We start from the raw sequence: 72,089 nt of genomic DNA on the forward strand, positions 1-72,089 counted from the left end.
CTCACATGGAATATTTCAATTATCCTATTTTTCAAATTCATATATAGTGATTTTAATGTGTACATTCATTTTTTGGGGGAAAAAACTACAAAATCTGCTTATATTAGAGTCTTGTTGCCTAAGGGTCATTTTGAAAATAGACAGGTGAAATTAGTAAAACTGTTTATTCATTACATGTTTAATTAAAAAATGTTGATGAAAATAGAAGCATAGCACAAAGCCTCAGCTTCTATTTTAGTAGTTTTGTGAAATTAATTAGTAGTTTTGTGGGGGTCATTCTGTTGGGACAATGTACGCCACATGAGATTTCACCATAACATAGAGATCAATGGATAAAAAATATAATTTTAATTTATAAATATAAATAACATCAATCTTGTTTTTCTTATCATGGTCTTTCTATCAAAGGGTTTGAAGTCTTGATCATGCTAAGGAGGTATAAAATCGGATTTAAATTTTCTAAAGTTAAGATTTATAAATTTCTATGAAGCTTGTTTTTTTTAAAAAAATAATTTTACATTTATAAAAAAGTAACAAAATGAGAAAAAATATTTTTGTTTTACAGAAATTCATGAATCTTGACTATAGAGGACTCAGGCCGGATAAGATTGGGTTATGGTTTTAACAATAAATTTGCTTCATTTCACCGAAAAAATTACTTCAATTTTAAATGTACAGCCCTTTTTTATAATGGGCCTGCAAAAAGGTAAAAGCCTAAACATAATAATTGGGCTTTATGGGCCCATTGGATAAACTGGGCCTATGGGCTCTGAGATGATGAAAGCCGATACAAAATCCATTCCAATCCAATAATTGTTTTCATTCTTCGTCGAGAAGCGCCCTTGTTAGCCGAACATTTTGTTGGTGAGGATTGTAAGGAAAGACAATGTTAAAAAAATGCATTATTTAAAAAATTAAAAATTAGAAAAGGTAGGTTCAGTTGAATCAACAGTCATTTGAAAATTACACTCTCTTTGTGAATTTACCTCAAATCACAGGTCTAATAACTAATTAGCTTTCAACAAAATAATTACCAACTTAAACTGAAGACAATCCAAACTTCCAAAATTGCACTTGAATTTTACTAAATAAACTAGATAGTAAGCAATAGGCCTATGCACGGATAAGTCATAATACTCAAAACTTATAAACAATACATCTTATTCATTATTTTTTAAAAATAAAAGTCATAGGATGCTTTATTATTACCATATTAGAAGTAACGATGCTTTATTTTTTTAAAAAGGGTAAACTGCAATGTTAACATTAATGTATATAATATATACATTAAAATTATTTGTGACAGTTGATTTACCGTTTTATTTTCATTCATTTAGAGGTTATTTTTAACATTGGTGTTTTTGAAAATGATTTCTTATAAAATTGAATGTTCTTATACATATGTATAAGAATACTTTTATCCTGTCACTTTAAATAATCACAGGGAGCGTAAAAAAATTTCATGCTTGGAAAGAAAGAAATTTTGTTCATAAATTTAATTTTATCATCAAGAAAAAATAATATATATAGATTAGGCAAGGGATCATGAGAAATTTATCAAAATTGAAAAAAGCGAGTGATATCTCTCAAACAAATACAATGAGTACTATAAAATAAAATGTAACAGAGAGTCTAAGAGAGATCAATGTACTTTCATATGAAAGAAAAGACATCAAGTTAATTATATATATATGTGTGTGTGTGTGTGTGTACATAGTCATGACCTAAGTCCCATACAAAAGTTATAATCAAGTTATAATAGTAACGCCAAAATCCAGAATTGCATTCGGACAAAGAACGGAGTTTGAACCCAGCTTTGAGTTGCGTGCATCCTTAAGAGACAAGAGCAGATAAAGAAGCACCATGTGTGTCTGAACAAGTGAAAAAGATAGCGTTGTTGGTCCGTGATAGTAAAATGGAATCACTATGTATGTGCGTGATTAGAACACCCTTCACATGACACTCATGTTTGTGCATTGGCCACGCACGCACACGCACACACATCTAGCTAGCTATATTTCCTCTGTGGGCATATTATATATATACAATATGGAGGGAAAGGAAGAAGCATGTATGGGTTTTAACATGCAAAGGTAGGTAGATCGAATTAGATATATCTGCGACAGATATGGTGGTTAAGGTGTTGCAGAAGTTTTGAGGAATCATGCGAGTTCATCGTGCGCTTCAAGTCATTCCCCACACTTGCTTTATGCAAAACAGAAAAGTGGTACAACTTGAGCAGCTGGGTAATAGAGGCCACGCTCCTTTGTTTCTGAAAAAGCCTTCACTTTTGGTTTCAAAGGGCCGTATATATATATATATATATATATATCATAGGGATTCATGAGATTGATGCTATTCCTTCTAGATTTTTGATTACTCATCCATTCAAGTTTTGCCCTCTCTGTTCTTCCCCACATTCCAAAGAACCCTATCAGGCACAGCTATAGCTACCTACTAGCTTAGCTACCTACCTATATATATATATATATATATATATGTAGCCAGTTTCTTTCCTTGGCCTGTCTTCAATTAGTTTGTACGTGCCTTTTCTGCTAATTAACTAAATGAGAATTGCTCCGTCAGAAAATTTTAGAAATTAAAATAAGGGAGAGGGGAAGTTTTATCCAAATGGTATAAACTGAGAGTGAGAGTACTACTCTATAGGTAATGAATGGGTAGACAAGTTTGGTTGGATTTTTAATTTTTGTCCATTGGGTTTCGAGGGCACTTGTAAGCATTTTCTGTCATGCCGAAACTGCAGATAAAGTTGAAGCAAGTGAATGCATGCAGATGCTGTCTCTATCTCATTTGCTGCTATTTCCTTCATAGTTTGGACTCACATGGAATATTTCAATTACCCTATTTTTAAAATTCATATATAGTGATTTTAATGTGTACATTCATTTTTGGGGGAAAAAAATACAAAATCTGCTTATATTAGAGGCTTGTTGACTAAGGGTCATTTGAAAATAGACAGGTGAAATTAGTAAAACTGTTTATTCATCATATGTGTAATTAAAAAATGTTGATGAAAATAGAAGCATATAAACAAAGCCTTAGCTTCTAGTTCTAGGTCCATATGCGGGTCCCTGCTTATGAAATTAATTAGTAGTTTTGTGGGGGTCATCAATTATGTTGGGACAATGTACGGCGCATGAGATATCGCTCTATGATTTGATTAATTAATAATCAAGAGAAGTTTCAAACCCTATTATTAACTACTAAATGCTTGTTAGAGGGCAGCAAAAGACAAAAAGAAAAAAAGAAAAAAAAAAGACGACATGTATGGGGTATGTCATTTGTGGATAATATAACATGCAACAATAATGAGCGTTAAGAGATCTGCGATCTTTTTTATGTAATCATACAAAAGGGCCAGCTGATTATATTACGATCAAGTAACTGATTTAGACAGATCAAGACATCAATCTCACACTTAAAGTTGGGATGCTTGATGACTGATGCGTAAAAGGCACTCACTTTCGGAGTACAAAGGAAAAATCTGATGAGGAACTGTCTAACTCTAGCATATATTGACACCACCAGCTCATTAATGGATAACACCCGCCGATTAATGGATACACACCCGCCAAAGCTTGATTTTATTTTTGAAAGATTATAAAGAAATAAATATCTCTTTCTCATTCAAGTTTGGGCTATATATATATATATTAATTTCAGGAAACAGAAAGGGGAAAAATTAACAAATCAGTGTGATGAAAAAAGAAAGAAGCTAGTGCATTGTGCTGATCACCTTTGAGATGTGTGTGATGGTGGGGGAGAGAAGAAATTGAAGGTTGGTCTATTTGTGTGCTATATGTACTCCCACGACACTACTCTCAATCCTAGACCTCATTAAAAGAACAAAACTTGTACTCCTCCTCTCAAGCACAAACACATGCGCAGATAGAGATTGTCAGGGGGGAGGGAGTGGGGGGGGGGAGAGAGAGAAAGAGAGAGAGATGGCACAAGAGAAAAGAAAAGGAGGCCAACCCACAGTGAGTCCTCTTGAAGATGCGAGAGAGAATGTAAATTGGTTGTGAAATTTATTGAAGGGAGCATATTCCGATTCTGAAGGCCATATATGTAAATAAGATCGGTGATCAGAAGGACTCAATCCACGTAACCAGACTTATAAAGTATAATGGAAATAAAAGTGTACAGAGATCTTTTTTTTTTACCTACCGTGTATATATATGTGGTGGTTTTAGACGTAGAGTTTCAATTTTATGACAGATTCCATCATATTATTGATCTTATATAATTTATTACTTTTATTTGACTTTTTGATGACTACAGTCTGTATATTGACCAAATTTTGAGCCAAGTACATGTACATGGCATGTTTGGTTCACTCCTAAGAGTCTCTTTGATGACTTCTGCTTTTGGGGATCGATATACTTTGCCAATATTGTCCGACTTGCAAATGAATTTTTGAAGATCAGTGCAAACAGAGAACCAAGACATGTTGATGCATAAACATAAAATCAATAACGCTATTATTATAGTTTTTTGCAGAAAGAATAAAGTACATAAGCTAGGAAGAAGAATCACAATTTCTCAGTATTGTAATGTAACTTAATTATAAGTAGATATACATCAGTAGGAGTTGATCTTCACAAAAATGAATGGACATGAAAATTTTACATCATTCTGTCGGTAAAGCTTGATAGGATAAAATCATAAAATTGAATGGACATAAAATTTTCCCGGTTGACCGAATGCTTATGGTTTAATTTTTAAGACTAAAACTGCTATGTCAGCATGCTATGGATATTAATTTTTTTTTTGTTCATTATTTAATATTTATTTGATGTGCAATACTATTATTGATGTGGTTTGTACATGCTTTCGTCTTTGGCCCCTTCGGAGACATGGAGGCTCCATCTAGAATGCTAGCCTTGGCTACTATCTACCCATCACTTTTCCTCTCTGTCTGTTTTTGACATTATTATTATCATTATTAATGGGTTACAATGTAAGGAATTTCAAGCTTTCACTAGTTCTATCCCATCAAACATCCTAGCCCTTCGTTACATCTGCCTCACTTTCATGGATTGCGTGAAACGCGAACGGTTATGATCTAAAAAAAACAAATTCTGTATAAAATATCATAATAACAGCATATACAATATAACTAATCATGTCGAATTCTATAGGCCTCTTTTAGTTTCTCAACTTTTTACTTTCAACCAAAGTTATTTAGGCACCAATTTTTATTCAAATTGACTTTTTGAAAAGCATGTCCTAAAGTGGCTGGTTTGGACATATATAAAAGGGCCAATGGATGCACTGATAAGATAAGGAAAGTATAATGAATAATCTTAAGTCTTGTTAATAGAGGTAAAGGAAAACAAAAAATAATATTTATAGAAGTTATTGAACTAGATTGTTTAGTTAATAATATTTCTAAATTTGGTTGATAATACAGTACAATGATGTCATATAATCTATATAACTAACTCCACCTAATAGGATAAAAGCTTGTTATTATCATTGTTGTCGCATTGTTGTATCTAGAAGTGGCTTGAAAATGGATCACATGAAATGCATTATGAAAATCTCAAAGCGATTTACACACCTTAGCTATTATTGGTTGTTTCTTTTTGGTCTAAGCTGTTATGGTCGTTAATTGTTATATTTATATAGAAAGAGTTCGGAACCCCTCCAAATCCACTCGATTGATTTTATTATATTTTGTTAATTCTATTTTTTATGAATATTTTAGTGATTCTATTATTTACCCACTAAAGCCCAATTTTTCAACACTATCCGTCTGGCTTCAATTTAACACACATGGCAAGTCACCGAAAAACCAGGAAAATTAAATGTTTTGTTATTACATATCTATTATGAAATTTAAGAGAACAAATTTATTATAAGTCTCTTTTTCATTTGAAAAATTAATAATGTCGGCATTTAATTAGATGCGTTTCATTGAAGAAAAATTAAATGAGACTGAACATGTATATGCCTCGAATTTTTGTATGTTTCCCAAAAAAAAAAAAGAAAAATCGAGAATCCATATGAGGACGCCGATTTAATCGGAAACTGTATGATCCACAAATTGAGGCCACGTAATAGAGACGTGATATATGGTCCTTGACTCAATATCTGGCTTGTCTACCTACCACCCTCAAATGCCATCACTTTCTTTTAGGGCACATGTGGATCATTAAGTCGGAATGGAGAACTACATGGGTGTAAAATTTTTCCAATATATAGCAACTTTTTTAACATACAAGACTCAAACTCAAAACTTGATTTCAGGAAATTAAAACAAGGTCGAAAGCCAATTGCTTTTGATCTGATCGTGTTGATAATTTTACTTGATAGTATATAGCATGTGTTTAGGTTTACTTGGAGGAGTTTTATATTTTTTTCTGAATTCAAGGGGCAAGCACTAACAATCTCTGAGATTAGAAACGAGATGAAACCCACGATCGGCTTCCAGTGTACAAGGAAGCTTGCATGTCATTTGGCAAAGTTTTAAAATTTGACAGTTGCTACAGTTAAATTAGTCAAATTCAATGTACAAAGGGATATCCTTCCTCATCTCTGTGTATGTGATGGATGAGCCCGAAACACCTTATCTTCATCCTTTGCCTAACTCTCTCCACGTTCCGTTATTAAATTCCATGGCTCCTTCCTGCTTCTTCTTCTCCTTCCTCTCTCCCCCTGTCTTGTTTTGTTTTGATCCATGAATTGTGACTTGACAACAGAAATCTTATAGTGATGCATTAGTCCTTCTGTTTGTTACTTAGTCTCTATTTCATTATGAAACTTTGTAATGGTTTTTGGGGGGGATAAAATTAATCACACTCACAAATTAAGTTTAATACACAAGCACAAGAAACTATATATTTATCATGTTATTGTTTTTATTTAATTTAAATTTATTTATATTTATCAAGAGGGTTTTATGACCTGCTTTTTATAACTTGTTTCAATTGAGGGAATTGCAATTAATGATAAAAACGTTGTTTTGTCTTGCGTTTCAAAATTTCTATCCATGAACCGACAATGATAAATAAAATTGCAGTTTACAAGTAGAAGAGAAAATTAGAACAAGATCATAAAAGGGTCAAGTTGATCAAAATGCCCTTTTATATAATTGGGTTCTATTTTGTCCATGCAAGGGAAAATAAATCATGTTGGAGCACTATAAAAAATTTTGCACCTAGAGGTGGAAATAATAAATCTTAACATATAATTTATTGTTAGGAGCTTCATGCGCCAACCATCAATGCATTTATTAATTTTGCTAAGTACATGATTAAAAATGATCATTCAATCCCTTGTAAATCGTAACAAGAGGATAGTTCTTAGAGAAGTCATGTTGAATGTGTGAGACCTTCTATATAGTTAGAATAAATGTTGACTTTAATGAAGTTGTTATTCTAACATATGCTTAGGTCTTTTAGAATATCCAAAAGTTTAGCAACATGTAGTATTAAGGTGATAGCCAGGATATTTTGTAAATTCCTTTATCGAATTTCTTTGATTGCATCTAATGAGTCAACCACAAGTATGCTGTGCCATTGTTGTTGACTGATTTGTCCATATCAAAACTAGTTCAATCTACTTTTGGGGGGCATCATCTGGCTCTTGATCTTCCACCTTACAAAAGAGAGGCAAATAAGTTTTGATTAGAGATTAAGATCATTGATAGTTTCTTGGGTTTTGGGTTTTTTTTTTAAAGATTGACCCTTCACATGCCCACGCACAATATTTTTTAAAATTTAAAATTAAACTTTTATATAAAAACTTTAAAAAATATAAAAATGACGTACCCACATGTAACTCAAAAAATAATATTAAGGTTTTCAACTTTCTTATATAATCAAAGTTCATGATCTATATATAAAATTCCAATTATCATTTGTATTTAAAATAACTATACTATATAATTCATGTATTCCCAAATTTTATATTTACATTTGTATCGTTTACATCAAACAATTACTAAATACAAAAACCATAAAAAATATTTTCAAAAAGTAAACAAGCCTAAATGAGTCGGCTCTCAAGTCTTAATCTGGAGAGCTGGCTTTTTAGGACTTTATAGGGTTGAGTTAATAAGTGTATTTATATACCTCAAAAAAATATTTACTTTTTTTAATCTTATTTATGAAGTAAAGAAAAATGTTTTTTCTTTTAGGTTTCATTTATAAGTTACTTGAATTGAATTTTCAACACACACTTTTTTTTACTTTCCATTAAATATTAAAATATGTATATTTAATAAAAACATAATTGATGATTTATTAAATTTTAACATATAATTAATAACTTTTAAGGTTTTTTTCTTATTCTAGTAAAAATTACAAGTGACTTATAATAAGACTAGAGGAGTAAACGGACGGGCCTGTAGGATCTAGTTGGTTTTTCTGACTTTACTCACAAACAAAAACATTATTATCCAACGAATTGTGGATAATTGAAGAGTGATACTGTATATTGCTTGCCATTTAGAAGATAGACATACAACCCCCCACCCCAAAACCTTTCGTTATTTTAGCACTTTGTTCAAACAAAGAACATATTCTCTTAATCACATGAATAAGAATTATTAAGCTGTCACCGCTAATTCACTCCGTTACATGCATACCTCGAGGTCTAAAAAAGATATTGTTGCGTGCAGAAAATGTCTAGTTACTTATTATATAGAGTAAGTACTTCTACAACATGATAACGAGGTAAATTCAATCCATAGTCCTGGACAAATAAAATTATATTGATAAATTGCTTTCAAGTTAACCCATAATTGACAACAAATGTACGTTAATATGTGAACACTAATATACGTGTGCGAATTAACTTGTACATGCATCGAAGTGAAGTTTAAAACGAAAACGAAAGCCCAGATTTATTCGAGAGGGATGACCAAAAAAAAAGATAGGGAGCATCTATCAATAATACCAAAAGGAAGATGCTATAGTATTTATTACACCAGACATGGAAAGAGACACAAGCTAAAGGAGCAATACAACAGTCCATTATTATGGCTATATATCCGCAAATAAATATCCTAATAATCTCCCCCTCCTCATTCTCTTCGCTTTCTTTTTATCTCAAACATATATTAATGTATATCAATTAAAGTTGGCTTGATTAGATATTCTCATCAAACAAGTGGTTTGGTATTTGAATCTTAATTTTCTTGTATGTAACAACCTAGTTGTGAGATGTCTATCTAGTTCTCAAATTAATTTTTACCTGGCCTGCATATATTGTTTGAAGCAAGGAGCGCCTAGTGGACCATGCCTCTTAACACAAAACCTTAATATTTAAGTTTATGAACCCTTTATTTTATATATTAGTAAGTCCAAGTTTATCTAATGTGGGACTCTCCACATCATCTAAAATTCACCCACACTTAATTCTAACACACAATAATAAAACAACAACAACAATAATTATGATAATTTTGATATGTGTTCGTACTCCATTTTCTTCCTTTAATTGTTTTAGTACGTAGTTGGCAATTTAAGATTTATCGATCAAAGGATGATCTTTAAACTCAGATTATAATAACAAAAACATGCGACTAAAGACTAAAAGACATTTCTAGGTTGCGAGGTTGTACGACCAAGAATATGAGGTTGGAAGTCTCAATCAAACTGTTGGATGTGAAAAAAAGAGGCAAAAAAGCATTATGTAAATAGGAGGCATTTTTAGTGGTATTGGGGGTTCCGATGTATATATGACAAGTATATGAAATGTCTGTGATTCATTTTTAGTCATTGAAATAAAAGCGGTGACAAAAGTCCTTGAAAATGAAACTATCTTAGTTTGACAGTAGGCGAACCACTTATGTTCAAGTGCAGGATATCATTAAGTTTGACTGACTAACTAAATCGGAACAAGTAAAACTTTTAGCTTGCGGTTGTCATTAAATTTTTTGAATAAAATTATTTTACGCATGCATAACTCATGAAAAAGTATATTTATTATTTTTAATAATTTTTTTGTTTTTAATTGGCCATATTTTATCTAGTTTTCAAAATGGAAATAGGTATGCATTTTTATATCATCGTCAAATTGTCAAAACAAGATGGTGAAGTATAATAAATATTCTTTCAATAAGAACATGATTAGTGTACGATTTTTCATTAAGTATATAATGTCTTAAGTGAATTACAATCAAGTCATATCACTGTATACTTTAATTCTAATGTTATCGATTAAAATTTGATAATAAAAAAGTACATATCAAACATAAAAAAGATTACTATGTTAGTTAGACATATTATTGAAACATATATATAAAAGACACAAGACAAAACTTAAATATTATTCTTTCTATTTTTTAATTAATTAATCACTGAAAGAAAAAAAGTTTTCCTTTGCATAGGCATAATTAAAGCAGAAACTCCATTAAAAGATAACATATATATTCATAAGTAATAAATAAGTAGTAAACAAATAGTCACAAGCAATTCTGTTTCAATATAATTTATGAATTACTTAACTACATATGTATATGTGCATTTTGCAGACTATAATACTCAAGCTACCAAAGAAAAATAAAATAAAATAAATACATATCACTGATCAATAAAATAAAATATAAAATTACGAGTGAGTCGCAATTGTGAAAATGTTACTCATTTCTTCGACTCCACATGCACAATGCAGATCTGATCGATATACTTAATTAAACTATAACAATACGTTTATATCATATAGTTATATTTCAATCGCCAGTGAAAACTTCCCGGTGAAGATATTGAAGAAAGACAAAATATTAACTGAACACCACTAGTTCTGAAGAGTTCGAATGAGAATGATCACAATCGTGACATAAAGTACTCATACAGTATTACACACATATTTACATACAAGTTATGAGGTGCACAGAACTGGTAAAACCTTTCCCAGTGAAAACCCTAAGCTGTGTTCTTCACTAAACAGCTAAATATATATTAATATCTTTAAACAAGTCATATACATATATAGTTAAAGGTGACTGGATTACCTTCCTTTTCTTCTCCTATTGAACCTGTTTTTGCTTTCCATCACAAATGGAAAACCAAACCCACCACTTTCTCTTATTTGCTTTGCCGGTCCCAGCAATTTCAGCTGCCTGCCGTAGGCACTTCTAAAACCACTTTTATTTTTTTGGCGTAATATTATATTATTAATCATTTTCCCTTGCCCTTTCCATCTTCTCTTTCCCTTTGGATTCCATCACTAACACATCTCCCCCCCCACCCTTCCTCTCCCCACTCTCTCTAAATCTATATATACAGCACCATCCACTTTTACTGTTGTTAGACGACATACATAGCCTTGAAAGAGAGAATAAAGGCTTTTCCTTATTGCTTATTGCATATTGTCTTCTTTTCTTCCTCTTCCCCTTCTCCTTCTTCTGCTTCTGTAATTTCTAATTCCCTGTTGAGAGAAATGTCGAACTGCAGCATGGATGTTGCCCCTGAGCAACTCTGCTACATCCCTTGCAACTTTTGCAACATTGTTCTTGCGGTATCAACTCTTCTCATGAATTTCCCAAAACTCTTCCTTTCTTTCTAATTAATTTGATTTTAGTGGGAGATCGATCTGCTTTTTCAAGCATCTTATACACATATTTTTGTAGTTTCTGGTTATTAAGGGAAGAAAGAACTCTTTTAGATCCTGAAAAGGGAGGCTACTCCTGTGTGCTTTACATGCGAACCTAGAAGTGGCCGGGCATTTTTTTTTTTTTTTTTGACACCAAGCTATTGTTATTATCACTACTAAAATTTAAATTTCTGTGTGTAGCTGGGCTTTCATTAATCTCTTTCCCTTTGTTTTGTGGTTAAAGTGAGGTCTCCATCCATCGCTGCACCTTTCTTTCTTTTCTTTTCTTTTCTTTTCTTTTACTGTCAAAGAAAAAAGTCATGCCCTGAAGCTCATCACTCAACTGATCCCCTACAAACATAATTTCTTTCTCTGTGCACACAGAGAAAGTGAAGAAATTTTGGGTTCTGTGGTTTTTGTACCTCTTAATGATATGGCCAAAACGATAAGTATTATATGGTAAATTAGAAACTGTTGATAGGACAATTCCTTGTCTCTGCACATTTGGTTTCCTTTATCTTCCTGGCCTCTGACCCAATTAATTTACCTTTCCCTTATGATAAAAGTACTCAGCATAGTTTCCTGTTTCAACTTGTTTTCTTTCGCTCAACAGCAAATTTTATGAGAATCTGTAAATCCTTAGGTCATATATCCATCCCTTGATAATACCTTTTAATCCATTGTGCATCTGGCCGCTTTCTAGGTTTTTGCTTTTCTTCTTCTTCGTCTTCTTCATCGACCCCCTCTTCTCATATATGTGATCTCTGGGTTTCTTCCCCTTGCAAGAGATTTATATTTTCTTTTGGGGGGTGGGGGGTTTCAAACCTTCATTATATTTTCTCTAAAGAAATAAATAAATTATAATTAGGATCAAGTTATAATGTATACTTTTGTATGCAGGTGAGTGTTCCATGCAGTAGCTTACTTGACATAGTGACCGTTCGATGTGGACACTGCAGCAATCTGTGGTCAGTGAACATGGCTGCTGCGTTTCAGTCACTGTCATGGCAAGATGTTCAGGTTTCTCACATTTCTAACTAATTAGTTTCAGCTTATTTTCAGGGGCTTTCACTTTCACTTTCATAATCTCTCTAACATATAATACCATAATCACCAGATAAATATATAATAATCGCATGATAATTATATGGCTAGCTAGATGGCTAGCTTCTTTGTGATTTCTGAATCTTAGGGTTTCTGGGTGTTATATTCTTTTTTTGAGAAAATCGAAGCTCTTCACCTTGACCTTCTCACTTCTCAGGTATCTTCTGTGTGTGTGTGTGTGTGTGTGTGTGTGTGTGTTTCTGTAGTGAATGCTATGAAATCTAGTATGTTATTTTTTCTGCTGAAAACTCTAGAGCACCTGCAGCCGCCATAATCAAGCCTATGACCCTTTTTGTTTCAGCACTTTTAGTAGAGTCGTCAGGGTCTGTCCCTAACCCCTTCAAGCCAAATTGAAGGTTTTGGATTTCTTTTTATTATTATTTTTATGCTTGAAGATGCCTTGATTTGATAGACGTGGGTGAGAGGGAGAGTTCTTAGGTTCAGTGATTTCTTTTCATGATCTTTGTCTTCTACTGTGCAAACAGCCCTTGAGCAGGTTTTGTGATTTCCTTCTCTTTTCATTTTAAATATTCCCTTCAGATTCTTAAATCCAAGCCCTACATTAATTTAAATAATTGTCAATCTGAGTTTTATGTACTTCTTATCATTTATCTCTTATTAGTGTTTTAGTCTTCTCTTCCAGCCAGACTAGTCTACTGCTCAAACAACTTACTGATATCTCACTAGATTTGTTCCCCAAACTAGTACTCCCTCTATTTCTGTTTGTAGGAGAAAAAAACTATATTACACAGTTTGAAAAAATCAATTAACTATAAAAATTGTGTCTATACATGAAAAAATTAGACTATAACATCCTTTTTTTAATTGTGCTAATCAAACTTTCATTAATTATCTTTATAACTATGAATGATGAATTTATGAGGAATAATTTAGAAAGTTTGTAATAAATACATATTGAAAAATGTGATATTAGTTATATTAAAAATAAGATAAAAACATTCCCTTCAGATTCTTAAATCGATGCCCTGCATTAATTTGAACAACTGTCAATCTGAGTTTTATGTACTTCTTGTCATTCATCTCTTATTAGTGTTTTAGTCTTCTCTTCCGGCCCGACTAGTCTACTGCTCAAACAACTTACTGATATCTCACTAGATTTTTTCCCCAAACTAGTACTCCCTTTATTTCTGTTTGTAGGAGAAAAAAAACTATATTACACAGTTTGAAAAAATCAATTAACTATAAAAATTGTGTCTATAAATGAAAAAATTAGACTATAATACCCCTTTTTAATTGTGCTAATCAAACTTTCATTAATTATCTTTATAATTATGAATGATGAAATTATGAGGAATAATTTAGAAAGTTCATAATAAATATATATTGAAAAATATGATATTAGTTATATAAAAAATAAGATAAAAACATTCCCTTCAGATTCTTAAATTGATGCCCTGCATTAATTTGAACAACTGTCAATCTGAACATTCATCTCTTATTAGTGTTTTAGTCTTCTCTTCCAGCCAGACTAGTCTACTGCTCAAACAACTTACTGATATCTCACTAGATTTGTTCCCCAAACTAGTACTCCCTCTATTTCTGTTTGTAGGAGAAAAAAACTATATTACACAGTTTGAAAAAATCAATTAACTATAAAAATTGTGTCTATACATGAAAAAATTAGACTATAACATCCTTTTTTTAATTGAGCTAATCAAACTTTCATTAATTATCTTTATAACTATGAATGATGAATTTATGAGGAATAATTTAGAAAGTTTCTAATAAATATATATTGAAAAATGTGATATTAGTTATATTAAAAATAAGATAAAAATATTCCCTTTAGATTCTTAAATCGATGCCCTGCATTAATTTGAACAACTGTCAATCTGAGTTTTATGTACTTCTTGTCATTCATCTCTTGTTAGTGTTTTAGTCTTCTCTTCCAGCCAGACTAGTCTACTGCTCAAACAACTTACTGATATCTCAGTAGATTTGTTCCCCTAACTAGTACTCTCTCTATTTCTATTTGCAGGAAAAAAACTATATTACACAGTTTGAAAAAATCAATTAACTATAAAAATTGTGTCTATAAATGAAAAATTAGACTATAATACTCTTTTTTAATTGTGCTAATCAAACTTCCATTAATTATCTTTATAACTATGAATGATAAAATTATGAGGAATAATTTAGAAAGTTTGTAATAAATATATATTGAAAAATGTGATTTAACTTATATAAAAAATAAGACAAAAGTATTCCCTTCAAATTCTTAAATCTATGCCCTACATTAATTTGAACAACTGTCAATCTGAGTTTTATGTACTTCTTGTCATTCATCTCTTATTAGTGTTTTAGTCTTCTCTTTCAGCCAGACTAGTCTACTGCTCAAACAACTTACTGATATCTCACTAGATTTTTTTTCCCAAACTAGTACTCCCTTTATTTCTGTTTGTAGGATAAAAAAACTATATTACACAGTTTGAAAAAATCAATTAACTATAAAAATTGTGTCTATAAATGAAAAAATTAGACTATAATACCCTTTTTTAATTGTGCTAATCAAACTTTCATTGATTATCTTTATAACTATGAATGATGAAATTATGAGGAATAATTTAGAAAGTTTATAATAAATATATATTGAAAAATGTGATTTTACTTATATAAAAAATAAGATAAAAATAATAATTCCCCTTATAAATAACAGAGAGTAATAATTACCAGAGTAAGATTACAGAATCAGTCAGATACCCATTGTGTTTGCTCTTCAGAAACCAAAGATTCCATTTCATTTTGATATAGTTTTTATTATTCTTTCTCTTGACAAGGGTTAGAAATTTTTTGTGCGGGAGAGAGAGAGAGCGACCGGAGGGGGGGAGGAGAAAAGAAGCCCTCCTTTCCCATCTGGACTCTGGACCGAACGTTAATAATACCTACACTGTCAATAGAGCCCCGGTAATTAATTTATCGGAATAATTCATTATTACTGATACAAAAGAGTAAATAATAACAGACTAAAATGATTGTGTCAAGGTGCCCTAATCAGTTAAAACACTTGGTTTAATAAATTGCCATTGAATTTAATTAATGAGTTTTGTTTTTGTGACCGCACAATTTATTGCTAATACCTGTAAACCCTTTCATATACGAAACTCTGATCAGAATGAAAATATACTATGTAGTAGCTCACCTGATCAATATAATGAATGCATCATTAAATATCTAGCTAGCAAGCTCTCTTTAACAAAATAAAAATTTCTTCGCTTTATTTTACAGAATGAGTGCTCTTTTTCAATTTCAGCACAAAACTAAACTATATATATAGCCAAAAAATCATGTCTATATGTGTGTCTGTATGAAGCTAGTTTGTTTTTCTTTTTCTTTTTCCTCTACATGAATGTTATTAATCAAAAAGCTTGTTGGGTTTCAATATCAGGGGCCTGGGTACAACAATCCGGAATATAGAATTGACACAGGTTCCTCTTCCAAATGCAACAATAATATGATCGCAATGAGAGCACCCACCAATAATGTAACCAAGGAAAGAATTGTGAACCGGCGTGAGTCTTTGTAACCTTTTAGTTTCAAACTAAAAAGTCTTTATATATATATATATATATATATATCATACATTGTGACATATATATATATATAACCTTTGTGTGGGAGTGCTAAGTTAATATTATATACAGTATCTTATATGAGGTGTTGTTTTCTATTGCAGCTCCCGAGAAGAGGCAGCGCGTACCTTCAGCCTATAATCAGTTCATAAAGTAAGCTAGCAATTGCATATCGCAGTTTCACAATCTACATTAACATGATGCATAATTCAACAGGCAAAATGCTTATAATTTAATTATTTCACGTGGATATATAACCGAAACATCTTTGTTCATATGCAGGGAAGAGATTCAGAGGATTAAGGCTAATAATCCAGATATCAGTCACAGGGAAGCATTCAGTACAGCTGCGAAGAACGTAAGTTTTAAACGTTGCCTTGCAAATAATTAATGAATTTGAAATATATATAGATATATGCCTATACATATACATATATAAGCATCTTCTTCTCGTTCGTTCATTCATTCCAATATTGATTAATTAAGTGGCGACTATTTTGTTTTAGTGGGCACACTTCCCTCATATTCATTTTGGGCTGATGTTGGAGACTAACAATCAAGCTAAGGTGGAGAATGTAAGTATATATTAAAAGCAATATATATCTTCTTTTCCTCTTTTCAGTTATATTTATAGATCGATAGTACAGTATAAGGCAATTTCTTAATTCGAAAGAAAACTCAGGTGTAATTCTTAAGCATTCGTTATCAACTCTTTCAATATAATGGAGATATAACCCATGAAAAAAATATTTAGAAAAATTAAATAATGCTATGATGAATTATTAAAAATGTTTATTGTTTCATTCACTTATACTTTTTTCTTTATACACATTATATCAGATTGCACAGCATTATGTAAAGCAAGACGTTAAAAAAGAATCAAAGTCTAAAGAAAGGACTGCAGCACTAATGACTACTTTTAAACTAATGAAACAGTACAGCATGACAAATATATCATCTATTTATATATATTAATTATATTAAATGTATACGGGTGTTGACAAAAATTCATTCAATGCTATTATTTTGAATTATATGTGAGTGTGTGTGTGTGTGCAGGGGACTGAGAAGCATTTAATGACGAGGGCAGCACTTTTGAACAAATGAAAGGAAACGGGCTATTTATAATGTGAAAATCTGAAGATGCATGACGAGATGACTATCAGTTACCTTGAGTGTATCAATTACTAGTAAACAATTATTGTGGTCATCACTTAAAATGTGTTTTTATGAACAATTGGCTCTTTTCCTTTGTATCAGTATCAGTGTACGTACTTGTTGTATCCATCTCTCTCTTACTATATGTTCAGTGGACGTTTTTCACACCTTAGTTTCTTATCTTCTTCAACAACAACTGGTAGATACATACGCATAATAAAAATCCAACATGACAAACACAAACGTAAGCAGTGTGTATTTATTTCGAATTTTATCTGCTATTTTACTTGTCATATAAGAACTCAGGAAGAAATTAAAAGAGACAAGCTCTATATATTTGTAAAACTAACCATGATTTTTTGACATTCATAATATGGATTATAAAAATCAATAGTACCGTTGATGATATTCCTGCTGGAAGAGTTCTTAATAATGACTTTTCTTGGCTTGATTTGGGTGATCATATTAGATATACATCATAGAACATGTAGGAGGTAAAGTTTTACATGAAAATTAAATGTGTATATGTGTAAAATATTAATCCTAATTATGACATACATGTAGCAGTTAAATTTTTCAGGATAATTGTCTACAGCTATTGTATAGCTTACATATATATAGAAAAAATATTATAGCCACCTAGTCACCAGGACAATATTAGCTTAGCTTGCATTGCAATTAATCCTGATATGTGAAGATATTGTATTTTTTGTCTATGATGAAAATGTCACAACATGCTTATTTATATGCTACTTTCGAGGGACTTCAAGTTAATTTTCGGATATATTCCTTTCTGTTTAGGGTACAAATACAAGATATATACGATCGAAAAGTAGGATCATCCACAGTTGATTATAAACTTCCATGACACTATATCTTTCTAAACTATACAGTCGGCACCACCTCAAGCACGTCCTAAATTTGGATGAACATGGGCAAGAAAAATGGGAGACAAATTAAATCATTTGCATGCTCTCACGCACGAACATTTTCTTCAGGCTTAATTAACATATGAAGAATCTTGATTGACTTTTTTAAATTTTAATTGATTACTTGGGCTTGTCCCGCATGGACCTGAAGTTAAACCCGCATCAAAATTAAAACGAGGGATGTGATATCATTCTTTAGCTAGGGCTGAAGATGAATTAACTAATTGTAAGGTTCCTTCTTTGATATTACGATAAATATAATGAGAGCAATAGGGCTTGATGATATGTGTGCATAGAAGGGGAGAGAAGAGGGTAGGACCAGAGGAAGAAAAAGAGGGTTGCTTGTGCCCATAACATAAATTGAAAGAGAGAAAATCTGAGGAAAGATATGGTCAGGCTGATGCAACTGATAAATAATAAAGACGAATGAATGAATGACCTTTTGGTAAAGGGAATTTCTGGACCACCATTTTGGCATTATGGAATCCTCTCTGTTCTCCTTTCTATCTATCTTCTCATCGCATCATCAATTATACTGAACATCCCAAGAATCTCTTCCCCAAAAAAAAAAAAAATCAAACCTCATGTATTCAATCACTTTCTCACCCCACCTTTCAACTTAGTAGTTACAACATTCATTACTATATTCTGACCAACCCACCCAGCTCGCTCTCTCTCTCTCTCTCTCTCTCTCTCTCTCTCTGTGAACAGTCAAAGTTTCCTATAACGGTCTTTACAAGTGCTTCTCTAAATAAAGAAGTGTATCCCTGTCCAGTGTCCACCCACCAAAACAATCCTATCTCACTCGTATTAAATTTGGGTTGTATCATGCACACACACACACACACACATATATTCTTATTTTAAGAACATATCATCAGCAGAAATGATAGTCTGTGATGCCAAAGAGAAAAAATTTTGCGAGCGGAAAACAAGTGAGATCGCTTGATACGTTATATTATATATATATATATATATATATAGTGAGTGCAATATAAAACTAGGAAGTAGCGGCTGTCGGGATTCTCAAGAGGGATAGTGGCAACAAATTTATGTTGCTTGAAATATTATATATGCGTATATTTTCCGCGCAGAACAGTGAGTATATCGAAATGTGGGGATGGGAGAATGGAGAAAAGGAAAAAGAAGGGAAAGGGTAAGGAGGGGAGAGAGAGTACGTATGACTGCAATTCTGGGCGTATTGGCGCAGTGTGTATAGGCTGCTCATTCTGACAATTAGAATCTGAAACGTCAATATCACAGTTTGTACGTTTTGTGCATTTCACTTTTTTTCATTGTCATTTCACCCCCCAAAAAAAAAATCTCTCTCTCTCTCTCTCTCTCTCTGAACTCTTTATACTTCAAAAATACCCCCAACTTCCTCCGTATCAAACTCTCCTTGCCTTCCTCTCTCCCTCTCTCTCTATTCATTCTCCTTGTAACTCTCACCAGCATCATTCCTCTAGCCTTTCTAATTTCCATCTTTTTTTCCTTTTTCTCATATCCCTAGTATTAAACATGAGCAACCTTTATCAATTTCCATAGCACATTGTAGACGGTTTAAAATCGAAATATCTTTATAGGACCGTGTTAATAAATCTCTTCCCTCCACTTACTGGAGGCCATGAACCTTATTTTTATAGAATGCAGCCACCACCCTCTCAAACAGGATTACAAAGATAATCATTCACACCAGTATATTTCTTATGGAGCATATATTTCAAGGAGCGAATTGAACTCTCTTCACCTCAAATATTATGAATCTCTATGTCTAATCCCGGAACTCGTAAACTCAAATGAATCTGATCCCGTTTTAATTTCCAGCCAAGAGAACATTAAATGTTGACCCAATTGGCTGAAGCAAGTGTACGTTTGTGAATAATTTGAAGATCATACCTGATAGAACCAAGTAGGCAAGTGTTGGAACATGTAATAAATGAGTTGAAGCAAATTCAGAAGAGGTGATTGTGATAGCGCTGACTGGGTAGCAGCATGTTAGTGAAGGAAAAGTGATCAAATATAGGTGGGGACCGAGTGAGAGGGAGGGGTGAAAAGGATGGAGCAGATAAGTGTCGTGAAAAACTATAGCAGCACGTGATGGTGATTCCTGAGGGCAAAGGAGCGGCAAGGCAAGGCAAGGCAAGTCATGTATTATCCAAATTACTGCTTTTTGTGAAGGCCATAGCACCTGCGTGGCACTCTCGCGTCTCGTGAGGAAGAGGACCACAACGTCCCAGAGGAATTCCCGCTACCATGCCATGCCTCAACTTGCTCAATCCTTCCAATCAACCCACACTCATTTCCTTGCATTGGATTCTTCTTCCTATCCTTCTTCTCACTCATTGCCTGCTTCCCCCATCTTTCTTGGGAGCTCAACATTACAACACAGCACGACAGCCGCGGGCGAGACTCTTCTCTATGGAGCCCACTTGCGATGAAACTCTATATAGTATATACATAAATTAATAACTCTTGTTCCTAAGTGAGACTGAGAACGCAGAGCTTACCTCGGACATGGATCACCCCGGGTTCTACACATCTAATACCAACTGTTCTCCAGTTTTCGTAATAATTTACCCCATGTAATGCTGCGGGAGACAGGACGGGGGGAAAGGGATATGTATAAATAAATAAATAAATAAATCTGACTCCATATGCTCCTCTTTGCTAATGCCTCTCCGATCCAGCACTACTGTGGAAGATCCAAGCTACTAATTTCCAACACCTTAATGAATGAGGTTACCAACACTACTGACATCCACAGTGAGCTTGAACCTAATGTTGATAAGGAGCGTTGTTAAGGATAGAGCAAGCTTAGAGTAGTTTGTTCGGTCCGAGGAGACACATGAGTACGGTTGCCTAGGCTTTTATACTTTCGTAGAAGCTGACCCTCGGGTTAAAATTTCATGCCATTCACGAAAATTCAATTAAAGCTCAGAACGATGTGCCTATATGCACTTTTTGTAAGCCCCAGTCAGCTGGCTCGTTCCTGAAGGCATAAGCCAAGTTCTCTATTCTGATGTTTTCTTCTCTGTTCTGACTGGGCCACACAAATATAACGAACTACATGACTTGCAATGGTTTTTTAGGTGGATAAACTGCTTTGGAATCCTAGGTCAAAATCCGAGGTCCCTGATACAAATTTGCAGGCAGGTCAGGTTCGTGTCGCAAGACAAAAATACTTCTACCGACGTAATAAGAAATCACCTGCTTATCAATATTTTACATTTTAGTCTTCCAACAAGCCCAGCAGGTCAGTGGAAAAGACAATAGACAGACTCAATTGTAACCCTTCAAAAAGGCTTAATTTTTAATTCACTCGTATCTTCAGTCGAAAAACAAAAGCAAGAGTGCCTGTACAAACAGCTAAGAGGATGGGCAACAAGAGTATTAAAAAAAAAGCAAAGAAAGAAAGAAAAGAAAAGAAAGCCTATTAGCCTGAGGGAAAAAATAGATCGGAAAACTTATGAAACCTAAATTCCCCTGTTTCAGCAGACGGCATTCGTACCAAACGAGCTAAATGAAAGCCTAGACTTATCATTGGACCCAAAGCTGAACTTTATGTCACCAGCGTCATTCTGAACAGCAGTACTGCTTGTAGAAGGGAAAGAGAACACTAGAGCTGGACTTGATCTTTTGGATCCAAAACTATATGAAGGTTCAGTAGCAATTTCTTTTGATTGGCGGTCACCGCCAGTGGAGAACGATGGCACGATGGATGGTGTAGGTGGCTCGGAGAATACAGAAGAGGCAGCAGAAACCGGGAAGGTAAATCCTGAGCTTCTATCAGATGCCAAGGTCCACTTTGGCTCAGGCTTGTTGATGTTAATAGATGGTAATACCGGTTTTCCAATTGAGTAGTTGGACAGAGGTATCTTCTCTTGAATTTTCACACTAGGCTGATTAACAGATGAGACAATCTTCGATGCATCCTGCACAAAGATTAATAAATCTATAGAAAAAATGTGATGTCTTTTCAAAAGTAAATCAAGGCACAACAAGAATCATCTTCAATAAATTGAAAACCATAAAGTAACAATTTCCATGCCCATTGGAAAAAAAAATATTGAAAATGTCATAATACAAATAAGAAGTTTCCATGCCCGTCAGATGATTGAGTACCTCTTCAGTAGATTTCATTGGAAAATTTCGGGCGCCATTAGTATTTTGCAAGGACCTTGCATCACTTCCAATTTTCAGGAAGCTACTGCCAACGTTGATTCCAGATGGCAAAGATGTTGCATTGTTGACATTGATAGATTTATCAGCACTCAAACTATCAACATGGGAGCTCCCTTGAATTTCATTTAGAGTGGATTTCTTTCCATCATACCCATCATATTTATATGAATTGGCATCTTTTAATTTCAGAAAGCCATTATTTTCATTTGACAAGACACCATTGGCATTAACAGAAGACTCGGGATTCTTCCATTTAGTGGCCAGATTCAGCTCTGCAGATTTCTGTTGAGGAGTGGGAGGATTTCTATCAATATGCTCCAATATTCTCCTAGCCATCAAACTGGTATGCATGTGCACTGTTGGAAGAGCAACCCCACTACCCTGTGGCTTGTTATCTAATGAGTGGAATTTATGAGTGTCGCCAGTCTTGTCAGGTTCCAAATTCTTTGTAAAAGCAGGCAAGAAACCTTCATGAACATCTGAACTTTCCCTCCTGGCCGGGCCATTCAGAGGTGAAGGTGTGTAAGCTGGCCTTCTTGAAGAAGATTGTGCACCAGCCTTGTGCCTAATTCGACGGATGGGTCCAACAGATCCATAACCACCCTCAAATGCATCAACTCTAGATTTATCCTGCATAACGTAGTTAAGCAAACTATCTGACATACAATAAACTGAAAACAAAATAAAAAATTAACAAAAACGCAAAAAGTTCAGTCAGAGATATGAAACTCTGTCATACACTCCCAAACGACGAAAGGGGATGTCAGTAAAGCCCACTTGCATGTTCATTGTATTTGATAGGTTAGAATGGCTTTAAACTTAGCATGTGACAACATTCCAATTTCTCATGCTAACTTATATTATCAGAATTTAACATGTTAAATGAAAACAGAAAAGAGTCTCATTTCCTATTCAGCATTAAGAATTACGCCAGTTTATACTTCAAAAGATCACCAAGACAAATAAGAACCTATAGCCTCAACATGATATACGTTTTTAATAATAGAAGAGAATAGAATAGATGTAGAAAGAGAATAGGAGGAGAGAAGAACAGATGAAGGTTTAGAGTAGATGAGAGACGAGAGGGTGGAGAGGAAGAGAGAAAAGAGAGGTGAGAACTTTATGAATAATACCGAAGTCTATTGATCCACACACCAATACAATGAAACATAAAAGTATTTATATAATTGTTGAATTCACCCAACGGCTAGTAACCAACGGTTATAACTAACTAATAAAATATCAAAGTTACAAAAACATAACAATACCCCCCTCCCAAAAGACCTTTGCCCCCAAAGGTCATGCTGAAATATTGGGGAAAAAAACATTAAACTCTTAAAAGCTACTGTCATTGCTCTCTGTCACTGTTAACTGCGACTGTACACTGCTGAATAAATGGAAATAATGAGTTGAGCCCAAAAGCATTTTTAGTCAACCTCCTCTGTACCATAGAACAACAAATAAGTGGGCAGGGAAGAGCTGAAGACAAAGAAAAGCCCAACAAGATAGATTTTTCAATGGGTTGATTGTAACATCTTTGAGTGACATTGGGCCCAAGCAATTATCCCAATTCAGAAGCTGGTTCAGGTTCAGTAAGGATGAAAGGTCCAGCTTATGTGTCTGAAGCTTCCACCTACATGGCAGAATAGCTTTTGACTTTTTAGGACCTAGCCGCATGACAATCTGAACAGAAAAATCAGGGAGTAGTTCCTTTTTTTTTTCTTGAAACTTGAACCCATGTATTGACTATCGGTGTTAGCTGCCATCCACTAAAACTACACCCACTTGAAATGAAAGACAGCTGTCTTTGACCCATGCTCCCATGTGTGCAGACCCCAAAAAAAACCCACTGAAGCTTACTCTCACATGCCCTCCCTGCTGTGAAAAGTTCACCCAGGTTCTGTAGCTGTGAGAAGTCTAGAGTCTTTAAATGGGTACGGGTAAGACAAACACACGTTGATAAGAAGACAAAAAGGGGTGGTGATGATGGAGCAAATAGCCATGAAGCATTTGAAGTTACAGAATCGACTGCAATGGAGAAACCAGCAAAGACAGCAACGATGACACCCAAGGAACAAAGGACAGCAATGGAGAAGTTTGTGGTGGCGGCAGAAAAACGTAAATAGGTAACGATGGGTTGATCAGAAACAAAGATGAAGAGAAAGTTGGAACAGAGTGTGGCGAAGGCTCAAGTGGCCAACATTGATGTTTCGAACAGTGTTTGGTACCCAAACTAAAGTCTAGACTGACGGTTTTACCCACACCAACAGCTAAAGAGCTTAAGGAGTCATGTTTAGAGATGATTGAGCCTACTTTACTCTACAACTCGCACAAAGAAACCTTCTTGAATCACTGCAATCATCTTGCAGTTCTTGCCTTGTTATAGTTACGGAATCCTTTGAATGCCATTCTTGGCTTGCTGATTCCCACAATCTTGTAGAGGTGTACCTACTTCATCCTTCTCCAAAAACTCTTGTGATCGATAATTATCTTGAAGTGCCTGTGCCTTCTTTTTTATCTGACGCATTAGCATGATTTCTTGCATTCTTGCAAGACTTCTAGCTTCTTGCATCGTTCTTGGTTTGAAGAGACGCACTGGTTCTACAAGTTCTGGTTTAAGCCCAGCCATATACGCAAAAACCAAATATTTTTCTTGTAATTTTAACTTGCTGGTGTGGCTATCAAAGAATTCATTGAATTCTTTCACACTCCCCTGCTGACGAAGCCACAGCTAGTGGTCATCCTCATATTCTTGGAATGAATGGTGTGCCATGGCCAAGGATGACCGGCTCTGATACCATTGATATACATTTGTAATAATAGAAGGGAATAGAATAGATGTAGAAAGAGAATAGGAGGAGAGAAGAACAGATGAAGGTTTAAAGAAAATGAGAGACGAGGGTGAAGAGGAAGAGAGAAAAGAGAGGCAAGAACTTACTAAATAATACTGAAGTCTATTGATCACACACCAATACAATGAAACATAAAAGTATCTATATAACCGCTAAATTCACCCAACGGCTGATAACCAACGGTTATAACTGACTAATAAAATGTCAAAGTTACAAAAACGTAACACAACATGTAAGATAACATTTTTTTTTTTGGTTCTTTTTCCCCCTTTTGTTCCTTTCTATTTTTTGGTGAAGGGATAACAAAGTTTTTCCTTGTCATTGAAAAATTAAAATCTTGAATTTGTTCATATTCCGACACATCAAATAAACCAGAAAACGAACAAAAATCCAAATAGAGTCTGGTTTAAAAATCCTTCAATTAACAAAAGAAACATCCCTATTTAAAGACAATCAAGAAATAATTGGTAAACCAAAAGATACCTGCAGATACAAAGTAGTCTGTGATTGATGGAGGGGAGTTGATGACATATGACTGTTATTGCCTTGCATTTGAATTGACTGGACAAACAAAACAAAATCATAATTCCATAAACAGAAAATCTTTGAAGCATCAAAGTAAAAGGTGTAAAAGGTAAAGTTCTTCAAACAAAACGTACCCTGGACTTGGATTTTGATAAAATTGTTCTAGAATAAGGCGTTCTGGGGAAGTTATGAAGGCCATATCCCCTACTTTGGCTTAATGGTGTTGTGTAAGAATCTTGCACCATGACACCTGGCCAACATGCTGACGTCTTTGGTGAAAGTGATGGAACATATGGCTTTATAGCAGCTTCATTACCATGTAGCATGCCGCTTTCAACAGTGTGGACTGTGCTCTTAGAACTGGGGCCTACTTCAAATGCACGGGAACCCATATAAGCCTTTGCAATCTCAACTGGTGAGGCACCAATATCATCTTGGACCTGAAAGTCATTTATATGATTATAATATAAACTCAATGATTAGGGCCATCTGCATTAGAACTCAATGAGTCCCAAGAAAAAATAATAGTTTTATGGTAGTATTAAACTTACACATCTGCAGCTTTTCTCTCTCTAATAAAAACTACTTAATAGGATGGTAAATCATTTCTGAGTCACAGTGGAAAAGTGTGACAAACAAGCAATCCATATCTACCCTATTTTCAAGTACTTTAGTAGTAAAACATGAACAAAATGCTCAGTTTGTCTCAAGCATCACCTAGATAGACCATGGAAGAATGTATTAATGGGATAGGGACAATGCACAGTGTTTTGAATCGCATGCTATCTAGTGGACAAAATAATATTTATGGAGGCAATCACTGCAACAAACCCCAGAATAGAAGTCCAAGGTTCTGTGCTTGTCAATATTCGAGGGCAGTTACCAGTAGTTTGAAAACAAAAGTGCAGTTGAACCATTAATAAAAAAACAAATTGAAGATAATTTTTCTTTTAGACAAAGATATTGATCTTCCAGCAAATGTCAATTATTTATAAAGACAAGTTGCAGTACCCACCTTTGACCGATCAAGACGTGTTGAGCTTCCCCATAAAGCTCCAGTCAAGTCTTCGTGTTTTTGTTCATTTGATATGTTTGGATCATCATGTGACACAACAATTCCTTTGTTGTCATTTCTAACAGTTAGGCTAGCGTTTTCCTCTCCTTGTACAACATTAGGAAGCTCACTTGCCCTCAAATTTATTATCTCCATCAAATGGTGAACCTCGTCTCTGCATCAGAAGGACAAAGTTTTAGGCATGATCATGATTTAGGAATCATTATAACAAATTAGTAACACTTCTCAAAGGTTTGATAAAGCCATAAATTCAAAACTTCTCCAAAAAAGAAACCTAGACTAACATGCAAGCATATTGAAATGGCATCAATTCCTAACATGGTGGTGTCAATTAAAAAAATAAAAAGAATTAGAGCAATGGAAACTTTTTTTGCCAACAGCAAAATAAAGAATATAAGGACGCTTAAAGAGGGTTTAACTATGAGCAAAAGTAGGATTTGAAATTCCAAGATTCCTCAAGTAATATCTAAGCCTTTGGGATGAATAATTAGATCTAAAGTGTGATTGCCAGGACAAATTTCTGAAACTAGCAATCCAACCAACATAAATAAATACTACTATATCAATTAAGTTGTACCTCGAAAATCTTTTCCCTTTTACCAGTTGCTCAATTTCAGATAGCTTGTTGTTTTCAGATTGCTCTCCTTTTTCATCCTGTTTATGCAGAACCAAATCACAACTGCTGCTCAGTTTATTATATCTTTCACCAGTACTTTCTGTTTCAGCTGATTTGGATGTCCCATCCTGCAAAAGACTTAGCATACTCACGAAAAATGTAAGGGGCTAAGGAAAAGCTTCCAAACTCAGTATGATCCTTGCCTTGTGCAGGAGGGAAAAAAAGGTAGAGAGGGGCAGCACAGATGTGATAAAAAGAACTTTGTTGATCATCGAACAACTTCCAAAAGACGGAGATTTCAGACAAATTCATATGAAGATATAAAAACATTAATGTGAAGGGGGAAGAAAAGGGGGGAAATCTGGACAAAACACACAAATCTATAATGAGAAGACCAAAATAATTAATGACCAGTCACAATGACAGAAATGAACAAGGCTGAGCCAAGGAGCCTCAAGAGCTAGATTTTTTTACTCATTTTTTTTATTTCTTTTTCACTTCTAAATGTAATCTCCTTGTAGTAGCTTCAATTATCTTAAGTCTTAAAGCTAAAATAATAGCCAGAAAAGCAAAGCCGTTTTTTAACATTACATGTAGCATCAGTAAATCTTGAGAGTTGAATATAACTGGGAACTTCTGCCAAGTAGCTTTCCACATTTTCAACCTGAAAATCCTTAGAAGATTTACTCAATTTGAAAACAGGATTTCGTTGTATTGCAATGACATCCAAGCAACTATCATTTCATTAAGTATTGACTTCAAGATTCAACCCAAAAAATTTTTCCCATGGCAAACATGGAATTCTATAATGAGCAAAGGTCACTAATCATCAAAATTAGAGACAAGATTATTAAGCATAATTATATTGAGGAGACATAAATCCCCACAGGGATTGCATTTTATCTTACAAAATATAGCAAAGAATATACCAAAATGAATCTGCCCCAAACCATGTTAAGATGCGTACACAAGGAAGTCATACACAGGTGTATAGAGCAAGAGAACAAAGATAGTGGAATGCAAAAATTGAGAAGCAATATGTTTTTCTAGTTTCACATGAAGCATAAACATAGAAGATAAGGCCAACTTCTTACATGTAAATCACCTTCCTGTCTGTCATCCCTTTGAGTTTCTTCACCTGTCAGCCATTTACCTATAACAGATGAACAACTTCATTAGAAAAATGTCTGCAATGAATCAATGAATAATATAGGCCAATTGACATGAATGGTGGTCATAGTATTTGCTATGCCCCTAGAAGCTTTCACATTATCTACAAGCTACATGCAAAGGAGCACCAAATTATAATCAAAGGCATAGATGTACCAGATGATTTTACAATCACTCTGGAAACAGAAATGATGAAGATATTTTGCCTAGGACATCAAAAGCAGTAGCTTGAGGCAAACTTCAGGTCTATATCTCTTATAACTTATCAAACATTTTCTTCACTTAAAAGGGAAAAATCAGTGCCATGAATTTCAAGCCACCACCATCACCAATTCCATTCAAATACAGAACATCAAAGCAGTCATAAAATTATTATTTCCCCTAGAGCTCCATATTTGATGTTATGCAAATCCACATGAAGTCCTAGGCCAGAGATACATACCAAAATTATAAAACTTTGTATTGGGGACTAAACCATAAATAGGTCTATTAGCAAAGTTTACTCTGCCACATATAAAGACATTGAAGATATTTAGTGCCAAGATCTTAACTGCAATCACTAAACAAGTACTCCAGCTCCTAAGAACATTGGATGCACCCACTCCAAATTTATTTATTTCTTAAAATAATAACAATTTCATCTCCTAATAATTATAACACTTTCAGCCATTCGTATTCTTATTCTATACGGAAAACACTACCTCCTTCACAACCAAGAATACAAAAATCACTGTCAGTTCATGCTCATAATGATGTTGGCTAGTAATGAAGGAATAACCCACTTCTTACCCTCCACATGCTTTTCCCCTTTTCCATATAAGTAAACTGTGATAGAAAGAAGTCTCTAACTTGGAAATTTAAAAGCAAATCAGCTCTTGAATCTTAATAATTTGAAACTAAAATCGGCATGAATTGACTCCAAATCCAAACACTTTGCTTATGTTGAGCCAACGAGCTTTGACATGACCATGCCACTATCAGCCATGAGTAAAGACATCTAAGATCCATATGTATAACGAAAGTCATAAAATTTGGCATAGAACCATTCAAGGAACAGGAAAAAAAACCAAGAGGAGAGGATACCATGACACAAGTGAAGCAATGTTACTCTAAGCAGCAGGATCCACAAGGCTCCTTGTCTGGCATTTACAGTCATTACTCATTATTCAATTGATAAAATTGGCAATAATTTAAGGGGGAAAATGTTCATCAACAGTCACAGTCTATGCTTCCGGCATGACAAAGAAATGACTCTCTAAAATGGTGCTCTTATGCGTGTTCTTCCAATATGTTCTGCCATCAAGATTTATGACATAAATGCTTCTACACCAATATTTCTATTTTCACGTCCATTTCTAATTTCCATTAAGCATTCCAGTTCAATGAAAGGGATAAGCGGTAGCCATAAAGATTACAATAACAGAACGCATGCTCGTGTCTGATTTAGAAGGCAAGCTTTATTTTAAGATAGGTCCAGCGTGTTGGGTGTCCTTCTGTAATCGACAGTATTCAGCCATATTTTTCATTGATACAGTTTTGACAAGCTAGTACTGCCAGCCAGCATGATAGGCATATAAAAATTAACTTTTGGAACTTCGCCATAAGCTCAATTGAAAATAGGATAAAGTTTGACAAGATACATCATTAAGGGAACGAAGACGAGTGTATGCATCCGAGAAAACATTCTCGTGCAAGAAGCAAAACTACCAACAGTATTTTAAAACCGGGGGATCCCGAAAGGCCAGTCCCCGTACTTGACAAATTAATATCAGTCACCAAAAGAACAAGCACGAGAATGGCAAACAGACGAAAAGGATAGTAAAGGAATGGCAAATAAAACGTTAGAAGACCTTGATCCCCGTCGGCACGAGTAGGGCCAGGAAGAGCAGGGGCGACGGAGGTTTTGGAGAAGAAGGAAGGGAAAATCCGCGTGGCTTGGCCAGCAATGAGACGGCAAGCAGGATCCATGAGCCTCGAAATCCAACGGCGCCGAGAGGTTTCCGGCGGCCGCGAATAAGGAGTTGCGGGGGGTTTCCTCGGCAGCAATCTCTTCACCTTGCCCCCAGCACCTCGCTCTTGTTCTTCTTGTCCTCCTTCATGGGTACCCAGCGGAGTGATTTCATCCCTCGCCATCTCTCCCTCTCTCTGTGGGTATCGGAGATTTGGAGGGAGAGAGGATTTGCAGCAAAGTAGAAAGGAAAATCGGTCGGTGAGGGAGTGAGAGTGAAGGTTAATGCGGCGGCATATGATCGAGTTGCCGCGAGGCGCAGGGCGTGTCAGGCACTGGGGTTCATGAATGATGGGTCCCATCTGATTGGAAATTACATTTCGGGATTCCACGAAGGGCGTCGGGTCCCACAAAAGGACTCTCCAAAATTTGCGTGAACACAAAAATTCATTTAATTATAAAATGATAGTAATAAATTTATATCAGAAGTTTATATTACCTTGATGCCTTGACTCTAACCCGTTTTACACCATATTTTCATATCATTTTCACAAGGGCTGGACTTTAAGATTTGATAAAAAAATGATATGTAGGGTTCTTAGGCTTGAGTTTTTTGGGTTGAGTCCATTAGGATTTAACCTTGAAAGGTTTAGGCCAGCCTTTTTTTTTAATTTCCTTTTTTAAAAAAATTAAATAAGACTAATTTTAAAATAAAATAAAATCACTTAATTTCATGGTTTAAATTTGTAGTGCATTTTAAGATGTAAGTTTGATTGATATTATTTGAAAAATATTTTTTGTTTGATGTGATTAAATTTCTTAATTTTTTACATGATCATAGGAACTTAAATTTGAAATGTCAAATTTATAGTGTTTGTATTGTATTTGTTATTTAGATTTTAAAGAATTACAATTTGGACTTCAGATATTATAACTTATATTTGTATTTATTAATTTTATGTTTGAAGGAAAAAAAATGTTGTTTTAAAGAAAGAGATAGAAACGGGTTTACAGGCGCCCTTATAAATGATGCTTCAGCTGTGAAGCACGCTAGAAAAGTGTTTCTAGATATGCATGAGATATGTAGCCGTGGTCAGAGAAGCAGTGTGATCTTTTATCAATGTGTGTGTGTGTGGGGATGTGAATGATAGTTTTTAAATAGGAGGCGGCTATGATCTCGGCGGCGTGGCGTCCCCAGAAAGCTCGTGGAAAGGGAAGAGGAATTCAAAGTGGGTAGCTTGCAGAGCAGGTTAATGGAGGATGGCATGGCATGGTTAGGATATTTGTATGTGTGGGTTGGCAATGGCGTGGGAGACAGGACTGGAGGTTCACGGAGTAAGGCGGAGACAAGGTTTGTGGATTCTACAGCTGGGCTCAACCTGTGTTGCTCTCTCCTCTGAAAGCCTTTGCCTGTCCTACACAAACAATGAGCCCTCGCCTCTATACACTTTTTGTGCTTTGTTCTTAACTTAATTGAGGAGGATGCTGATTCCTCCCCTCTATAGTTCCCAATAAAATTTAAAGCCTGTCTGAGTAGTCCCCCCCCCCCCCTTTTTTTTTATAACAGCCTGTCTGAATAGTGAATATTCTTCTTTACTCCTAGTTACTTTCAACATTTTATCAAAATCAAGAAAAACCATAATTCTCATTAATTGTCTCTAAAAACTGAGCAATTTTTAACTCTATCCCTATTATACTAGTTTAAAAATAAAATACTCTAACATTTAATTAAATTTTCAACATTTAATAGAGACTAAATGATAAAAATGAACGTACTAATCATTAAAATATCTTATAAATAGAATCAAAAATAATACTCTCTATCTTATAAGTAAGACAGGAGAAGAACTAACTTAAGCTGCTATTGCAGATCGCAAAAGTTCCAGTGTTAACTATTTGTCCAATCAAACAGCAGTAGTTTCTTCTCATTATACAATGCGTTAAAATGCCCAAAAGGTCTTTGGGCCAAGACTCTGAGAAATGGCCCAAAAGGTCTAATGCTGAATGCAAACAGCGCCAAGGAGAAAGTGAAAAGACGAGTCGGACTTCGCAACTTCATTCCCCCCAACTTGCCAACATGTAAACTCAACTGTCACCATCCTAACCATTTTCAAAACCGGAGTGCCAATGGTTCCATTCCTTGTACAAGGTGCACGTATGTGTACCAAAACCCAATAATTCATTCATTCCCACAAAGTATTAAAACCAACAGATTCCACTTGCAAAATAACAAAAGCTCGTGAATTGGCACTAAAACAATTACACGGCAGTTTGATGGTTGATAGCGTTTGCAGAGAAAATATTTGCATTTCCCCCGACACTCCTACAATATTGTAGCTCTACTCCACAAAATATATGTAATCACTGGTATCAATCCAACATCGCTTCGCATGTTTAATCTATACTTAAGTTAGAACTAAATAAATCATCCCTTGGATGTGTGCGTTTGAGCAAGAATTTAGAACTATATGAAGCTTTTCGAAATACATGCATCAGCGGATGAATCAGAAGGACAAGGTAAAGAGAAGGCCTGCCACTTTTTTCATTATTAATCGAAAATCGACCTTTCGTGCAACCATATACTGAACTGAACGAAAAACCGTTACATCTTATTTGGTCGGCCAAAAATTACAGGGTTAAGGTAATATAGACAAAGTGAGGTAGTCGTATGGTATTAACTACAAAGACATGCAACTTAAGAAGCAGCAGCCAAGGGAGCTCTATGGAGAAAACAGGAGTTTTTTCAGAACCACCTTCTACCACTACTTCATCCTCTTCTTCTGCATCCCAAAGGAAATGAGCGTAGGATGCTAGAACATAACTGCATTCACGAAGAAAAGCTCGGGTTAATTCACAGAATGACATAAGCTATTGAGCAATAGTTTATTCACAGCATCCTTTGCAAATTAGATAATTTACTATCCAAGGTTACTCCAATAACATTATCGAACAGAAGTTTGTGTTTATGATATATATGTGTGGGAAAAAACTCAACCAGTAAAAAAAAAAAAAAAAAGCAACCGCGGATGATTCTTACCAGTCATCTGGAGCAGCTTTGACTGCTTGATCATAATAAGTTTCAGCTCTTGAAGCATCCTTTTGACCTTCCCAAATCAACTCTGCATACATGGATAGTACGTTTGCATCACCTGGGTTTGCCAAAATTGCTCTGCTACAATACTCTTCTGCTTTAACATAGTCTGCACGAACCTGTCACCATAACAAATCAACATGGTAAGATCAAACTATGCGGATTGCAGCACGAGGCATTGAGATATATGGACTACAGCTAAGGAAGAAGAACAAACATGAGAGGTGATTCAATATTCAAATCTTTAACCCGGCCTCGTGCGTAGTATATTACACACAAAAAATAATAAAACTGAAGCTTTGAAGCGCTAGAAAGTTACAGCTTTTTCAGCAGTAAAGTTTTGTGAAAAGCTAGGACTAAATAGCAACGATGTGATGAGAATTTATCTCACTTCGGAAAAATTTCAGGGTATACAAAGAAAGATCCTTTTTCATCATAAAATTATTTCATCAGAACTGGAGAACTTAATCACCGAATAGGCAGAAGAATACACGACGAGCAATTACCAATGAATTGTGGTTGAAAAGAGGACAGAACAAGGCAGCTTAAACTTCTCCTTCAGTATTTTATTAAAAAAACAGAAAATTATACTGATTAACCTCAAGCAGCAAATAGAAATATCATACAGGAGACCAAAAACAAAGCCAACAGAAACTTCACTCACCTCTTTCAAGTACTTTGCGTAGTTGCTAAGAAGAAGCGGATTCCCTGGATTTGCTTCGATCATTGTCTGGTAATACATGTCAACGCTATCGTTGCCATGATTCGAATCCCAGAACCCCGAACGCCCATCTTCTGTGTCGTCCGATCCACCGCCTCCGCGTCCACGACCAGTCCTTCCATCACCACCACCAATCTCGCCTCCAACTAAAACACTCATCGTGTCATCATCCATGGGACCAACCCCACACTCCTCGTCCAACTCAGAAAACGAAAACAGTCCACGACCAAACGACGCCGTTCTGGAATATGCCCTAAACCCTTTCTCCACCTTGCTCTCCTCCTCGTCTTCAACCGGGAGCCCACCAAAGAGCTGGGTGAACGGTTTCTTCTTGGGCACAGACAGGTCCCGCAGATCTGTCTCGGACAGCGCCCGCGTCATTTTATTCGCGGAATCGTCCATCCAAGATAAGGAGCTCGACGAGGCCGACAATGTAATCGAGCGATTTCTCGGAATCTGATGAACTATTTCCGGTTCGGGGGACGAATCCTTGAAGTGAGGATGCCATGAGTTGAGAACCGGCGTCGATGAGCTACGGAGCAGCATCGTCGTCCTCTACGAAATACGGGATCTGATTCCACTGAATACCTAAAATTTCAAGATTTAGGCGGAAATTAGGGGAATGCTAACCCCACTTTCACCTAGAAACCTATTCTAGAATTAGGAACTGGAGTACCGAGGGAAAAGGCCGCGATCTAGTTTTATACTGGGAGAGATGGTGGCTCCGCCAATCGATCTCAGCCGTCGATTCTTCATGAAGCGGACACGTTGAATTCTGTAGCGAGTCCCACGGCCGCAGGAGACTCAAACGAAGGGAAGTTCATAAGTCAAGAGGTTTTTTCACCAAGCAAACTAATTTTTGAGAATGAATTTTCTCTTTAACTTTATATTCATTACATAGCCTCTTAATTGGAATTGATAGAAGGCTGGGTAAAGGTCATAAATTAAAATTATCGAAGATGTTATCTATTGAAAAGTTGACATTGAAACAAGTTTCATATCAAAAAATTTTGGAATGGTTTTTTTTTTTCTTTATACTCGTTACATTTACAACAAGTCTCACGTCAGAGGGTTTTGAGATTAGCTTGTACTCATTACATTTATAACAAATCTCACATCAAAAAATTTTATAACTAAAGTGAAATTTAAAAATTTAAGAGGCTCACTCTTAAATATTATATAATAAGTTAGTCTTATAAATTAATTTTTTTTTAAATTTATGCTTGTTACACCTCTCAAAAGAGAGGCGAGTATCAAAAAGGATTATTTATAAAAAATTTTAGTAGATAAAAAATCCAATGAAGTGCCACAGGATGGCATTATAAGTTTGTAACAAGTTTTATATTAAAGAACTCATAAGGAAAATAAAATTTATAAATTTAAGGGATTATCATGAATAGAGCTAAGAGATTCTCTCACCAGCAAACCAATCTTTTACCGAAGCTCTGAGCACCACTGGCTGCTAATTCTCCCACTCAGTTAGTGTTCACACGTCGTCTCTTTACAGACCAAACGTCGATTCTCTTCTCTCTCTTCCCTGACATCAACGCGGGAGAGAAATTGTTCATGTGATGTGGCCCCACCGAAACCGTTAGATTTTAGACACGGAAGGAGTTGACGGTCCTGATACATACCCTCACGTGATTTTCCTCCACGTAGGTGGTCTACAACTCCACCTCATTCACGAACAAATGGAGCAGTTAGGCCTGATAATGAAACAGTGAAGAATCATGATGTTTATAGGGGATTTTGGTTTGTTAAGTTAAAAGCACATGAAGTTGCGTGATATTAACGAAGTTGCCATCGCAGCCTCAGAATGTTAGAGTTGGGCTGGAGCGGGCCGCAGTAAGTTACAGCGGAGCAAAAAGACTGATGATTTCACTCTCCAGTGGGGCCCCGGGCTCGATTCAACGGTGAGGCAGTGAGCCTGCGCGTCGTGGTCACGGGGTCCAGGAATGGCTATTCCTGGCTCTGCCCCTCTGAGGAGATTATCGTGGGGACCCACACCGATTTGTGTCGTGCAGCGGCCCAACTCGGACGCCAAGGGCCGTTTTGTCATGATTTCAGGCGCCTCTCTCGCGGAGAAACAACCAGATATTTTTGTTATCTGTTAAATTGTTTATACTTTATATCGTAGCCTTTCTTGTTTAGGAAATGATCCTTCCCATCGTACGGCAGGTGCCCATGTTCGCGTGAGATTTTTTTTTTAATAATACTTTTCTCACGTTCTGCCTGCCGAGATTTTTGTTCAATTATTTAGACCAATTTGTATACTCAGCCACTACGATTTATTCCATAGATGCAATTATTTGCTTCCTGACTTGAAAAATGCTCTCTTCATCTTACATTTTTTTAAAAAAAAATTTATCTCAAAATAAAAATTACTTCAGATAAATTGAGGTTTCATTAAGTATATTAATTTTGATATTATTTTTTTATATAATTAATTTCATCCCTTATCTTTTTAATATATTAAATTATTAGTATTTTTAAAAATTTATATTTTTATTTTGAAAAGATAAGTTTAAAAAATATTCATCTAATCATATTTATAAGTCACTTCTAACATGTTTTATTAATACTAAAAAAATTTTTAAAATTCATTAGCTCTGTCTTAAAATTTAATAAGTTTTTAATTTTACTTTTATTGAATATACATATTTTAGTATTAAATTTTTTCTCTTCAACATTCAATGGAAGGTTAAAAAAATATTTATGATAAAAATTTAATAATGTAATTTATAAATAAAATTAAAAAAATTATTCTCTTTCTGTTCTATAAATAAAATTAGGAAAAATATTTTATAATTTAAATAAAAGGAGTAATAAATTTTTTATTTCTAATCATTGGCATCATTTGCACCTTAAATTCGGAATACAACGCAAACGCATGTGTATTTGTGAACATACATGAGAGATGGAACCCGGAAAGTGTTTGGCACGGGAATAGATCTCTGTTTTTCTACCATCTGTTTTCTTTTTGTTTTTTATTCATGATCAATCATTGACTCTATGATTTTAAAAAACGTGGAACGAAAGTAGTTATAACTAAGGTTTTAAAAACTTGACCGATTATTAAATAGATAAGGTATTAGTTTATAGTTTATTGGTCCAATCGTGATCTAATTAGGGTCAAATCGGTTGAGATTAAATTAATATATTTTTAATTTGTATATCATAATTAAATAAGAAATACATTTAAATATGCATTTTTTTCAAAAATATATTATAGATGTTTGGTAATATAATTTATTATTGATAAATACATAATTAATATTAATTATAAGTGAAGCTTTTCATTTAAATATCAAGAAAGATGTATTTTAATTTTAATTTTAATTTTTTTTATTTTTTTAAATTTTGTCTGGTTTTGTTCATGAGAACTGGTCTGATTTTTGTCCAGTTTTATCGATTTTTAACCTATTTTACCGATTGTTGACTAATTCTTTACTGATCGATTTTTAGGGGTCAACCGAATCAGACTAAGAGCTGGTTTTCAGTTCAACCAATTAAACTGGCCAGTTCGATCCGATTTTTAAAACCTTGGTTGTAACAAATGGAGACGTCCCTCCCTTGTTTGGCACCCCCTTCTTAGTAAATTATGAATTTTTTGGTGCTCACAAAAAAACACTACTCCGGCCAAAAACATTAGAGAAAATTTTAGTCAGTCTCCTTAATCTAACATGACTTCAGTCAACCCTTAAAGAAAAAACAGAATTTCATTATATGTTTGAAGGATTGAAATAAAATTTAAAACCTAATTTAAACGATCTTATTATTTCTAGTGAAGCTAAAAGTATGAATAACTCATGTTAGAAAAATGAACAACTGATATTTAAAAAATGAGCAACTAACATGGGTGAGCGAGACTGCGAGAGTTGCAAATGTATAATGGTGTTATGCTATTGAAAGTTACAAATTTCACCAATGTTAATTGTTTATTTTTCATTCATTAGTTTTTTATTTTCTCTACACAAGTTATTCATGTGTCTAATATTACTAAGGACAATAATATTATTTGAGTCACTTCTTTAATTTCATTTCAATCCTTCAAATGTGCAATGAAATTTTAGAGTCTTAGAGGGTTGACTGAAATTATGTTGGATTAAGAGACTGATTGAAATTTTCCCAAAACATTTTGGCAATTACATATTTTATAAGTTTAAAATTAAATAAAAATATAATCTTTAGTCCCTATAATTTTATTGAGTTTTACATGTAATCCTAATAGTTTTTCAGTGTTTTCAATCCCTATAAAGATTAAAACTATTAAAAAAATAAAAATTATAGGGATCTAGAAAATAAAAAGTTATCCAATTTTTTCAAAAATATAAGAATTAAAAATATTAAAAAAATACAGGAACCAAAAATAAAACTCAATGAAATTAGGAAGGCCAAAAATTATGTTTTTTTCTAAAATTAATAGAGTATATTATTATTTCAGAAAAGTCATTGAATGATTCGGCGTTTTGAGGAGATGGTTGGATTGCTAGTCCATTTTGCCTGGCAGCACAGAGTGCATTAAATGGTTGAAGAGGAAAGATTCCACCACACTTGACTCCTTGTGCTTCAGTGCTTTCAAAGGGGGGCTAGCAATTTTAATGACAACTATCAAAGAAAAAGATGTTTGTTTTTTTTTAAGGGCTCAATTATATTTTTGTTCTTAAAATATTTTTTAAAGCACTGGTATCATCGACTAGCAAAAGGAGATAGGTGGTTTCTTTTTTCCATTTACAGTTAATTTAAAAATAGAGAAATGACAACAAAAATTTTAAAACATGCAAATGATAATTGCATACCGTAAAATGTGATAGTTATTACTTAGTTTATAGGGACTTATCTGGTATTTTGATTTTTGATGAACTAAAATGACTATTTTTGCTGGGTTATTAGCTAAAATAAAATAAAAAATTACTTCTTCACTTATGCAACTCTATTGGTAAATCGAACATGATTGAAATAGTTTTTTTTTTTTAAATAAACCAGTTATTCTCTAATCCATTCATAAATCCCAACTTTGCATCAATGAAGTTCTGGTTTTTTATTTCATTTTAGTCAATAGCCTAACTAAAGTAATTATTTTACCAACATATAATGGTCACAATACTTGCATTTGATTGATAAATAAATTTGTAGTAAGATAGTAGCCATTTTTTATTCTGTTTTAATCATTAATTGAATAAAAATAGTTATTTTTCAATATACAAAAATCACCTAAAACAAATATATCATTTCATCATAAATTAAAATGTGAGACAAGTCACTCAGACAAGTCCTTAAAAATTAGACAATGCAGTAATTATCACATTTAATGATTTTTAATTTTATCGACAGTCACGACTGTTTGTTGGGCGCCCAATAAACAATCATCATTGTTTTTGTCTATCTATTTTATTCTGAAAGAGGCCAAAATTAATAAATATAATTTAAAATTTTTATCACTATTTTCTACTTGCTGTACTAATTGCCTAACATGAACATGAGCTACTCAAATTTCTATTGGGTTGCGTATTAAGCCTTGAAATCTAATTCATCTATTTAAAAAAATTGATAAAAATTTAAACAAGTTAGATTCCAAAAGCTCATAAAAGTTGAAACGTATCTCTAAATTTTAAAAAATACTTACGCTCGTTAATAAAATCCTCACATGAATAATAAGATTTAAATTCATAACCTTGTAAGTTATTACTTAAATCCTTATCAATTGAAGTAATTTTTGTTGGTCTAATTTGTCTAATTTTATTACACTCTTGTATAATTTTAACTCTCCCAGAAGAATCATGGCAAATGTCATTGTTTCAAAGATTGTCATGGTTCACTGACAAAACCATGGCAGCCGCCGTGGTTTTTAAATAATATGTTTGGATATCTTCCAAAATCAATTATCAAAACTAAAATCATGATTTTGAGAATTTTTATCCGAACACCTTTTTTGTTTTTTCTTTCCAAAATTTCATTTGGAACTCCATTTTGCGTAAGCGGCTTTTTCCTCCATCCTGTAATCGATTATGACTGTTGAGCACGGGATGCTTTTAGAATGTCAGCTAAAAATAGTAGCTCCCATCTTTACAGTGGCCATGTTCAGAGAGTTGAGTTGTTATTGTTCCTACTCCACCACACTCCACACTCCACAGCCACTTCGCTTGTCGTTTGGCTTGCTCGTCATCAGTCCTTCTCCCTCCTCCGCCGTCCTTCCTACAGGAATACTTCTCTTTTAAAAAATATAAAATATTTTTTAAGAAATTAAATATTAAAAATATAAAATATTTTTAGTATTTTAAAATATAATAATTATTATTTTTTAAAAAATATTTTTATTAATAATAATTTTATATTTATTATCATGTGTTTAATAGGAATAAATATAAAAAAATAAAATTAATTAAAAAATAAATAATTATTTTATTAAAAAATAAAATTTAATTAAAAATATTTTATATTTTTAAATAGAGGGAGTAATTGTTTTTGACGAGCAGATTATTAATTCTAGATGCTATTGTTCTTGAGCAGCTGCGGAGATTTGCCCCAAATGAAACATTATCAAGAGCAGAGAAAACACAAGCCTGTCATAGCATTTATGTATTGTTGACTGGGTGTGTGTATGTGTGTGTTTTGACCTTTGTTTTTTTTTTTTTTGGTTGCTTCGTTTACAAAATTTTCTTTTCCAGAAGGCGCACCCACGGATCTGCTGAAATTTTGGGCTGCTTTTTTTTTTTTTACATAGATTGATTTTATTAATTTTACACTATACAAAGGAAAGTCTTTTCATCGTACCTTATACTTATAAAATTGATTTTAAAAAATTATTTAAATATTTTTAATTTTATCAAAATTAATTTTAAAAATATATTATGTAAATAATATCATGTTTTATTAATCAATTTTTTTATCTGAAATCTAAACACGCCCAATACCATGACTTATACCACAATTTGCACTGAAACTATAAGAATGCTAATTTTCACGATTTTTAAAATCGAGGCAAATTTTCGTTCTTACAGTTAGAATCGTGGTGATGAATCAATTTTAATCGTGGAAAATGCATAATGTTCTTCTTGTAGTGTAACAAGCCTTGAAGGTTTTGGTGTTTTTTTTTAAAGTCATTTATGCATATTTTAATGAATATTACACAATCGTGTGTATGTATAATGTGTGTTAATGTAAATACTCCTATAAAAAAGTATTTTTTATCTTGTTTTATTTATAAATTATTTTTAATATATTTTATCAAAATTAAAAAATTATTATTAAATTTAATATGTTCTTAATTTTATTCTTATTAAATATATATAATTTAATAATATATTTTTTTAACATTTAAAGGAAGGGAAAATGAAAAACTTATAATAAAAATTTGTTGATATAACTCATAAATAAAATAAAATATTTTTGTTCTCAACCTTGTAAATAAGTTCAGATGGAGCATTGATTAAGGGGGGAAAAAAGCCAAATACGGCACAAACAAATAGAGGCAAACATCCATCAAATCAGGGAAGAGAAATCTGATCAATTGGTGGTGCGAATTCATTGGTGCTAGTCATGATTTGTAAGCTTCACAAGGCCCTTTCATGTCATGCATGTCATTGTTATTCACATTACATAGTGTGAACGTCAAATATATCTGAAATAACAGCTCACTTTGTTTTGTTTGTTCTACATGCATCACCCTCTTGGTCACTGCATGCGTTACTTATCAGCGTCATTGCAAGTGCTTTGACCTTTTCATCCTCCCTCTTTCCTCATTTGCTGCCTCACCCACTTGGGCCGCTTTTCTCAATTATTGCATGGTTGATAAAATAGGATAATATCCTTTATATCATGTCATAATTAAAACTTTAATTCCTACGAACCATGCCTCTTGCAAACCATCAGTATTGTCTTTATTTTGTAAGCACTGTATGCCATATTACGCTCGTATTAATTTTATCTTTCAATTGATCGTGGCTTTATTTTGAAATAAAAACTACACTCAGAATAATTCTACCTAGTAATAAGACACCAGACAAATGTAGGCGTCTTTCTTTTTAAATATACCCATTTACCCACATATTTTCCAATTGAGAAGGGTGATATTTCTACCACTGCGCTCAAACACTCATTACTAGTGATTAAAAAATTAAATCAAGTTGGACAATTGGATTAGTTAAATCATCGACTGGTCAGGCTAATAACTCAATTAATTTAAAAAAATTATTTGGAAAGTTATGAGCTGCTCTGGATTGATGATCGAATTAGGAACCAGGTCTGATTTAAAAAAAAACTGAGTTGTTAAAAAATGTCTTTTTTCCTTTTTTAATTTATTTTTTATATGTAGATTATTATATATATATATATAATTTTTTAATTTAATTATTATGTTATCTGTTGGACCATGTGAACCGTAAACTGTTGACCTTTCATATTCAATATCTACTTTGATTTTGAAAACATTGTTCACGACCCATTCTTTCATTACATGAGATATAAAATTCAAGCATCCAACCACGACGACTTCCTCCTTTTTAAAGAATATGTGGTGCTGATGCTAGAGGCTCCTGCAAATGTATCTTCTCTTTTATTGTAAATATTTTTTTAAAAAAAATTAAAATTTATTAGACATCCCTTTTAATTTGATATCAATTTTTTGTCCACTTGAGTGAACAAAAAGACCATGGACGAGATTATTGCCACTTGAATTTTTTGACTTGATTAGTAATATTAATTTATTTTACATAATTTCGTCAAAAGTAAGGTTCGAGAGTTTTTTTTAAAATTTTTTTGTAGATTTTGTTCTCTTTCTTAATCTTTAAATAGCTTAAAATATATTATGCACACACGTTTTAATACTATCTCATGATACTTATCTTATAAGTAACCACTGAATTCAACACATAGTATCAACGAAAAGAAAAGGGAAAGTAAAAAAAAAATAATAAAAAAAAAATTCTCGTGCCATTGCCACAGTACTAAACAAAAGGCTCTCAAGTCCCCATCTAACTTCCATTAAAAAAAAAGAAAGTTATTTTGTTAAGTAATCTTTTAAAACCAATAATTTGGATAAGTTGGCTTATTTGAGCCTGATTCAAAAAGCATAAACTTTTTAAAAAAACTCTGAGTGACTAAGTTTGACATGAATTCATTCGAGCTTTGGGTGGTCTAAATACATACATTTTATCAATTTTAATTTTAATTTTTACTTTAAAATTTATTGCTTTTATATTGTAAAAATATAAAATATATTTTTTGGATATTTAAATAATGTATAAGATTCAATTTTTTTAAAAAAATATTATGTGGATCTTAAAGTCTAAAAACCAATATTTAATATATTTTAAATATTATTTTGAGATATTTTATAGATTAAAAATAATAAAAAATATGACAACATAATTTTTTTAAAAAAGTATTTATAGTAGTATATTCAAATATGTGATATTTTAGCATAAAATGACCTAAAGCTTAAATAATTATTTCATATTTGTTACATTTTATATATTTTTAAAAATATAACTTTTTTATTCAATATTTAGGCCAAGTCCAAATTTGATCAAGCTAACTCATCAAGCTTGGCTTGAATTATTTGTTTTATAATCTTTGATGCAATATTAAGGATTATAAAAACCATATCCAATAAGAATCAATTGGCCACTGACCCTTCAAAGGCAACAATAGAACCAACAAATTAAAATTGATCTTAAGTATCCAGAAGCTTTTCCTTGGACCTAGTGTAATAATTGGAGGTGCAAACAACACTGATTAATAGGAACATTTGGATTATTGGATATGATGAGAAGTTCAAGTTCACTTCCTCAATAAGTGTCCCATCTAATACCATAACAATACATTAAATGATTGTAAAAAATTATCATATAATATTTAGAACGTATCGTATTTAAATTTTTTTGAGGAGACAAGACATGTGAAAATTGTTCTAATCATAAAAATTATTTTAAATTTTTAAAAGAGAAATACATATTAATGATTTTTAAGTGTTGATATAATCTAATAATTATAATTAAGACACTTAACAGTGAGCAAGTGAATTTAGATCACTCACCAAATCTAAAAGATAAATAACAGGGTCAGTTAGTATTAGAAAGTGTAAGGTAAACATTGAGCACACGTAAGAGTTCCAATGCTACTTGATGGGTTCAAAGAAGCATCCAAAAGGTTAAGAGAAGACATCCCAACTAAAAAAAAAATTAGAAGATGCGGTACAAGTAGGTTTAATTTCACATTTTAGTTCAAAATTTCAAGATAACGAGTCATACGTTCTTGACCCAACTTAATGGTATAGCATCATCTCTCCAAAGGCTTTACCATGATTAAGCTCGGATGCCATCAATAAGCTTAAAAGGAAAGGAAAATAAAGCAGGCAATTATTACAGGCATGTACATACGAACTTACATGAAAAAAATTAACAAAATAGCAAGTTTAAAACGCATGTCTTGCATATAGTAGCCATCATATTCTAAATTTCTATCTTGGTCTAACGGTGATGATGCGCGACGAAAACCATAATAGTTGGCGGCCATGAGTGAAAAATACATCAACGATGCATAACAAGGCTTGGCACACACTACCTGGTCAAATTTTTAATAACATTATTTAAATATTCTTAAAAAATTACATTTTCCTTTTGAGTTATAACATCCGACCATGTTATATATATATATATATATATATATAAATCCAACAACAACCAGCCATAACATCCATCACGCCGCAAAACTGCCGCACTATTAATCCAAAATCCAGTACTTTTATGAGTTTTATCAACACGCGCTTGGATGCAATTCACTAAAGATACTATTTTGGTCTTATTTATAACGTAAATAAAAATATTTTTATCCTATTTATAAGTTACGTCATTAAATTTTTATAATAAATTTTTTCTTTTACCCTCCATTGAATGTTGGAGAAAAAAAATATGTTATTAAAGTATGTATATTTAATAAGGATAAAATTAATAACTCATTAAATTTTAAGATAGAGTTAATGAGTTTTAAAATTTTTTTTGATACTGATAAAATATATTAAAAGTTATTTATATATAGAACTAGATGAGTACAATTTAGACTCTTTGTGATAATATATTTAATTATTTACCATCTGCTTGGAGAGATCATTAGATTCTGAGGTCCAGTTCTATTTTTACTTAGATCAGTTTGGTTTCTTTCTCATTTTTCATTTTTAAAAATTATTTTGCAGTACAATTTAATTTTAAAACTATTTAAAAAAAGAAAATAATTTTGATTGTATTAATTTAAAAGTAATTTTAAAATTAAAAAATTGGTCGATGGTAATAATAAACCATGGTTAATTATAGTAATTTATGATAATTATTGATTAAGATGACTATAGTTTTCGATAATCAAATATAATATATTTTAAAAATAACTAAAATAAAATGAAAACAGTTCTAAAATGCTTCTATTTTTTTTTAAAAAAATTAAATTCAAAAACCTTATTCAAATGATTTTTTTTATTTTTTTGCTCTAAAAAACAAAACAGAAATTAAACAGTTCCTTAGTTTTAGTATCTATAGCTACCTAGTAACTGCAAATAAAAGTTTTCTAGTAAAAAAAAACAAGAATGCATTAAAAAATCCATCCAATTATTATCAATAATAAGTATGAGATAATTTTTTTGGGGGGCATTCTTTTTTATATATGGGGGTATTAAAAAGGGTAGTCGGATCCCCAGTAATCTATGCTGAACAAATCAATTTTTTGTCAGATTTGGTTAGCTGATAATCTGGGTTAACTTGAATAAATTCGAAAGAATTAGGATAGGGTTTAGTGAAATTATGTTTTTTTGTTTAATGTTCACCCTAATAGGTTGGTTAAAAAAAAGTTCCCCATTATAAGCTTTAAAAAAAATCACCCCAAGTCCTAGTTGAGTTCGGATTTGACTGAAATACAAAAAAATTATTTTAAAAAATATATTAGACATTAATGAATTTTTAAATTTTTAGGTCATTCTATACTAATATACCATATATTTAAGTACATTATTATAGATATTTTAAAAATATTTTTATTATCATATTTTTATTATTTTTAATCTATAAAATATCTCAACATAATATTTAAAATATTTTTTTAATATTGATTTTTAAATTTTAAGATCCACATATATTTTAAAAATAGTTTGAGTCTTCTACTTTGTTTAAGTATCTCAAAAAATATATTTTACATTTTAAAAAAATAATTAATTTTAGGATTAATGAATATCTTAAATTCTAAACTATTAGACAAATAACATCTTGAACCCTGAACTCCTAAAATGTGTAAAAAATTTTCTTAACTTATAAATTTCGAGCACCAAAAATCTCATTGTTAAGTTAGAAAAAATAGCCATTACTTTTATAGTTGCGGGGTCAGTCGTGTGCTAATGTAACACTTATATTGACTCTAAAAAATAACGACAATTTTCTTTAACTTAGGGTATGGTTAGTTCGAGGGGAGGGGAGGGGCTTGATGTTACATTATTTGGTTTAGGAGGGAATAGGAGGAAAAATAATTATATATGAACAATTTTATTCTCATTTTATTAGTGTTTAGATATTAGAAAAAAGTATCTGCATCTTTTAAACTTATTAAAAAGGACATATTAGTCAGGGTGTGATAAATTTTACCCCTCCTCTCCCAATCCCTCCAATTTAGAAAGGAGGGTTTAGAGAGGGGGGGAAGATAAATTTTTTATTTTAAAGTCAAACAAGGGGTGGGAGACAAAATCCCTTCCCTCCAACCAAATACTTTCTTGACAGTAGTGTTTCAAGTGCTTGAAATTTAAAAGTTGAGGAGAATTTTTATATATTTTAAAAGTTTAAAATTCAATATGTTATTCAAATAACAGTTTAAAATTTAGAATGCTCAATAACCCTTAATTTTAATATAAAAATTTAATTAAAATTAATTTTAAAAATGAAAAATATTAATAATTTTCATATTCAAGTTGACTTGAAGCTCAAAAAAATTGAGACCAAGCTTTGCCATTCTAGCTATTCCAAAAATTCAAGCATGTTGAATTTGAGCCCATTTGGGCCAGCCTCAATGATCTTAACCCATCCAAATTATGGGTTCCAAGCAAATCCCATAATCAACATAGTACAATCAGACAACTCTAAAAAAACCAAAAAAAAAAAAAATAATCACAAACACAACCAGGTTAACCTAATTTTAATCGGATGTTAATCCAAAGCCCAAATTTGTCATCAAATTCTTTTTTGGATTTTGGTGCGATTAGCTTTTCTGTTTATAAATGGGTTAGCAACCAAGTAGACAAGCCCGAGCAAAGCACATGGCCATGGGATTGGAAGCCTGGTTCATCAGATTCAGAATTAGACTTGGTCCATTAAAAGCTTCAATCAAGCTTTGCTAGAGCTACACGTTATCAGCACCAAGTTGAACTAGGGGGACTGTAAATACACATTAATCAGCCCTATCCCCTTAAAAAGCTATGAACTTTTCAAGGTTCAAAGAGCTTGTTACCGCATTTGCATTTCCATGAATCAAGCTTTGCCAGAGCTACACGTTATCAGCACCAAGTTGAACTAGGGTGACTCTAAATACACATTAATCAGCCCTATCCTCTTAAAAAGCTATGACCTTTCAAGGTTCAAAGAGCTTGCTACCGCATTTGCATTTCCATGACAGAAGGTAGTATCCCTCACGATCTCTCTGAAGAACTGATGGTGCCATGTCTGATCTGCGACCTCCCTCTCTGTTTCGTGAAGAAATTACCAAAGCAGCCTTGCAAGGATTGCACCCCAAGCATTTGTTCAAACATCCAGGAGGCCTTGACCCCAATGCCAGTTTCTTCTGCTCCATACCTTTGCTGCTATGTTCTGTAGAATCTGGCCCATCTGCCAAAACACACACGATTATGAGGTAAAATCCATATTTTACATACTGGAGCATTTTTGACAATTGATGCCTTGTTTTCATTTACCCGAATTAGAAGGGAAGACTAGGGTGAGAGAAATGATGAGAACCAGAATGACTGAAGTGGTCTTCTTCAGGTTTAACCCATTAGGGTGTGTTTTTGGTGAAGCCATTAGCCCATAAAAGGAGGAGGAGGAGGAGGAGGAGGAGCATGTGGGTCAGAGATAGATGAGTCTCACCAGTTTTTAAGGGGTTCCAGAGAAAGAAAGACCTTGGTATTGAAGTTGTCTTTTGAGCTACAAGTTCTGCTCCTCTGACCTTGAAGCTTTCGGTTTGAATGACTCAAGTCACAGTTTGCTTTCATCTTTTGCTGCCTGAAATGACTACCCATTGCTGCCTTTTGAAATAATTGAAGTACTATACTCTCTCTCTTTTGTCACCATTCTATACATTGATACAAGTCACTGAGCTTAAAAGTTTGTTCATTTGCCTCTCTGCCTCTGTTATTTATTAAACTCAGGATTTTACTGTCAGTGCTGAACTGCATCGTGGAAAACCATATATTCAAATTAATGCTGCTTTATTAAGAATTCTGTTGTTGATAAAATATCCCTTTTTGCACCAATCTATTAGGTTCACAAAGCATGCTCTCAGTCTCACTTTTTAGTTACCAGAAAGAAACCTATACTGAAAACTAGAGAACACTCACCTGCAAGTACATGTGGATGCTAAACAATTAGAGTGAACATGATATACCATAGTTTTTCAAGCCATACTTGGAGAGAAGAGACATTCAGACATGAAAGCATAGTCAGCCTTTCAGATGACTTCAAGCATGCTTGAATAATGCTTTTAGTCTTATATTAGTTAAAAGTTTCAAAAAAAAAAAAAAAGCCAACTCCTTGTAAACAAAATATCAACAAAATTAAAAGAAGTACGTCCGATGAGGTAATCCAGATTGAGATCGACGAACTTGAACCTATGTGGGCAAAGGTTGAACGACTAGAGAATGGCTAGGAGAAGTAGTTGTCGAGCTCTTTGAAGCTTAATATTCTTGTTAAGACGCATTCTTTTTGTAATTCATGAATAGTATGACTTTTCTCTCTCTCTGTTTTTTTTATTCCTTTGATATGATTGCTAGTAAGACACACTATACAAAACAGGAGCAAAAAAGTGACAATAACAAATTCCATATTGTTGGCGTAAATTAGTGTAGATTAAATTAAAGATGAATAACAATCTTGAACCTGAAACTGGAGATAAAAAGTAAAAAGATGATATTTTTGTCCCATTAATTAACAAACTAGCTTGGAATCTTGTAGCGACACAAAGGACAGGTATAGTGCTTGTCGAACCACTTGAGGATGCAATTGAGATGATAAACATGACCACAAGGTTTAAGAATTCGAACTGCCCCTCCTCCTCCTCCTCCTCTTGTTTTATTTGATGAAATCTCCACCAAACATATGGAGCACAATGAAGGCTCTTTGATTCTGACTTTCTCTAAACTTTCTATTGACTTTGGGGTGCAGGATTCACCGTTGTTGCTTCTTCAACCACATCGTCAATGCCCTCAAATTCACTGTCTGAATCATAACCTAGTAGAAATATTGTCGTCTCTCCACCTCCATCATCCAAAAGCACAAGTCGAATTGTTTCACTGCTAACTTTCCCGTTAATTTCTTCACCAATTGCAGCTTCACTCGACATGTTTATCTTGGAAGGGAACGATGTGATGAGCTTTCTAAGGTCAAAACGAAGAAGAGGAAGATAATGAACATTAGAACAAGAAACAGACCCTCATCAAGATTTCAAATTTCAAATTTAGTTTGGGTAGGATTGTTGGATATCAATGTGATCGGATTTGTTTAGATGACAAGAATTATTTAGTTGTAACATAGATATTTAAATTAAATTGTTATTTGATAACTGTTTCTAATCATATCAATTATACTTTGGAAATGTTTGGGACTTTTTTTTCGAAAAAAAAATATATTCAAAGATTCAGAATTTATGAAGTTTAAATTTGAATAAAAAAATTAAAAATCATGATATTTATTATTGAATATTTTAAAAAAGATAATTCCCAACCAAAATACTCGAAAGATATGAACTGTCAATGAGAAACACGGACACTATTTATGAATGGCATAGAGTATAATGTCAAGTACTGTGAACTGATATGTTAATATTAACATTCTTAATATCGGAATTTATTAAAATTTTAGATAAATTCAATTGCATAATAAATTTTATTAAACTTATTAAAAATCGAGGAATAGTTAAAAGGTTCTTATAAATAGTAAAATAGAAATTAAAAAAAAAATTGGTCCTTGGAAGCTTGGTTACAGGAAATAGTTAAAAGGTTCTTCACTCAACTGAAAAACACCCAAGTTTCTTGCCGGAAAGAACAAAACGAAAGAAGAAGGAGAAAACAACTTATACTGAGTCATATGAAAATTGATTAGGGTGAATGGAATTTTTTCCCCCACACAACAACCTAATAAGATAATACAAACCAAAAATACTTAGTTGACTCATTTTTAATATGTGGATGAGTCTCCTGAATTTTATTCAATAATCTCACGTAGTTTAGAGTCTTCAGAGCAGAATCACAGCAGGGGGAATCCAAAATTACATTGAAATAAAAAAAAAAAAAAAACCTTACGCGGTGGTGAAAGGTATGTGGGTGCGGTGGGGCCGGCAGTCGCAGTGAGTTCCGACAAGGATTTAGGAATTGAATACTGAACAAGGGAGATGGCATTTTATATTAATTAATACGGCCTATTTTGTGAAATTAATTTTTATTTATAATGGATGTGGGGTAAAATTACCGTCAAAATTATTCATTCGGATTATATCTGCAGCAAATTTGAAAATCACTGCTTCATATCAAACAGGATAGTAAGCCCTGATTTTGTGTGCCTATTAAGAAAAAAAATTGTATACTTCATTTTCATTTTATATATTTAAGATGTTCCTTTTCAATTAAATCAAAATATGTGTGTTTTTTATAAATTATTTATTCAATGATAAATTTTTATTATTATTAATACATTACAGTTTTCATTTCTTAATTTGAATGGATAAAATAATATACTCTCTTTGTTCAAAAATGTAAGTTATTTTTAACTGAATCTCACCCCATAATAAAAAAATTACCTACTTTTAAACTAACCTTATCTTTTCATATCTATCTCTATTAAATACTCTACAATAAATATAAAATTATTATTAATAGGGGCACTTTAAAAAAAGCAATGATTACATTTCAAGAGATTAAATTTTTTTTATATTTTTAAACATCTAACTCCTTAAAAAATATATTATATTTTTGAATAGAGGGAGTGTAAAATTAAATACATAAATCTTATATTTTAAATAAAAAGAATTGTACGTGAGATTTGTAAAAGAAAAATTTCTCAGCAAGCCCACTACAAGTTTTAAATAATTAAATGTACAATTTTCAAAATTTCTCCGTATATTGGGCCTCCAAAACAATTTTTAAATGCAATTCTCCATATATATATATATATATATTATGTGATGTATGCCGGAAAAAGTATGTTTTAATTTGCTCTCTCTTTTTTAAGTCTAATCAGATATTAGGACATACAATTCTCAGCACTTCTAAACTTAAATTTTGAGTTTTTTAAATAATTAAAATTCAGTAGGTTTTTAAAATCAACATTGCCCATTCTTGGTCGTTTAATAAAATTCTTCCCAAACAATCCGCATTGTAATTGTAGCCTGTAGGAAGCTGCCATGTCAAACACAAAACAGAGTCTGGTGTAGTAGTTGACTTGATTCATCTGATATGAACATAAACTGGAGTGGCCTTGGGAAAAGGACGGATTCTATTTATATTACATTGCGATAAATTTATAATTCCATCGCAAATATATATGCCATTCAAGATGTTTTTAAATTTAATATAAAAATAGTATAAATCAGAGACAAAACAATTATGAACTTGAGTACGTACGTTAGGGAAAGTGCAGAGACATGACATGTCAGAGAAACGTAATTAAAGAAAAGAAGGAGAGAAGGGGGAGGAGAGATTCCTGTAGTAAGTTTAGAAGGACAAACAAAGTAAGCGGTGGCGTCATTTCAATGTTTCTTCCGTTTCTATCCCTCACAACATTGTACACTTTTTTATTTATTATTTTTGCAACCCGAGAGAGAGAGAGAGTGTATAGAATGTCGGTCAAGTCCATAAGATTGTGATTCATAGTTGCAAAGACATTATGGTGAAGATCCTGTTAATGAATAACATGTAAATATTTTTATAAGTAGTTTTTTAACCATGAGACTTGTCATGACATAAGAATTTAGAATTCAACATGCCTAAACTTTTACACAAGATATAGAGAGAGAGAGTCATTAGACTGTCCTTATTTTACATATCTAGATTTGGTAATGTAAGCATTTTTCACAAGATTCATGTATGATTCAAAAGTCAAAACTGACATAAACGTATTTCTCACTAATCTTCTGATGATCTCCTCATAATTGAAAGGTGCACGATGTTTGTGGAAGATTTCTCATATAAATGTCATTTTAGAAAAGTCACAAGGTATAGAAATAAGCTAAATCTTGTTTTACCTAAAATTCTGGTGTATAATATCAATTTGTATTCTTCATTTTTTTGGTGATAAAATTGGTACAAAGGGTAGATTACTTTGAAATTACTCATCAGAGCGATAATAACATGGCTAGCATCTTCGCTGGGACAAAAAACACAAGCATAAAATCTTTTCATGGGCTGCCAGAGGTTGGAGATGATTATCTCTAAGATCTTTGTTCCCCAAACCAGGATTCATACAAAGGTTGAACCAGGATTTCTTCCATTAGTCAAGCAAATCAGGATTGGAAGTCTAAAGGATCTATAATTAATGTTTCATGAAATTTTAAGTCTAAAAGGATTTCCTCTCTTATTTTAAGGGAAGGAGAACAGTGGGGTGAGAATTGAGAAATAAGAAGTGAAAGCAGATTCTCAGAAGAGCCACATGGTGGGAGCAGACAAAATCCCATGGGGTCGATAGGACTGGCACAGAGAGTGATATACTTGAAGATTTACAGTACTCCAGAAAGTAGGCAGCAGCAGACGCAGTGTTTGCCATTCTTGAGCAAGTAGTGCAAGTGCATGTGCAGCTAACCATCATTCTTTCTCTCCAACGCGCGTTTTCTTATGGCACAATTTCTCGATACTCACTGCCCTATTTTGTTGCTGCAGATTCTTGCCCCAATTAGGAAAGAAATTCGATCCTCCTATATCAAAACAGATCCTTTAGTACAGTGTGTGTGCAAAAAAGAGCAGCTACATGTAACAAGGGTTGTTGCTCTTTCCTCTAAAGATGCTGCATAGGTGTTAGGTACTACCCACCAGCTCTCACCAAGGAAACACTCATCACTCTTAGTAATTCGATTCCCATGGACTACACCAACAATTCTGTTCCTCAATTTCAACCCCTTCCTTTTCCATCAATCTTCAACCCCATTTTCCTTTTCTTAATATTCTGATACTAAAATGTATATGAGCTTTTTACCAATATGTGTGTGTGTGTGTGTGTGTGTGTGAACTTGCAAGTGCTTTATCTGTCTGTGTGGGTATATCCCTAAACACATATATATTCACAACAAAAAAGAAGAGATTACAATAATAAGGGTAAGGAGTAGTTGTTTCACTATAGATCAATTGAGTGGTTTGCAGAGATAAACCTACAAAAACAAGGACCTGATAAAAACAAAACCCAAAACAAGGGTCGTTGTTGTAGCAGACTAGGTGAAGCCGTGAAGGAACTGCCACCACTAAAGCCCTTGAATACAAAACACCTAGCCTCAGAAACTGACCCACTCAACTACATAGTCAAAACTCAGAAGACAGACTTAGGGAAAGTTTTAAGACATCCCCTCATCCCTTTAAGGAGCAGCAAGACCCTTAAAAGACTCGAGGGACTACACTGATATCAAGATTTAAGAACAAACGGACTAAAAGCTTAAGTATGGAAATAAAAGCTAAAACACTCATTATACAACATCCAGCAACCCAAAATAAGACCTCGCATAAACAATGCACTGTCCACAAGTGGCAATCAAAGCATCATCCTGGACTTGGTATCTGTGTTTTCAGAGATCTATAGCCTTAAAAGAGTGCAGCCTCTTGCTAGAGAGTCCAAAAGGGTTGGAACAAGCACTTCAAGGGGAAGAAATGCCTGAAAAAAGGGGGGTCAAGAAAGGATCTGCCACAGTTCACTAGAAAACAACCAGGTCCTCGAACTGCCAATTAGTCCACCTGAGATATGCATATCAGCCCAAAAAGTATGCCGACCGCCACCAGAGTTGATTATTATGAGATTCATACATGTACTTTGCGTTCTTCTGAGTTTCTACCTGCATTTCAAAGCCTTCTTTAATTGTAAATGCTTCCCGGCTCCAAGCAGATGCACTTGTTACTATATCCATTAAGCCAGAATATCACATCTCCACAAACTCTCCATCAACAACTCAATTTTGCTGCTGCCAATTGAATTGCAGTTTTGAAGATTCAACCCCTCCAAGGTCCGACCCAATTTTTTAAGGAAAGGGACACTCTTGTTTGATATATCATAACAGCCTGAAAGGGAAAGCACTCGCAGACTGAGTTGCTTGGCACTGGAAAGAACAGCTACACCTGAATCAGTGATTGCACACTTTGACAAATCCAGATCATTTAACAGCAGGCAATCATTAGCAATCACAGCCAAGCTTGCATCAGTAATCTTCATGCAGCCATCAAGATTCAGCAGTTCAAGCGTCCCACCGTGTAGCTTTAACAAAGTTGAAACTATGTCATCGGTCAAGTTCCAACAGCCAGCAAGGTTCACCTTGACAAGTCCTGCTTCACAGTTCTCCAAAAGAGGGAGAATACCAGCATCGGTTATGCCATAGAGCCCAGTGAGATCAATGTGCTGAAGTTGAGGGCACAACTTCCCAACCATAGCCAGGCTTGCACTACCAAAACCAGGACAGTTTTTTATTGTTAGAGATCGAAGAGACATGCAAGGAGAGAGCATAGATTCTTCCATATCTATATCTTTAATTCCCATGCACTTCACAAGCGTGAGAGACTTCAACTTTGATTTGAGATCTGAAAGGGCAATAATAATCCCAGACTGGGTGATCCTACTACACTCCTCCAAGTGCAAGCTCTCAAGAGATCCTGCAGTTTTGGCAAATGCTGCTAGCCCATTGTCAGATACAAAGTAACACTTACGAAGGCACATCTGCTTTAGGTTGTGGCAACCTGTACCCATGGCTTCAATGCTTGCATCAGTTACCCCTCGACAGGAAATAATAGTAATTGAAATCAATTTCAGCAGACCCTGAGCAATACCCATGACCCAAAATCCCTTTTCACTGACATTTCGGAGGTCACTAAGAACCAAATTTGTAATTGTCTTTCCATAATGGCCAATGACAGCCAGAGAAAAGTCAGTAATGTTCAAAGACTGAAGCTTCACCTTTGATAGATTGGAAGCTGATGCTAACAGACTTGAAACTCCATGATCCCCAACAAGAGGGCAATCCTTGATAGTGATGCACCGTAAGTCGGGGCAGAATTTTGCAACAGCTTGCAGCCCCTCATTTCCAATCTTTGGACATGATTCAATATTTAAGGTGGTCAAATTGGGGCATCCCTCAGCTATGGCAATCAAACTCTTGTTACTAATAGAAGTAGTCTGGCATAAATCAAGCTTCTCCAACATATGGCATCCTTTTGCTATCTCCATCAGGCCCTCATCCCCAACAGAAGATACATTCCATAAAGAAAGTGATCTGAGACAAGGGCAGCCACGAGCAACGGCCGAGAGGGCCATGTTAGTGACCCCACATACAGAGTTGTTTCCTTTGATAGAGAGTTTCCCCAGTCCACCACGGCCACTAGTGCCAACCACTGCTGCAGCCAGTCTTACATCATTTGCTTTCCTCCCTTCCAAACACTTTGTAAGGTAGCCATCATCTTCACTGTCTTGATCCTCATCAGCAGGATTCATTTCGATATCAGAGGAAGCAGACTTGCAGATTTCAGCTTTGCTGATACTGCTCATGAGCATGAGCCATCTCTTAGATACACCAGCGCATAAGCTCCTTTCTTTGCCAGTAGGAAGCCGTCTGAATATCTCAAATAGGCACTCGTCAGGAAGAACTTCAATGGTAGGCCTTTGATCTTGCTCAGACTCGAGATTTTCAAAGATAAAAGAGGCACTGATCCGAGCTCGCTTGCTAGGAGGGTAGTACACATCGAAATTGGAACCAATAGCATATAAAGAACCCCCAGGATAGAGGTCATCGTCTCCTGAAAAACCCATTCACAGAGTCAGGCCTCACACAAAAATGGATCCGCATTATGGTAAATTCTACCGGGAGCATCTCATAACTTATCCCTCCTATAATAATAAGATTCAAACAATCGATACATTATAATTTATAACCAGTGCATTTATTTACCCAGTTAAACAGAGAGAAGTAGATTTGTTTTTCTCTTTTCAACGGATTCTTATTACAAGGACAAACTCAAGGGGTAATCATATGCATGTAATCAAATATAGATATCATCTCTGTTTTTTCCGTAGATATTAGCTTTTCTGAATTTATTAGAAATGTAGTGGGGAAAGCCAATTTGATAAACTCCATTAGAAATGTAATTTTTTTTACTATCTTTTTTCATCTGAATCACAAAATCTAAAGGAAACTCGTCGAGAACCCAAACTTAGCAGCATGCACCAGAACTATCACCAAACATCGAAAGCCGTCGATTTTCAACGGATTCAAACTTCAAGAGACCCAAAAAACTCAAGAAGGCATACCACTGTAATTGACGATGGCCGACATGAGTACCACAACGAGAAACCAAGCTCCGAAAACCAAAACCTGACAAAACGGGGAAACAGCAAGACAAGCAGGATGTACAGAAACAAAGGAAAGAGGATGATGAGAAGGTGAAGCAGAAAGACCAAGAACATTAGAGAAGAGTAACCCCACAGGAGCAGGGAAAAAAAGAAAGGAAAGGAAGCAGCGTTTAAAGAGGGAGCGGAATGAGAAGAATTGAATGGGAGGGAAAAATTTTATATTGGGAAAGGAAGAAACAGAGGTGTCGTCAACAGCTTCATTTCCCCTCCTCTGTCTCACACAGGGGAATGAATGCTACATGCATTGAACCTTTTCACAAAACCAGGCCTTTAAAATACAATACCAGGAACCGCTTTTCCCACCACCTCTCTCTCTCTCTCTCTCTCTCTCTCTTTCAGGAAAATACAATTTCAAATTTTCAACTGTAATTTTTTAAGCACCTAATTATCCTATTATTTGTATGAGGACTTTCCTATTGTACTTGACTTGGATACATGATTACCGCTACATTACCTTGTTAAAGATCCATTCGAATTTTCTAGCAGCATTTTTAAGTACACAAGTTTTAGAGATACAATGAGCAGAACAAATAACCTCTTCAAATCTTCTTAATTTAATGACAAAATGCATGAACAAATCTGTGTCTCATGCACGCTGTTAAGTAAGGAAGAAAACAGCTTGTTAACAGTTAGCAAATTTTTAATGGTTAAGTTCAGTGTGCCCTTTTTATTATTTTATTTTTAAAAAATATAACTTGAGAGACATTTGGCAACTTGGTAGTATGGAGAATGAAAAGGAGTCTGAAAGGTGTGAAGGTAAGTGTTGGGGTGGCAATGAGATATTTGGAAGAAACAGATTAAAAAACTGGACAAGAGGGCCAAGTGTAGGTCTCATAGTTCGTCGTATTGAAGTTGGATTAAATGTATTTAGTCATTCACTTGGAAAAAAGAAATAATAAAGCAATTATTTTAAAAAAAAAAAGATATGTTTGAAGTTTGAACTCCTAAGGGCTTACAGGTTGAGCAGTTGAACAACGAGTTAGTAATACTTAAGCCAATTGCTAAAATTTTGGGATTTGGTGTTAATTTTATAGGAATTGATTTTTTGAAACTGAGAATCCGTAAATTTCATGAAATTCATATTTAAAAAAAATGAAAGGGAAGATTTTATATTTTATTAAAAATAATAAAAGAAAAGAAAATATTAAAAAAAATCGCACAAATTCGTGAATGTCAATTTCAGAAGATTTATATACCAACTTTATTTATTAGATCTACCTGTAAGATTAAAAAAAATCTACACTATTATTAAGTTTGGATTTTAGATTTGATTTAGCATTATAATATAATAGCCTTGCTCTCAACCAATATTTGTTAATTTGCATGCCCATGGTTTTGCTCTTGCGCATTGGTTTCAGATTTTGTCAAAAACAAAAAATTGCATGGTTCTTTTTAATTTGGAATTTAATTAACTTTTTAGCTTAATTTAAAGAAAATGACTTAACCTAATGACTAACGTAGATACACTGCATAATCTTCATATCAAACCCATTATTTTCGGCAGGTAGATTAAAATAACCGGCCTGGTTAGAAAAACAAACATCACAATTTTTTTTTTTATAATTTTTTGTTTTCTGAACACTTTGATTAATAGCACCAAAGTACGAAGTTGTAGCGGGGTCACTTTCAGGTGGATGTGCTGTTAATGTACTGAATCCTATGATTTAATTTATTTGCTCTTGGGGTCTATTTCCTCGGTTACTAAACTGTTATTCGTGAATTGAAAACCAACAATGAGATACAAAACATTAATCTTACAAAAGGAAGTTGTTGGGTTTTGCTCTGGAATCCTACAACAGTAAGTGAGCTACTTCAATTAACTAAAACCAGGCTAATTAATATGTTTTTGGAAAAATACTTAAAATGCATATTTCTCCTAAATTTCTCATAAAATCTTACTAAAATACCTCAAACATATACTATTTCTTTAATTTTTATTTATTTGATCATAAAACAGTGCACTTTTAATTTTTTTTAATTTCAAATAAGATTTTAATTTAATCCTTTAATTTTATAAAGTTTAATTTTAGTATCTAATACTGAATCTAATTAAAAAACACTAACAAAATAATTTTAAATGCTGACAAAACAGTTACAGCTTACAAACAGTAGCATGGACGTGTTAATTTTAATAATTATAAAGTATCCTTTTGGCTCATTTTATTTTCAAAATAAAATGATTTGTTGAAAATTAACACATGAAAATGTTTTTTTATCATTTAAAATTGTTATTAGAGACTTTTCCTTTCTTTCTTTCTTTTTTGTGGTTACCTAAAGTATAGAAGACAAAAAAATTTATTATAAAATTATAAATTCAAATTCGAGTCCTAGAAGATCAAAAGTATATTTTTGTTGTAATAAAAATATATTTTTAATTTATTTTTAAAGTTTAAGCATGTTTCTTTTTTATTAGAAGTTTAAACATGTTTCATTAAGGTATGTTCATCTTTATATTCAAGGAAAAAACAGTACTACATCTTTTTTCTAAAAACTTTTGACAACCCATTCATGTTTTCCAAACGGGGAAAAACAAGAGGTGTAGTCGATAATTTGTCTTTCTAATTTTGCTTTCAGATGCTAACCTCAGAATCAATGTTTCATTTTAAAGTTAATTTGCTAGTAATTTCCGTGTTAGATGGGAAATTAAGATTGACATGATCCCCTATTGGCCCAATAAATAGATTGACATTACCTCCAACAACCATTTCCAGTAGTACAGTTGATTTTACGTGCGATGTTCAAATATAATCACCGAAAATGGAAGAAAAGAATAAAAGTACAATGGATGGATATTGATAGAAAAATATTAATGCATATATAATCACCAAAATAATATCAATGCATATAAAATCTATATTAAGAAGCATATTTTTCTTAAGACTCCGCGCATTACTTCCTTCACTCCAAAATATAAATAATTCCTAATAGTTTAAAATATAATATTTTTAATCTTTTAATATATAATTATTATCTTTTTTTAAAATTTTATCTATTAATTATTTTATATTTATTTTAAAATAAAACACTCCTATTAAATAGGAGTAAATATTAAAAGATAGGATTAGTCTAAAGATAAGTAAAATTTTATCATGGGTGAGATTCGATTAAAAATATTCTTTAACATAATGAAATCTCATAATAATATCAATAAAAAATAACATTATCATTCTTTGTTAGGGAAAGATTTAAAATAAATTCTTCTTCATACACTTTTTTCTTTATCTTTTTATTTATCATAAAAGTATTTGATTTTATTTTATAAATTTTTATTTTTATCGATCAATTCAAACTAAAAAACTTACACACTTTTTTAAAATATTTTTAAAATTTAATATAATATGCATAATATACTTTTTTTCTGTTACTATTAAATTATTATTGATTAAAGTACATTTTTTAAAATACAAAAAAATTAATATACAATTTAGACCCTAAACTGTATGTCTAGAGATGATTTGAACTTTAAACTTTTAAACAAGTATATTCTAAATTTTAAATAATTAAAGTTAGGGTAATTTCATCTTTGTCATTAACTTTTAACAAACTTTTAAGGCTTAAAATGTAATTTTTTTTAAATGAATTTCACAAACATTTGTTAAAAGTTAACAATAGGGGTGAAGTTATCCCAACTTTAATTATTGAGGGTTCATAATGCATCTTATTAAAGTTTAGAATTTAAATCGCCCCTAAATTTATCATTCAAAGTCCAACTTATATATTAACCTAATGTTTTATTGTCATGAATATATATATATATATATATATTGTTTTATTTTCTTACCCTTAATTCTAACTTATAATGCCATAAATTTACATGTACAATAATTTAAGTTGATAAATACAAGAGATAAAATGGAAAGGAAATATTTATATTTTGAACTAGAAGGAGTATATGCATTACAAGCCACACATCAAGTTGACCTTTAATTATACGGACAATGGGTAGATGTTTTTATTTTTCAGCTAAATTAAATAAGGTACTGCCCACCTTAAAGGATTTAATCTTAAATTAGATAAGATATGATTAAAATCCTATCTGGGGGATAAATTGAAGGGAAATGACAAGAAATTACTTTCAATCATCACCGTTAAACTCTTGAATTGATTCTCTAGATTTATCTTTTCTATATTTTCAACTTATAAAACCTTGTTAACTCATTCTAAAATTCAATTAGATAAAACTCAATTATATAAACTCACGAATTAATTCTTCAAGTTTACTATTTTTACTTTTTTAACCTATAAAATTGTGTCAATTCACTCATAAACTTATTAAACTAAGTATATACTATCTAGAACTTGGTTCATAGGAATAGTAAAATCTAGTTCAATAAAAAATAAAACTAAAAAAATAAAAAATAACATTAATGAAAAAAACTAAAAACACCAAAAATAAGTTTCCCTGTTTTAAAATTTTTACATTAAATATAATAATTTATGAATGTATATGGATTAAATTTTAATAATTTATATTTGAAATACATAAATTAAATCACGATCATATTTATATTTTAATTATTTAATCATATATTTTTAAAAGTTATTTATTAATAAAGGCAAATTTTTATAAACTTACAATCCAAATTTATATTTTGAATTTACATTCCTGTTACGAATTTATTTAAACTCACAATATTAACAACTTACTTTTAAGGTTGGTGAAGGAATATATATAGAAAATAAGAAAAATATCAATTAAGAGTCATTAGAGAAAATTTATATTAATTAATGATTATTTATTGTTAAAATTTAAATAAATATTTGTTGATCTGAGTTAGTCTTATATCAATAAATATCCATTTAAATTTTAATAATAATTTATTTTAAATTAATAATAATTCATTTAGTTTTTTATTTAAATTTTAATAATAATTAATTTTTAATTGATATAACTTTTCTGTAACATTCCTTCGTCATTATTTTCTCTTGAAAAAAATATTAATAGATGAGGCGGGGCCCATATAGAGAGAAAGAAGGAATGAAAAGGGACCACAGTGAAAGAATTTGAAGGGTGCTTTTTTCAAAAGACTTTTCTGCTCAGACAATTAGACATTCAATGAATTTCAGTTTAATCAGAACCTTCGTTATTTCCCCACTGGTGGGTCCATTAATATAAAGTATCAGATAGCATACGTGGCTCAACATAAGATGCAAAGATCTTCATTAATACTTTCATGACATTTGAAAAAAATAATAATAACATTTCAATTTTCCACGATATTAAATTGAACATATTCTTGATAGCTTCCACTGCGTGATGTTGAATGTTGAATTTTTCTTCAAAATTTTGATTTTTCATTGTCTTATCTTCTATCTTTCAGTGCTTTCAAATTATTACATGAAAGTCTCTAGTTAAGTTTTTCTTTTATGATAAGATTTTTAATCATTCGAACTAATTTTAGATGATTTATGTTTTAATATCTTTTATCTTTTTTAATTACATTGCCGTCATCTTATTAAATCTCAAATTTACTTTCTTTATGTTCACTTTGGATATCATGTAACATGTGGGACTCATTCTTGGTTAAAATCGATATTCCGTCAATTCCAAATTATAGAACAATTAAAAATAAAATTACGCTTATCAATAAAAAATAATAATAATACTTTACAAATCTTTTTTTTTTAAAATAAAGTTATAAACTTTAAAAAACTCTCTCTCCACTTAAAAGATAATGTTATAAAAAAATTATTAATAAAATTTTATTTTTCTTAAATTATTTTATATTTAAAAATAAAAAATTTCTCCAAGGTTGTCTTGTAATCTGAAAGGAAGGGAGTAGAATAAAACACATTTTATATTATTAATAAGGTTTGATTAAGTAGAATGGGGCAATCTTGACAATATAACAAATCAATGTTTAAATTTTTATTGGAATATATTTACACTTAGTGATCCACCTTATATTAAATAAGATTCCTTTTAATGGGAGAACACTCATGTGCGATAAAAAACACATTTTAGGTTGTTTAATTAAAATTTAAACAATTTAATCATGGATTAATATGTTACTTATCATCCTATGACAGGCGAGCATAGAATTTAGTTAAGTATTTGATGACATTTTATTTATGCTAAAGTGTACCTTTGATATCCTAACTTTATATAAAATTTCAGTTTAGTTCTTTAATTTTATAAAGCATTTTTTAGTCATTTAACTTTAATATTGTTAATTTTAAATAATTATTTTTTGTGTCAATAATTGTTATTTTAAAAAAATCAAGCTTAATATATTAACATTTGAGAATGAATTTTAATATCTGAAACTTCATTGTAGGAATTTTTCTGTTGACAAAACTAATGGTGCTAAAATTATAAACTGAAAAGATGCTTTATAAAATTAAATGATGAACTAAAAATTTATATAAAGTTAAAAAATTAAATAAATACTTTAATATTTTATTTATTTGCTAATATATACAGTTGAGATCGATGTACTCATGGCTTATTTACATACTTTCTATGGCCCTCACATTTTTTTATTTGTATATGCTGTACCAACTCAGCCACTAAAATTGAAAAAATTATGTAACAAATACTTTTCTTTATGGGTGGTAAATTTGTGACCCAACTCACCTAAATATTTCTAATTAAAAAACAGATTTCCTTGAGAGGTAATTAAAAAAAGTGAGCATTAAAGAAAGAAGCACAAAAAACCTTAGAGGGTAGGTTAGGATCAATGAATCTCTTTTTTTAAAGCTTATGATTATAAAATAAACAACCTGCCAATCTCTTTGGCTTTTAATTCTTTGCTTCACGTTAAAATATACTCTCTTTGGTTTAAATTATAAGATTTTTTTTCAACTCATATTGATTTAAAATATAAGACATTTAATAGGTTTTGAATTTTTTTTTATTTTCTCCTTGTATTTATTAACTTACTTCTTATTGATATTTATTACGTTTTTCTCACTATTCAAAATAGCTAAAACTTTATTCATCTACAAAGAAGTTCAAGCTTTCTTATATTATAGTACTTTATTAAAAAAAATTATCTCATTTAATTTATTATTGACATTTAGGGAAGGAGTAAAAAGAAAAACTTATGATATTTATAATTAAAAATAAAGATATATTTTGGATCGGAGGGAGTAATTCAGTTGGGCAAATCAGAATGAAGTGAAAGCCAAGGTTTTTCTAATCCTGTTTAGACAAATGAAGGGTTTATGCGTGACACTGAGGGTGTTAATTTTCTGTTCATGTGTATAATGGTGAGATAATGACACTTTTGGAGCAGATGAAAAGAATAACGACACTTTTAAGACCTAAAAATCTTAAAATGTTAATTAAAAACTTGTTGATTTGTATTAAGAGAAGAATTCTCTTGTTTATACAATGACTTGATCGAAAATCTTAAAAGCCTTCACTAGGAATTCTGAAGATGGTGACATGTTCAATCTTAAAAGCCGGTTCAATCTTGCCCGTTTCAAATACTTAACTTGCCCCACGCATTCAAAATCATCAAGTATTTTTTACAAATTTAAATGTAAGTAAAGCATGATGATGATCTAATCGATATTAAAAAAATCTTGAAACAGTTATTTTCCTTTAATCGTGGTTGTTGGTTGAGAGATCATCGAGAATCGTGCATCACTATGCAGTACCCTTGTTAGTTAGTCCCTCATTCATTGTATAAGATGAATAATTAAACCCACACAACTAACTAATTAATCCTCATTCAGATATACACATTATCATGTCTTCTCCAAATGTCTTGCCCCATTTCATACCAATTTAGTTTATCTCTGGAAAATGACATCTAAGAATAAAACATAAAACAACTTATGCAACTGATATGTGATTTTTTTAAAAAATAAAATATAATTCCTCCTAATTAATATTATAAAACCAATTATTATTTTTATCTGTATTTTCTGAAATTATTATTGCACGTCTTATGAAGTTAAAAACATACATATATCTTCTTCAATCCTAAAAAGATGCATGTTTATGGATTTGTTATCTCTTATGAGCAATCTAATAATATTAGAAACAAACTGTTATATTTTAGTAATTTTAGAAAGCACTAATTGTAGATAAAAGAAAAACAGAAAGCACTAACTGCAATATTCTGTGTATATGATCTTAATCATATGAATTTGGATTTTTTAAATATCTTTTACAAATTTTATTTGCGGAAAACAATTTACGGAGTGTGTGAATTTGTTAAATGAAAAGGCTTGCATGCATAAATTACACATCCACCTATCGATCTCCTATCTTATTAACTAAAAAGAATAATACAAAAGAACAAAGAGTTAATTAATATATATATATATAATAAAAATAATACTCTCCCTTTAAAAAATATAAAATATTTTTAATTTTTCAAGGTGTAATCATTATATTTTTTTTAAAAAGTAACCCTATTGAATAATTAATTTATATTTATTAGGGTAAAACACTCTATTAAATAAGAATAAATATGAAAAGATATGATTAATTTGAATACAAGTAACTACTTTATTAGGAGTAAAATTTAATTAAAAATATCTTATATTTTTAAATAAAAAGAGTAAAAGCTTTTATTGAAAAAAATAAATGAATATAAACCTATTGCCTACATGATTCTGATAGTATAAAAATGAATGGTAAGGATTGGGGATATGGAGGGAGAAAAAGAAAGAGACGCCTCTCCTCGAAGGAAGACAACCATACAAAAAAGTAAAGTTAGGAAATAGGCAGACTTAACCCTAAAACTCAATTTTTCAAAATTTCTCTAAATTCTAAGACCTGGCCCTCATGTAATAGGCTTAGGGCTTGACTCGTAAGCCCGATTGTAAAAAATAAAAAATTAATATTATAATTTAATTAAAATATTTTAAAATTTAACATAAAATAAATTAAGGTAATTGCTCTGATTGGCAAAAAAAAATATTTTGGTTAAATTTGGTGAGATCCATAGCACCTATATAAGACAATCAAAGATCAAAGTATCGGTTACCTAGCACCCACGGGAAGACAACAATTGCGAGTAGAAAGCAGATCGTGAGAGGCGTGAGGGAGAGCAGATGCGATAGATGTGAGGAGTGACAATGCATGTAGATGCAAGAGGGAGAGCCGAGCGACTTTAAGTAAGGCATAGATTAGAGATGAGTCAAGGATCACTGATGGCTAAACGGGAGAGCAAAGATACTTAGTGAGGCAAAGATAAGCAATGGTTGATGGGAGAGCAGATGAGTAACCGTAAAATATTTAATCTTTAGGCTAAAAGAGTGAGAGTCTTGATCAAATAAAAAAGGCTGAGAGAGTGAGAGTTGAGGGATAAAAAATTAAAGAAATTTAAACATTAGGTTTTTCTCTACATATCATTTTTTACATAGATTGTAAAAAAAAATAACAAGGCTTGGAAGACCACGTGGGTCCAAACTCATTTCAAGCTTGAATCTTTATTTAAACATGACCTTCAAACTCGACCCTTATTTCTAATTTTATACAAAAGCTTATACATGTGAGTTAAAGATAATGGCACCTTTCACAAGGTTACACATGGCAAGACTATGTGTGGATAATCAATTCCCTCCTCTATGTATTTATAACCCCTCATTTTAAATTATAGAATACTGTTAAAAAAGATTTAATATCTTAAAATATAAAATATTTTAATAAAAATTAAAAATTTTTAATGATATTTTTTAATATTATTTTTTAATTATATTTTTTTAATATTCTTTCATAAAGAGAGTATTAAATGAAGGGTATTTTTAAAATTATATATTTTTATTTAAAAAAATAAAATTGTAGAGTGTATTTGATAAATTTTAATAATATGTGTGATTTTATTAAAAAATGTTTTATAAATTTTGAGATGGAAGAGAGTATTAAATATAAAAACAGTAGCATTCATGTGTATGTATTAATAAAACTGAGAGTAAAATTAAATGGATAGATATAATGTCAAGTTATATGCACAGTGAGAAGAATGTCAGAGAGTCCCCCTCTTCCCTTAACCTGACCCCAATTTGGAGATGCAGACTTTGAAGGCACGTTTCTGATCTGCAACTTCTACCTCTTGTTACATCCACCGTTTATGTATCTATTTTCATATCAATCTCTTATTTCTTTTATATATATTTTTTGAAGTTAGTGTAGGGTTTGGAGTTTGCCACTGTCAGAGCCGGCTCCCTAATAACACAAATCATAAAACATGTCTAAATTACTCCTTCAATTGAAAAATAAAACAAAATTGTTGACGGACTCAGTTAGTGAGTTTATATAATTATGTGCATTGCCCCTTCAACTTGATCACATATGTGTAGATGGATACACATATTCAATGCATGCATCTCCAAATATGTTCTGTACGTACAATTGAACATATATGATTTTGATACATGCGCGGTGCCATTTTGACCATACTTTTTAAATTACAATATAAGATATCTTCTAAAAACTTCACTTGGTCTGAAATACATGACATTTAATAATTTTTATAATTATTTTTTCAACCACACTCCTACTTTATTTATTATTTGTTTTGAAAAAATAATGCATTAAAATTTTAATTATTATTATTATTAAGGTACTTATATAAAAAATTTAATAAGAGTATAATTAAAGAGATGCAACATTTTTAAAAAATTAAGATTTTAATTAACATTTTTTTAAAACTATAAATTAATTATTAATGCTCTATATTTTGATTTGGAGGGAGCATATGAGAGGCTGAGATGGACAAAGCTAAAAATCCAACCTGGGTCAACGGCAAAGCTGTCTTGACGGCAGCTAGCATCACTTCCCTCTCTTGGGAGAGTTACAGGGTTTGAGCTTGGAGTTGACATGTTTGTATACATACGTGTTTAATTTGATCATGGTATATTTTTTAAGTGTAAGTAACTTAGGTTGATGTGAGAAGTCCTAAATTAAATAAAATTGAGTTTAATAACTAATATATAATAAAGAATAATGATCCTTAAATTTAAATATTTAGATTTTGAATTAAGATATGATGTTTTTTCATTACTCATGCCTGTTTAATTTGTTCTTTCTTGTTTCTAAGCAGTCACTTCCTATCATTAATAGATTGTATTGACAAATAAAACCGCCAGGAAAATGAGGGTCCATGCATGGCCGGTCACTTGCCTGCTTAATTTGTGCCCTCGTTTACCATTCTTCCTTGGAACTTACAGATTAGGTTTGAAATTTGAAGGTACATGCATGAATGAAGACACCAATGCAAAACAGATATGCATGAAGAAATTGAATGAGGAATAAATTAGGAGCAACGTGAGAATCATGGGGTGCTAATGCACGCACCGGAATGGGCACACTGATCATATGTATCTGATAGCAGCAGAGAGTGTGGAGGCTAATTAGAAACCAAGTTTATTATTGTTTATATGGTCACATGCGCCTCTCCAAACAATGCACCTAACCTACCTCCATCTTCTTTTTTTATTTTTCTATCATTTCTCATTCCTCACACATCCAAAGTGTATACGTTTCTGTTATTTCTTAATTAATATTTTCTCCACCTTGCTCTCTAATCTCTATCTCTCTCTTGTAATGTAACAATTCTGATCTGATAGTCTTTTTGCGCGTGAACTTCTCATGAGCAAATTCCCAGAAATCATTGCTCCTTCGTCAATGGGTTGTTAGAATGATATATGCTATATTCTCCCAGTGCATGAATTTCTTCGAAATTTTGGACTCTCATTCATGCACATCGATCTTTGCCTGTGCTAACAATAGTGTTTATCTCTTAATTATTTACTTGTTTTAATTTAGTCTGTGGAATTTTAATGTGCGATAATTTTGAAATATTAAAAAGTAAAGATTATTGTAGACTAAGATAAAAGAAATCGAGCGACCATTTTGAATTATTCAATCAGGTTACGAGATAAATATGAAACAAATTAGAACTTAAAGCACCACAATAAAACAAAACATTATAATTATATTGATTCTAATAATATAGTGCCCGGCATATTTTTGTCTCCAAAATAATATTGTGGTATCAGGCTAAGGTGAACTTTTGGCATACATCAACTAAAAGGTTATTGATATAATCCATTATAGGTTAATAGTTATTTTTGTTCTTAAACTTTACATTTAAAGTTTGTAGGTACATTAAAATCAACATTATTTCATTTTTATCCTCAAATTTTCAAAATGTGCGACCTCGTCAACCAACCATTAAAGCGCATAATGTTTGTTTGTTTGTTTTTTTGTGGAGTGTTTCCCACTATTTTTATGATAAAATATTGAATAAAAAGCCACTTTTTTCCTTTACTTTTTTTTATAAAATTTGCGAGTATTTTAAATTTATAGTTAGAAGTAACCCTCAACCTAATATCATATTATAAAAAAAATATAGAAATAGTGAAAACCATTCTATCAGAAATGGACATAATGCCGCATTGACAATGGAGTGGTAAAATAGCGCATTTCAAACATTTAAAACAAAAATGATTTAATATTGAGTTCAAGGTACTTACAAATTTAAAAAAAAGAAAAACTTAGGGCCACTAAACCCATTAATTAAATTCTTTTTTATAAAAACTAATTAAATTCCTAAAATTTACGTAGACTAAATTAAACGTATGCCATGAATTTATATGTTAAATTAAAATATATATTAAAAATTGTCATTAAATGGCTTTTTTTGAAAGGAAAAAAAAAGGGGTTCGCATGTTATTTTAAGAATAAAGGCTGAGAAGATTAAAACATCCCTCTTCCAATCCAAGTTGTGGTTAATATATTGTTATTCCAGGTCTTTCATCATTTTTAAAAATGTTTGCCCATTATATGTATCTTGATCCATAATGCTACATATTTTATTTGCTCTTTGAATTGGAATAATTTTAGTATATCTATCTCTGTGATATAGTTTCTTGTGATTAGTACTATTACGTAATTGTATTAATTAGAGAATATACGATCCAACTTGGAGAATCATGCATGGCAGGATTGATTAGCATCCCATGTGAGCCCCTATGATTGGGTTCATGAGACACCTAAGCCAATAAAACGTGTCTGTCAAATTGCTAATCTCAAAATCATCGATTCGGTCATGTTAATGACTTTAGCTAATTACAGATCCAAGTTTCGCTAATCAAGCTATACAAAACTGCTACAAAAAGTAACAAGTGGGCAATTAATAAAAAACAACTTCACCCATAAATAAGGCAACACGCAAGTTGAAAAGAGATTCCTTCCTCTGAAAATTACTTCCTCCATCCCTGTATATAATTTACCAACATGTCGGCCATAACTACAACATTCAAAATTATAATTTTTTTAAGTATATAATTTAGTATTCATTTCAATCTTATTTATAAATCATTTTTTATATATTTAACTGAAATTAAAAAAAAATTAAAACTTATTAACTCCCTCTACAAAAATATTAAGTTTTTAATTTTACTTTTATTAAATATATATATATATATATATATGTTAACAACATATACTATTTTTACTAACATTTAACGGGGTAAAAAGAAAAAATTATAATTAAATGTCAATGACAAGTCTTATAAATAGAGTCAAAAATATATATCTCTTTCTATATTATAAATAAGATCGAAGGAAATACATAAAATACTTAGCTATAATTCGGACATTGCAAAACCACACTTGCCTAAAAATTGTCACTTTATAAGCAAACCATGGGCAAACAAAGCATTAATAGTATCAATTAATTTAAATTTGAGCCTCACCATCATGCTTAAAGAAAAATCCATCACTTAATATTATTAGCAGGTACATCACTCAAAATTATTTTATATACGTTAGTAGGAGTCAAATTCAACTATTGATTCAAGATAGGGAAAGCACAATTATTGATCTCTACAGTTTTATAGGTTTGGCTTTTAATTCTTTTAGTTTTTTTTAGTAGTTTAAGTTCTTATAATTTTAATAAGATTGGATAACGTTTGCTCCTGAGATCTCTAATGATGTTAAATCATAGGGACTATAAAGATTAAAAATACTAAAAAAATACAAAGACTAAAAATAAAACCTAATAAAATTATAGAAATCAATAATTGTGTTTTCTTTTTAAAATACTATTAAAGTCCTCTTTCTAGTTGATATAATCATCTTGTCGAGTTTGAATAAAAGATAAGATGGAAACAAAAAGTGTGCAATGTACATGCAAGATCCATTGAAAAGTAAGTTCATGATAATTCAGAAGAGTGACATTGAACATCAAGTGGTTGGTTCATGTAACATACAAAGTCATATTAATAATGTTAATTAATTAAAGAGTGGACTAGTGGGGGCTTTGTGTTTTATCTATATCATAAAAGAATTGATACTGATAAAACGAAAGGTCAGGAAAGAGACTACGTCAAATGGGTGTGTTTGTTGAGGAAACATGAACAGGCCCAGATTCAGTGTCAGTCTCAAAAAGAGTCTTCGATTTTCAACGATGACCCACTTGTGTTTTTAGTCTAATTCTTGTTTTTGAAGTAATCTGAATTTGCATTTTTTTTTTATCAGCATGCATGCCTCATTTTGGTTGATTAGTTCATCGTACATCGGATTAAGATTCCAGAATCTATAATAAATCAAACAAATAAAAAGAAATAAGAAGTGCAGTAAAAAAATCTGGTTGAGAATTTAACTAGTAGCAATGAACTATTCTCAATTTTACAGCCTCATATCTGGTAGAGTTTAAATTCCTTGCATTCATATATGGCACATTAAAAAATATTAAAAAGAAAATAATAAAGATGGTGAGTTAATAATGAGAATACGTGAATATAAAATACTCTATCCATTGCAATTGGCCACGAC

At 32.3% G+C, this 72,089-nt stretch overlaps 4 protein-coding genes across 5 annotated transcripts; 1 reads left to right on the forward strand and 3 right to left on the reverse strand.

The window, feature by feature from the left end:
* Positions 1-11,231: 11,231 nt before the first annotated feature.
* LOC129319223 (axial regulator YABBY 5-like) lies at positions 11,232-17,569 on the forward strand. The gene is made up of 7 exons (XM_054964222.1): positions 11,232-11,490; positions 12,466-12,585; positions 16,076-16,199; positions 16,364-16,412; positions 16,542-16,617; positions 16,766-16,834; positions 17,319-17,569. The coding sequence occupies exons 1-7, from the start codon at positions 11,413-11,415 to the stop codon at positions 17,364-17,366; spliced, it is 564 nt and encodes a 187-aa protein (XP_054820197.1). The 5' UTR covers positions 11,232-11,412; the 3' UTR covers positions 17,367-17,569.
* Positions 17,570-21,525: 3,956 nt separating this feature from the next.
* On the reverse strand, positions 21,526-31,039 carry LOC129320416 (nuclear pore complex protein NUP1-like). Of its 2 annotated transcripts, none has more exons than XM_054965864.1 (8): positions 30,617-31,038; positions 28,691-28,749; positions 27,558-27,724; positions 26,921-27,134; positions 26,040-26,345; positions 25,864-25,941; positions 22,469-23,158; positions 21,526-22,278 (listed from the first exon to the last, which is right to left on the reverse strand). In XM_054965864.1, the coding sequence occupies exons 1-8, from the start codon at positions 30,897-30,899 to the stop codon at positions 21,835-21,837; spliced, it is 2,241 nt and encodes a 746-aa protein (XP_054821839.1). In that variant the 5' UTR covers positions 30,900-31,038; the 3' UTR covers positions 21,526-21,834. The 2 variants fall into 2 exon arrangements, with proteins under 2 accessions (XP_054821839.1, XP_054821840.1); XM_054965865.1 differs by having other exon boundaries at positions 22,161-22,298; positions 30,617-31,039.
* A 2,193-nt stretch (positions 31,040-33,232) lies between these two features.
* LOC129319817 (uncharacterized) lies at positions 33,233-35,379 on the reverse strand. The gene is made up of 4 exons (XM_054964896.1): positions 35,203-35,379; positions 34,470-35,114; positions 33,752-33,924; positions 33,233-33,535 (listed from the first exon to the last, which is right to left on the reverse strand). The coding sequence occupies exons 2-4, from the start codon at positions 35,070-35,072 to the stop codon at positions 33,343-33,345; spliced, it is 969 nt and encodes a 322-aa protein (XP_054820871.1). The 5' UTR covers positions 35,073-35,114; positions 35,203-35,379; the 3' UTR covers positions 33,233-33,342.
* An 18,676-nt stretch (positions 35,380-54,055) lies between these two features.
* Positions 54,056-57,594, reverse strand: LOC129320941 (EIN3-binding F-box protein 2-like). Its single transcript, XM_054966626.1, has 2 exons — positions 57,245-57,594; positions 54,056-56,733 (listed from the first exon to the last, which is right to left on the reverse strand). Exons 1-2 carry the CDS (start codon positions 57,267-57,269, stop codon positions 54,860-54,862), a joined length of 1,899 nt encoding a protein of 632 aa, XP_054822601.1. The 5' UTR covers positions 57,270-57,594; the 3' UTR covers positions 54,056-54,859.
* Between the last annotated feature and the right edge of the window lie 14,495 nt (positions 57,595-72,089).

Source organism: Prosopis cineraria, unplaced genomic scaffold, assembly GCF_029017545.1.
Source record: "Prosopis cineraria cultivar Desert tree isolate PC_DT_omini unplaced genomic scaffold, ASM2901754v1 PC9, whole genome shotgun sequence".
NCBI lineage: Eukaryota > Viridiplantae > Streptophyta > Magnoliopsida > Fabales > Fabaceae > Prosopis > Prosopis cineraria.

What these genes read in the sequence shown, in the direction of transcription:
- LOC129319817 (XM_054964896.1), bottom strand. Translation starts at nt 35,072, where the DNA reads ATGCTGCTCCGTAGCTCATCGACGCCGGTTCTCAACTCATGGCATCCT. An exon ending in ACGCAAAGTACTTGAAAGAG is followed by an intron (nt 33,925 to 34,469) that starts GTGAGTGAAGTT and finishes TTATGGTGACAG; the next exon opens with GTTCGTGCAGACTATGTTAA. An exon ending in AAAGCTGCTCCAGATGACTG is followed by an intron (nt 33,536 to 33,751) that starts GTAAGAATCATC and finishes TCGTGAATGCAG; the next exon opens with TTATGTTCTAGCATCCTACG.
- LOC129320416 (XM_054965864.1), bottom strand. Translation starts at nt 30,899, where the DNA reads ATGGCGAGGGATGAAATCACTCCGCTGGGTACCCATGAAGGAGGACAA. An exon ending in GACAGGAAGGTGATTTACAT is followed by an intron (nt 27,725 to 28,690) that starts GTAAGAAGTTGG and finishes AGTCTTTTGCAG; the next exon opens with GATGGGACATCCAAATCAGC. An exon ending in CAATGAAATCTACTGAAGAG is followed by an intron (nt 22,279 to 22,468) that starts GTACTCAATCAT and finishes ATCTTTGTGCAG; the next exon opens with GATGCATCGAAGATTGTCTC.
- LOC129319223 (XM_054964222.1), top strand. Translation starts at nt 11,413, where the DNA reads ATGTCGAACTGCAGCATGGATGTTGCCCCTGAGCAACTCTGCTACATC. An exon ending in GGAAAGAATTGTGAACCGGC is followed by an intron (nt 16,200 to 16,363) that starts GTGAGTCTTTGT and finishes TTTCTATTGCAG; the next exon opens with CTCCCGAGAAGAGGCAGCGC. An exon ending in GCCTATAATCAGTTCATAAA is followed by an intron (nt 16,413 to 16,541) that starts GTAAGCTAGCAA and finishes GTTCATATGCAG; the next exon opens with GGAAGAGATTCAGAGGATTA.
- LOC129320941 (XM_054966626.1), bottom strand. Translation starts at nt 57,269, where the DNA reads ATGTCGGCCATCGTCAATTACAGTG. An exon ending in GGCCATCGTCAATTACAGTG is followed by an intron (nt 56,734 to 57,244) that starts GTATGCCTTCTT and finishes TGGGTTTTTCAG; the next exon opens with GAGACGATGACCTCTATCCT.